Below are 63,211 nucleotides of genomic sequence, written 5' to 3'. Positions count from 1 at the left end.
AACTTTTTATCTAGAAGTAATTTTTTAATAAAATTAGTACTTTTGGAATCTTCTCATCAAAATCTATAAAATAAGATCCATTTTGACTATGAAATTCTTAAAATAATAATATTAATTTATTACCGTCGAAATTGATGTAAATAGTAACATGTTACTCTGTTTGACAGTAACATGTCACTCTGTCTCACAGTAACATATTACTCTGACAATATTGTTTAAGAAAAAAAGAAAAAGATATTTTACTTTATTCTTGTTCAATCGTGCCTCTTCCTTAAGGGATTTATGAAGCAAAATATATTGGACTGTCATTTTCATCAAACAAGAGTCAAATTGAGGGGTTGTGACTAAATTTTCCTATTTGTTTTACAAAAATAGACGACAAAAATAATTTCAAAAATAAGTATTCATTTTTTGTAATACAAATTTGATTTAAAAATATAATTACCGATATCCGATCATCTCATATTTTAGTATTTAATACAAGGATTGCAGTGTAAAAAAAAAAAAAAATCAAATTGAAGGGTGTAATGAGTTGAATTAGTGGTGTAAATAGAATTACCCTTTACTTTTTCAGGAAACTAAACTTATTCTAAATAATGGTGTTTTATGATACTCCTATTAGTTTCGATAGAAAAATTAACGGTAACTGTAACGCCCTCAATTTCATAAGACCCGACTTGTCCATATTCATTATACACTCCAAATATCAATTGTATTAATCATCTGGAAGTGATAAATTATCTCTAACACATTGTTAATCATATTATAGTAAATCTCCACTTTCGATTATATTTCATTCAATCCATTATAAGATTACAAAAGGTCAATTACATGTGAATATACATTCATAATCTTTAAGACTTGAATCTATAACATATAATATAATAGCTACGAAAGTAAATAACATCCAAATAAACGTCCTATAGACTTATAAATACTAATGGACTTAGAAAAAAAAAATCCCCAATAAAAAATGGGTTATTTTTCGAGTTCCATAACTGATTATTTTATTAGTTTAAAGACAATTAAAACATACTTGTTAATTTGAGGACACAATTTTTTTTGGATAAAATTATCCTTAATTTAGTTTTATTACTCATTTACCTTTGACTTCCATCAACAATCATCGATTGTTGGTGTCCATCGTCGATTACATGTGACCTCTTTCTAATGCGACTTTATAGTAAAGTGAAATTTCATTGATTGCCACACAAGGTTAGAAATTTCACTGTCTTTAAATTAGTGAAATTGCTTTGACCAATATCACTAAAATTGCAAAAGATTGGAAAAATTCCATTATTTGGAAATTCACTAAATAAAGTGTACTTATTTTTTTTATAAGTGTATTTTTATTTGGGTTATATCACCTCTTTATTTTTTAACACATTTTTTCTTAAAAAGTCTAAAAATGCACTAAATAAACAAACTCCAAACAACCCTAACACCAATTAAATTTTCATTATGTTAGTGAAATTTCACTAACTAATTCAATTAAAGCTTAATATAAAATTTAAATGTCTTTACATTTACAATGAAACTTTTCACAGTGAAATTTTATTGACTAAGAATATCTTATGGATTAATTAAGATACCAGTACATGAAAAAGAAAATTTTCAATAAATTCTTCTTTAATTTAGTTGTATTTTATATTTTATTTCCATTCTTAATTATACTGAAGTCTTAAATCACGAGAGAGTAAAATATAATTTTGAAAAGGTTGGTCTGGTGGTCTAGATGTAAGATATGAAGGTGTGCATTCTCTATGGTTTGTAAGTGCATATAATTTTTTGAGGATAGGGCCAAAAGCCCCGACTTTAATTAAACACGTTAGTGGATGAAGAAATTAGTCAGTCCATTAGCTGGATATCGAATTTTTAAAAAGTTTAAAAAATTTGGCCTTTTTATTTTAATTTTTAAAAAATACTATAGATCTCAAATAATCTACCAAGCATCTTACATACACATAAGATTTACACAAATTCACATATCTATAAATCTCACACTTATATAAAAAAATTTAATAAATTATTTAATATCAATCATATCACTCTTAATTTTTTACTCAAATTCTATTTAAAGGTAGATGGGCCCATGGCCCTATTTTATTTTGCATCGGGTCTGGTGTTTTTGTTTTAGGTTGGGTTGAGCTGCCTTGTCCGTCGGTTGTCTAGGTTTTCATTGTCGTTCTCATATTATCTGTGCTGGAAGGTGTGTATGGCTTCCGATCTGTGCATTGAAAGGAAGGATTCCAAATGGGAGATTAGAGATTCACCGGCAAAGAAGCAAAGGTGCGAGGATTACGGTTCACGACCATCGCTTTGTTCATCAGCAGAAGAAGAAAAAGAAAAAGAAAAAGAAAAAGAAAAAGAAGACCCTAGATCAAAAGTTGTAGTTTATAACTACGATGATTCAGATGTGGAAGATGACAGTGATGGAAAGCATGAGTTTACTGATAGGGAATACCAAGAATATAATCGACAGATCACTGAAAGCGATGTAAGTGTGTGTTTGTTTTTGTGCGCTTTGATTCATTTATCTCAATTTTCTTCTCAATCATATATTAAATTTCTACTACTACTACTACTACTACTACTACTACTACTACTACTACTACTACTACTACTACTACTACTACTACTACTACTACTACTATTATTATTATTATTATTATTATTATTATTGTTATTATTGTAATATTAATTTGTGGGCTTTACATACATACATACATACATACATTAATTTCCTTTGCTTGCGGTACAACAGTCCCTCTTTATAATTTTGATGCAATTGCCGACGACCTCAAATCTTTTTCCGAATTAGCTCTTAAGGAATACAATGAGAAAGAGGTGTATCTCTTTATTCAATTGAAGTTTGTTTTGTTTTGTTTGTTATGTGTGTGCTTTTTTTTTTTTTTTTGATTGAGAATATATATATAACATCTATACATATATTAGACAATGTTTTTAATTAGCTTTGTATGGTAAAATATGTGTGTTGCATACGAATTTGGAGTTTGTGAAGGCTGTCAAGGTAAACCTCGCTGGTGTTGCTGGTTTTTTGTATTATATTACCTTTGATGTCAGGGATGCTGCTGCGGTTGATGGTGGTACTATGGAATTTCAAGCTTTTGTCTGGGATGGGATTGCCCACATTGAAGTAGTCATTTCTAGGCTGAAATCTAGCACATAATCGAGGTAAATTAACTACTTTGGGTATATCATTAGTACCTATGTAATGATGTTTATTGGTCTGGCACCTTTCCATGCCTTCTCTGTTGGCATTTATGCTGCTTTTATATCAATTATATTCCGTGTTGATATCAAGTTTTTTTTGCTTTAGTGGCATATTTGTCCTAATGGAATTGTGTGGTAATTGATCGGTTCAATACCTTTTGTGTTTAATATGAATCAAGCTTGAAACAAAGGCTGATTGGGCTAGATCAATAATAGATGGGAGGGGGGACTTCAATCTGTTGTTAGGTACACTTGTATAGGGTGTTGTGTTGCAGCAAGAAATGGGTCATACTCATTTAGTTTTGTAGGATTAGGGACCTTAGGAACCAAGTGATTAGAGTAGAGGTAATTTCTTTCAAGATAGCATCACCAGAATTGAAAAAAAGAAAAGAAAAGGAAAGATGTAATAGAATAAAATACGTTGTTATAAATGACAGGCCAAGCTATCTTGAAGAACATGGCACTACAGCCATTGGGGCCAGGAGATTTCTCATCTTTGAGAGAGAACTATGTTTCTTTAATCCCTTCAACGGCAACATCCATGTCCAATTTCTGTTTCTGTGCATCATTTAGTTGATCACTTTTAGTACAAGTTCATGTCTTCTATGCTTGCCCAGCACGGCCTCCATTATAGCCTAGCAGGTTCTGAAAATAGGTAATAATCTTAGCATTTACTTGGCATCATCAGTAATGGAAACTCCATCATCCCTTGTTATACCCATAATCATATTTCTGCCCCTTCTTTGATTGATAACTTGAAAAATAATGGAGTTTTTTTTCTCCTTGCCGAGGGCTTGTGCACTCCTGGGGATTAGTTGGGATTTGATCCAAACATCCCATTGCCAATCAAAATAAAAAATAAAAATGAAAAATAATGGATTGTTTTGGTCCCCCAAATTGAGCCATTGAACTCAAGCCTTCTGCTTTAGTGTGCTGTCCTCATTCCGGCATAGCTCATTATATATAGTTGCTTTTTTCTCTACCCCAATCAAATCTGCATCATTGGGGTTGGTATCAAAACTTTTATGGGCTGCCTGAAATTTGAGATCTAACTTTCTCCACCTTCTTTGAGATGTCACCATAGTTAAATTGGTTTAGCTTCTTCAATTCAACTTTTAGCATTTTCAGCTTTTGGCATAGAGAAAACATGGGAGTGCCCCGAACATGGTTTCTCCAAACCCTGGCAATAACAACCAAGAATTGAGGGTGGTTAGCCCAACAGCCGAAAAATGTGAACTTCTTCTTTTGCTTAATAGGGGCAGGCAACACTTTAACCTAGATAGGGCTATGATGGTCACATATTCCTGCAGGGAGGAATTTTGCCTCAGCCATTAGGACTTTCATGGTCCAAGCCTCATTGATGAGAGCTCTATCATCCTCCCGAAGCACCTGACCATTTGCTCATGCGAATTGCTTTCCTTAATATTTAAGATCATCGAACTCAGCCCTCACAAATCAGTCATTGGAGTCGTGCATGTACCTGGGCCATTTAACAGAGCCCCACAAACCTACCATGGGTGCTGGTCATTCATGCTAATGCACATTACATTCAGCATATCTTGATCCCATAGGATCCATATTCTTTCAAAAGTGGATCATTGTAATTGGACACCTTTTTCAGCTTCTATTAATAAATTCAAAGGCCATATCCTTATTTACACTTCTAACTTTAGTTTCCAACTAAAAAGTACGGATACAGACGCGGACACGGACACAAACACAGACACACGGACATGCCAATTTTAAAAAATGTAGGACATTTTTATTATATGACATTTTTAAATATTATATTAGTGGTTGTAGGACAATTTTTCTATATAACGTGTTTCATGTGTTTAAGAGTTAGGAAGTGTTCGACTAGTGTCGTGTCGGTAGAAGTGTTCATACTTCTTCGATACACATATATATGCAATTGTAGCAATTATATATGCACTGGTATACATATACATATATCCAATTGGTATGTACGGAATGACAAGGGAATCCCAAAATGCAATACTTGTTATATACAAATTATACTTGGGAAATAGAGAGCTACATCCAAAACCAGAATAAGAGAAACCATTAATTTGAAATGGATACCTTTTTGATTGGCACCGGGGTGTCCGGATCAAAACCTAACTAATCCCCAGGGGTGCACAGGCCGTCGGCAAGGAGTTTCTTGCAAGTGCACCATAGTTAATTCAAGAGTTTTGCCCCAGTCAAATGGTCTTAAGGAATTGTTAGCACCTAAGAGGCTCTGACCCCTAAACCTTGGAGAGAGTATACCCTCAAGACCTAAGGCCTTGCTACCAGGCCAACCCCTTGGGTTTTTTTTTTTGAAATGGGTACATTGTCCACGAAGGCATCATCAAAAGTAGAGTGCCAATCATTATAGTTGGGGTGCCAATCATCAAAAATAGGCATCTCGAGGGCTGAGACAAGGAGATCCTTTTATCTCATTTTCTCTTCATTTTGGTAGTGGATGTGTTAGGAAGGATGGTGGATAGGGCTAATGAGGCAGGTCTGTTTGAAGGCTTACAAGTCGGTAGAGATAGGACTAGTTTGACACATCTGCAGTTTGCGGATGACACTATTTTCTTCTCTACGTTGGACGAGAGTCAAATGGTTAACCTCTTTTCGGTGGTGAGGCTTTCTGAGGTGCTCTCGGGTCTTTAGGGTAAATTTAGAGAAAAGTAGTGTAGCAAGTATTAATGCAGATTTAAGTAAGATTCAGTGAGTGGCTGAGCTACTCGGGTGTGGTATTGAGACATTTCCAATGAAGTATTTGGGACTCCTATTGGGAGGGGTAACCCAAGAGGTAAAGCGTTTTGAAATCCAGTTATGGAAAAGATAGGTAAGAGGTTAGAAGGGTGGAGTAGGGATTTTACTCTCCCGAGGGGGTAGGTACACGTCGGTTAAGACAATGCTAAGTCGAATTCCAATTTATTTCTTTCATTTGTTCAAGATTCCGGTCAAGGTGGCAAAACCTCTAGAAAAGTTGATGCGGGATTTTCTCTAGGAAGGGGAGGGAAGGGAGGGTTGAAGGAAAGAAGGATTATGTGATGAAATGGGAGACGATGTCCTTACCTAAGAAGAAAGAGGGGTTTGGCCATTGGTAATATTGTGGCTAGAAACATGACTTTGCTGGTAAGTGGTTATGGAGATTTCCAATTGAGTGTGACTCACTATGGCATGCGGTTATTAAAAGTAAATATGGGACTCATGTTAATGGTAGGGACTCAGGTGGTCACTAGGGGTAGTGGGCGTGCTCCTTGGAAATCAATTTCTCAAATTTATCCAGTCTGGTCTCGATCCATTTTTGTGAGGGTGGGTAATGGGGAAGTGGCCAAATTTTGGGAGGATGCTTGGGTGGGTTCTTCTTCCTTTGCGGTGTCCTTTCCACTTTTGTATAGAGTTTCTTAGTCTCATAATTGTTTTATTGCGTCCATGTCATGTTCTTTGTTGGCTCTTTTTTCCTGGAATTTTAATTTTCTCAGGAATCTTCATGAGAGGGAAGTTCGGGAATTGGTATCTCTATTGTCAAGGCTCGAAAACGTTTCTTTGATTTCAAATTTGGAGGATTGGTGGGTTTGGAGTATTCATTTGTCGGGTTCTTTTACTTGTAAATCTTTTCTTGACAAAATCGTTGACAATCCTCATGTACCTCAATTTCTGTTTCATAAGAAGATTTGGAAGGCATGTGTTCCTCTTAAGATGAAGGTATTCATGTGGATCTTGGTTCAGGGAGGCATTTTGACAAATGATTCATTACAAAGACATTCGCGGTATCTTAATCCTCAATGGTGCATGTGTTGTAAGAGTGGAGAATCTCTGGATCATCTTTTTTTTTTTTTTTGCACTGCTCGTGGCTGGGCATTTGTGGCATAGGGTGTTTGGATTGGGCAATGTGATGTGGGTGGCGCCAAAAGGAAGTACTCAAATGATATATTTGATTTTCAAGTTTTGGGAAGGTAGAAGAGGGCTAAAGTTCTTTGGAGTTGTGTTGTCTTTGCAATTTTCTAGGTCATTTGGTTGGAAAGAAATGGGCGTGTCTTCGAAGGAGTTTCTCGTGATATAGATTTTTTATGGGAAAGAGTGAGATACTTGGAGTCTTTTTGGGCCTCGGCGAGTTTAGTGTTCCGAGGGATTCCACTTTTTATGCTTGCTGCAGATTGGGTGTCAGTTTGTATTTTGTAGATGTCACTGAGTGTTTTTTTGTTTTTCTTTTCGCTGTTTTTTCTTTCATGTAGAGGATGCCTCATCCTCACTTCTTTTTGGCCTTGTGCCTTAATATATCTTTGTTGTTGTTGATCAAAAAATAAAATAAAATAAAATAAAATCATTATAGTTGGGAAAAATGTTACATAAGAACTCTAAGGGTTAATGATTTCTCTATTAAATGAATTTAGGAAGCAACTGTACATTGGGTGGGGGTGGAAATGGAGGCTTTTATAAAGGAGAAGCCTGGACTGGAAGTCCTGGGACAAGGGTCTTCTTGGTGTGGATCTTTTGAAGAAGAATGGGAGGTAAGAAAGCAAATCAAAGAGGAATGATGAGGGAGGTGAGGGAGGAGGATGGACATGGCAGGGGAAGATGAAGATAACGATTAGATTTGACTTGATTAATTTTTTTTCATCGTATTCTCTTAACAAGTGCGTGTTTCACAATATCTATCTGTATAGACGGAAAATGTAATGGTAGCACTTTAGTGCCAAAATCACGGGGATGGTATTTGGCTATTTTTGAAAGGCATGAGATAAAGTGCTCTCGGCCATGCCAAATGGGGTAAAATGGATTGTGCCGAAAATAGTATTCTTAATGGAATTAAAGCTCTCAGAGTAACCTTGTTTTTTTGTTGCCACCAAATTTAGTACAATGTGTATCTTTGGACTAAACATTAGTTGAGTATTGGATGATATAGCATGACTTCACAATAATAAAGTGATTTTTACTCTTGTCAGGTATGTATTTGCCAATCTTAATTTGGTCTTGCCCGCCCTTCTATAAACATGAAATCAGAATACATATTGATTAATTTGAGACTAGAGAGCATGTTAACGTTACATATGGTGGTGGCCTTTTCTTTCTTGAATTTTATTGATGAGTTCATGGGTTTCTATTCACACTTCCTTTCCCTTAGGACCTTTTTTTTCAGCAAGGTAGTGGGTAGGGTTGAGTAAAAGACATCACTCCCATGAGGAACTTCACACTCTTTGTATCAGAAGCACTATTAATTTATCATTAATAAATGAAAATGACCAACTTCAGCGCCTCTATGAATACTTATTTGTTTACTTATTCGAAAAGTAATAGATGAGTCCTACTTTTCCAATGGAAATACAGTTCAGTCCTATCAAGTTTTTATACAACAATTCAGTCCTACTTTTCATAAATATTTTCAAAAAAGTCCTATTTTTCTTATATTCCTCCTTTACCTTTTAAAATTTTATTATGAAAATGCCATACTAAAATTTTATTGCATCTGCACTCCCTCTATACTAAGGTTTTCAAAGGCACAAACGAGGTGCGACTTGAGGTGAGGTGCAGCAGAAATGCACAGATGCGTTCTTTTTTAGGTGAGACTCCAGCTATGCGCATGCCTCAATCTCAGAGACGTATGCATTTCTCGCGTTTTATGCGCGTTTTACACATCCGATGGTGTGGCTCAAGCCTTGGAGGAGTTAGATTTCAAAAATAAAAAACGGAAACGATAGAGTATTTACCTTTAAGTCAATCTTCTTCAAATCAGAGTCCCAACAACTTCAAATCAGTCTTTTAATCTTCTCCAACGAACTAGGGTTTCAAGGTACGAAGTCTATCTCTCGCCTTCTCTCGAGTTGACTCTCTCTCTCTCTCTCTCTCTCTCTCTCTCTCTCTCGTTGTTTCTCTGTTTTTGTATCGTCGTTTCAAATATCTATAGAGACAGTATTTATGTATCCTTTTGTTTTGTACTCATCTAGACTATTATTAATATTATTATAACTTAGTTTCTTCTTCTTTAATTTATTATTATTATTATTATTATTCCATTCTTCTTCTTCTATTATTATTATTATTATTATAACTTACTTAAGTTATTTTTTTATTATAGTATTAATAAGAATGACTTAGAAAGCTCTTATAATACTTGAATTTATTAATTAATTTTGATTTTATGCTTAGAATGACTTTTATGAATTTTATTTGCTAATTCTTATTTGTTTTTTTACTTGTTTTATGCTATATTAAATTAATTTTGTATTTTATAAAAATTAAAAAATTCAAAAGGCTTACGCCTCGCCTCAACAAGGGTAAAATGCCTTGCGTTGCACTTTCGCCTTTAAAAGCATCACTCTATACGTCTCACTTTAGCTTTGTCCTTGTGACATTGATGGCAACGAAACCTACTCTTGTATTTCTTGCTTCATCTGCGTTGGGAGCAAAAATGATAGCTTGCTTTATAGCTAACTCCTGGCATTTGCAGCAAACATGTGTTGTCAATATCAGTATACTCATAGCTTCTTCTTGGTGAAGATGCTCATATAAACCCACCCACCCACCCACTCACCCTCTTCCTACCATTTTAGCGTAATAAATCATCGCTGTTTAGTATGAGATTATTTTAGCAATTTTTTTTTGACAATCACCTTTAGTACAATTATAATTTTGATTCAAACATTTTTTTCTTTGATGTTGTGAATTGATTCATATTTTACCTTTAATTTACCTTTTTATTGATTCATATTTATTTTGACAACAACAAATACAATTGTTCATGGTGGCTGGGTTGCTAATGGGGATTACCTGTGGATCAAAATTAATGTTGAATTGGTAAAGATGGATGAGAGAAAGGAAAAAAAGGGTGATAGAAATGTGTCAATGATCACTGAGTTATGTGTATAGTGATTAATGGCCATGACAAGGGGTAAAGTTGAAAGAAAGAATTAGTATTGAACTACTTTGGAACAAAATTTGCAAAGTAGGACTTAATTCTCCTACTAGAAAATTTATTCGACTTGTTAGTATTTTTCTAGGAAAAATAGGACTAATTGGTTACTTTTCCTACTTATTTTGTACAAGGTAACATTGGAATTTGGACTTTTATGTTGTTGGTGTATGGCTGAAATCAGGTATAGTTGAAATGGGATTGGAGTTTATATTTAATAAAATCTCTGAACATTAAGGATATATTGGTGGCCATCTATGATGTGAATGCTATTTATGCTTTTAGTGAAATGTGGAAGTCTAATTTATGTCTTTTTTTAAATTAAGTCTTAGTTGAGTTGAACCAAGCGTGTGGATGGTTAATTTATGTGTTATTTATTAGCACATTGATTGTTTGTTAACAATTAATTTTTCGGTAGTGCTACGTGCACCAATTAATGTACGCACTAGTGTACCAACTAGTGTTATGCCATTGTTACTGACCCCGCCTATTAAACAAATTACAAATACCCAAAACTTCTAAAATTATGCCACATCATCCGTTAGTACATTAATTGGTACATATAGCATTATTCTTAATTTTTAGTTTTATGCTATAATGACATTCTTTCTCATTTTTTCATTTTTATTTTTCTTCACCACATCTATGTTATGTATGGTTTCACATGGATCATTGTTCTGTGTTAATGCAATGCTCATCTGCATTGCCTTTTTGTATCTTACGCATCACACTCTGAACATGTTTGTATTTTAATTACACATTGTGACTTTGTTTTTTTTTTTTTTTTTTTGTTCCCATATCTGTTTCAACAATGCTGAGTCTAGTTGAAACTTCTAATATTTTTCTTTTGATTTTGTTGTTAGCGGGATACAAAGATCAAATATTAATTTATGTCTTGCATGTGCATCCCAATTTCAAAAATTAATTCCAAATTATATCAAATCACAAGTTATTTGAGATGATAGATGAACAATTTACGAGTCATAGCCTCATAGGACAGTTATTCAATTTTATCTTTGCACAGTTAATCCAGCAATTTGATAGGGATGTTTTATATTTCTACTAGTGTTGAAAGAGTTGTGCTCACTACTAAAAAAAACACTTTTTGCGACCGCCACAAGCCGTCGCAAATAATAAAAATACAGTCGTAAAAGACTTTTTGCGACGGCCTATGCAACCGCAAATGGGGGACGCAAATGTGGGGGTGGCAAATACTTTTTGCGACGGCAAAGCGACGGTCGCAAATTATTTGCGACCACCTAAACTACTTTTTGCGATAGCTATTTTGCCGTCGCAAAAAAAATTTAAAAAAATAAAAAACACTTTTAGCGACCATTATTTTACTATCGCAAATAATTATTTCTTAAAAAAAAAATCATATACGTGTTTGCTACAACAAAAAAATTAATTACAAGCATCAAACAATTTTTTGTTAATGAAAAATAACAAAATTAACGAATTAATTAAATTTATAATAGACATTATCCATTAACCATCCTTAAATATACTGTACTAAAAAATTCAAGTCTTAAAAAAAAAAAAAAAAGAGCAACATAATATTTTGCTCCCAACATCACCCGCTCGATCATATCAACTATTTCCTCAACAAAATCTGCAAAAACATATATCAAACTCAACCAGGTGCCTTCATACTATAAAATGCTATGTAGTTAAACACAATATAAATTCAGAGAGATAGAGCCATTCTTCAAAGTGTGAAATCCCAACTATTGAAATTCTGAAAATAAAATAATATATGAGTTGAGTTTATTGGGGGCAACTGAAAATAAAAAGTTACTAAATCTTTTGAAACCGAATAGACTCGTCAAAAAAATGTAATAACATAATGTAGACACCTTATTTTTGACCGTCCTCAAGACTTGGACGTCACCGTCTGAACACTCGGTGATCATCCTTGTTTGTATTCGTCTTGAGTTCCCGGAGGTCTCGGCTACGCGCCTTGCCTCAGGATCTCTCGACTCGACTGTTTTGTGTTTGGTTTTGCACCAAACACTTGTGTTTTTGCTTTGGAGGGCAGGGAATGGCTTGTTGGCCATCCCCACACTCCACCAGCCATGGCTTGAGGCCACCGGCTGTGTTTTGTTGCCATCGGCCAAGTGTTTGGCACTATAGATGGTCGACCGACCATCTATTTTGGTCAAATTGCATTTTTGGCTGGCCGACCACTGTTCATCTACTTTTTCAGATATTTTTGTACCAGCTATGATAGCTGGCACCCACTTTGCTCCCCTCCATACGTGTATGGAGGGATCTCCCTCTTGACTAGCTTACTTGAGAAGCTTTGCAAGAGTGATCTCCATAAGAGGGAGGCTCTTCTCCCTCCATTAGGGTTACAAAAAAAGGCCAGAGGAGCTTTGATATTAGGGTTAGGTCATAGTGTCTATCTTATCTCTATACTTCTCTCTCTCTCTCTTGCCTTGTGTGTGTTTTGTCTTACTTTTGTGCACAAACACCTAGTTCTACACCTTCTCTTGGTTGCTGAGGGGCCAGAGGGTTGTTCTTGGTGTTCTTGACTGGTTTTGAGCTTTGAGGACCAGCTGGAGCATTGTTCTTGAAGAAGGTCAACAAGGGTAAGAACTTACCCCTTTTATTCCCCATTTTTGCATAGCTTTTTCACCTATCTTGCAACTATTTTTTAGCTTAGCATATAACATATAAAAGTTCTATTTTTTAGTGCTTCAAATAGTTGGTTAAGGGTGTTTTAAGCTTTGGGGTTGTTTGACCCCTCTTAAGCCTTGTTAGGCTATATTTTTGTGCCATTTTGGTGAGCTCCGGGACCACATTGTTTGGCGCCCTCCTCACCACTGAAATCTTGAGGGATTTCAATGGTCAGGATGGTTCCTTGAGGCCCTAAGAAGGAGGGGCCCACCCCCTCTCCTTGTTGTCCTTGAAAAGGTCCATTTTTGCCTCATGTGTGAGCACCTAGTTTAGGTTCATGTTGACCATGCCTTAACTGTTATTTGGTAGTATTTTGCCATGTATTACCTTTGTTTCATGTTGGTTTGGACACACCTTGCATGCCTTGCATTCATGTCTTGCAATGCCACATTTTTGCCTTAACACGCTTTAGGTTTAGACCCTTGTTCTAGCATGATTTAGGCTTAGCTTTGTGAAGCTTTTGTGCTTGTTTTAGCATGTTGAAGTTCTGTTTTGGGTTGCTTTGGTCGACCATGGCATGGTTAGTATAGTCTCTTTGCATTCTTGGAATGTGAGTCTCAAGTACATGGACCATGAGCATGCATTACTTGCATTATTTCAGTGGTTTGGAACCATTTACCATGTTATTTCAGTCCTTCTAACATGCCTATATGCTTGTGTTTGATGCTCCTTCAATGTGTGTAGACGTGCCCGCGTGGGGCCTTCGCTACAGTTCGGACTCGCGATTTGTGTCGCGGTTCTTAATCTTGAACCAAAGAGTCCAAATCCGGCAAATCGTTTGAGAAAACAGATTTTTTGAAAAGTAGTGTCAAACATGGACTGCTTTGCCAGATACAGAGTCGCCACCTAAATATTTTTTTAAAATGGGGAAATTTAGGAAACCCTGACTCGGTGCCGAAGGCCACATGTCCGTCATCACCGGAGTTGTCTCGGCTCGGGAGCTTGGGTACGATCGGGAAGGTCAGCTATGAGCACCCCCTTTCGCCCGGTCCGAAGACCGGCCTCTACTAACCATGATATCCGATTTTGAAAACGTTATGTGTTCTTATTCCACTTATTAGCCTAGAATTACTATGTTATGCGCGCAGCAAACAAGTATAGACTAGATTGCCTAATTTGGAAAGAAACATTGCATATCCGTTTGTTTTGGAAAATGTTTTGAAATTTGCTACTCGCAAGTAGGCTAAAATACGGATTTCAATGAGTTTTTCCAACTCAAACAATCCAACCTTCACCCACAGGCATCCAAGCAGTTCATAACACATAAGCATTTAGCCGCATGGCAATCATACTGTCATGTTAACATTCACACCCATGCGAGATGCTAAGCATAAATACTTACATCGTACTCCGTGCCAAAACAGTAAACTAGTTAGCAAACATGCGTGTCCTAGTTCATGTTAAATTGCCTAATGCAACACATACAGGATGCAATTAGATAGGCTCGGCTAACCTAAGCATGGCATACGAAATGCGATCAACTATCACATATTCAATTTTTGAATTGAAGTACAAATGCAGTTAGCGTGATGTACCGAGCCTAATGCATGCAATACAAATGCATGGATGCACACATGCATAGCATAAGGTATGCTGAATTAAACGTGCCCTAATCTACCATCGTAAGCAGGTAAATAAAAGGGAAGAAAGAAGTGGGGATTGGAAGACATGCATCACACACACGCACACTTATTACAGATTTGCCCTCGCTTGGAGGGACCAAATAAATATTACAAATTAATTAACTACGCAAGCTAATTAATAATTACAAATTAATTAATTTAATTAACAAATTAAATTAAGCTAAGAAAACAGATAAACTACCTTGGGAAACGCGCCGCCATGCATAGGCTGCCTCTATTTTCCTTCATTCACTCCTCTGGAGGCTGTCAAAACCTCGGGACTGCATCCCTGGACACTGGGGAGTGCCACCGGCTGAGTGGAATTACCACCGGCAGTGGTGTATGGCCATCGGCACAAAATGAAGCTGTCGGCAGAGAAATTGTTGCCGGTCGGCACCTTACAATGCCGGTCGGCAGAGTGTTCCTGCAGAATCTGCAAATGACAGCAATAGAGGGCAAGGCAAAGCATGGCAGCACAATTCAAGGCATATATGCACCAACCATGTCCCTTATCATGATAATGACTCAAAGGGGCATGTGCCTCGATTCTCGGACCACCAATCACGCATTTCCATGCATGATGGCCCAAAGAATCAAGTATGCAACTTTGATTTCAAATGCAATGCAAGCCAATCAAACCAAACAAGGCCCAATTCCTATCATCGAGTCAAGGAACAAGGCATGCATGCAAGATGCAATGCAACCTAAGCATACAAGCTAAGGATGCAACATGGCATGGCAACTAACTTATGCAAGCATACAAGCATACATATGGCAATGCAAATGGATGCAAAGATGGACTTAAACATGAATTAGGCAGCTCTAAATAGGCCTAAAACAGTAGCCAAAATGCTAAAATGAGGGGCCAAATACACATGCACACATACACATATTGAAAGGCCAACACTTGGGCACAAGTTGAACAACCCTCAAACACATTTGAAAGGGGGGATCATGGACTAATTAGCATGCAACATAAGCATTGAAATCATGCTAAAACATGGTGCCAAACCAAGCAATAAATCAAGCCAACCATGCAACAAATGGCCTAAGTGCTCAAAGCAAACCAATGGAGCGTTGGACTACACTTAGCAAGACCAAACATGGCATGAAATCATTGACCAAAAACAGAGTTTTGGGACATTAATACAAGGCCTAAGGACCACTTAGATGGCATCCAAATGACTCAAAACAAAGGCATGCATAATGGTCAAAACATGGAGCATTGCTACACAAGCTTCCAAAGCATTAAAGAGGCATGCAAGGCAATCAAACAAGCATGGAAATGGGATTGAAATAACATGTGGGGGGACCCCAAATCTCCAAATCGATGCAAAGATGTCATGCTACACATGCACATACTTAAGGCCAACAAGCCCAAATACAAAGGAGCTATATCAAGCATGCCAAAATCAACCCAAACAACCTAGGACAGACCTAGAACATGGCAAAACATGCACAAAATCTTCACAAGACTAAGCCTAAAACATGCTCTAACAAAGGCTAACAACCCAAGACATGTTAAGGCATAACAAGGCATTACAAGGCAACTATGCTAAGCATGCATGGAGTACCAAAACCAATTTAAAATCATGTTATATTATGGATATATAAGCATGAAAAATAGCCTAAACATGCTCAACACACACTCAAGCATAATGCTCTCTCAAGAGGCCAAAACATGCCCTTTTCAAGGACAACAAGGAGAGGGGGTGGCCCTCTCCTTCTTGGGACTTCAAGGCATCATCTTCACCACTGAAATCCCTCAAGATTTTAGTGGTGAAGAGACCCCAACACCAAAATCCCGGAGCTAGCACAAAATGGCCCAAAATGAGGCCTTTCAAGGCCTAAGGGGGGTCAACCACCCTCAAACAACAAAACACTCTTAATAAACAATAAAGAGGGCCCAAAAATAGAACTTTTTTATGTTATACAATAAGCACAAAAACATCTCTAAGATAGGTGGAAAATCAATGCAAAAATGGGAATAAAGGTGTAAGTTTCTTACCCTCGATGATCCCTTCACAAATGGTGCTCCAATGGCTTCCTTTAGCTTGAATCCAACACCAAAACTTCAAAATCAGTCCCTTAGAACCTCAGTTCCAAGAGGAAGGTGAAACACTAGGTGTTTGTGTGCAATAGTAAGACACAAAACACCTTGAGCACAAAAGAGAGAGAAAGAGACATAGGAATTGTATCTAACTCAAACCCTAAAACCAGAGCTTAACAATGGTTGTTTTTGCTCTCAAAATATCTAAACTCTCTAACCCCTCTCCTCTTTTCTCCTCTAAGAGAGAAGGCCCTCTCTATATGTCTTGTAAAGCTTACAAGACAAGCTTTACAAGAGGGAGATCCCTCCATACACGTGTATGGAGGGATGCAAAAGCAAGACAGCTGTCTTAAAATATCTGCAAAAGCAGATGCATAGTAATCGGCCGGCCAAAAATGCCATCTTGGCCAAAAGGAGTGCCGGCCGGCACTAAAAAGTGCTGACCGGCAACAAATAGTGCCGGCCGGCAATATACATTGCCGGTGGCAGCAAAAACCAGCCGGTGGCCTCTAGCCACTGCCGGTGGTGGGTGGGGATGGTCTACAAGCCCTTCCCTGCCCTTCCAAGGCAAGATGCAAGTGTTTGGTGTGAAACCAGACACTAAACGGTCGAGTCCGGAGATCCTGAGGCAAGGCGCGCGAGCCGAGGCCTCCGGGAACTCCAAACGAACACAAACATGGATAATCACCGAGTGTTCCAAGCGGTGACGTCCAAGTCTTGAGGACGGTCAAAAATGGGGTGTCTACAGTTGCCCCTCTTTGACAGAACTCGAAAGTCATAACAATGACGGGAGTGAATGTCAAAGCCCAGAGACGACCCATTTTTGACAAGGCCGAAGACTCAGACAAACATGCAAGACAATCAAGATATGCGCCCGAAGGCAGGGGCAAAATGCAAGACAATGCACAGAGCCGGACATAACTTATGATCATGCAAATAAAGCTGTAACGAAGCAAACATGCAACAGTTTTAAGCTAGCATACACCAAACTACACTACAATGCAGAAAGGATGTAAGAGAATTATGCAATTCTCAATACGTCTCACTCGGGAGATACAATACCTGTGCGGCTCGTCTGGTTGCACCAGCCTTAAATGAACCGTACATACAATATCGTGCCTGAAAAGAAAACAAACTTAACAGGTACAATATCGTTAGCAACATGCATAGTAGTATACTCGAAATGCGTGACAGCGCAAAGCAAGCGGGGAGCATAACAATGCTGTGGAAATACAAACATGTAAGTGGAGCATGCGGTCTACGCAGGTAATGAAATCAACAAATTATGCGGTCTACGCAAGCAAAACATGCGGTCTACGCAAGTAATGAAATCGAACCATTATGCGGTCTACGCAAGCAAAACATGCGGTCTACGCAGGTAATGAAATTAAATATGCGGTCTACGCAATCAAAACATGCGGTCTACGCAGGTATTGAAATTAATATGCGGTCTACGCAATCAAAACATGCGGTCTACGCAGGTAATGAAATTAAATATGCGGTCTACGCAATCAAAACATGCGGTCTACGCAGGTAATGAAATTGAACAATTATGCGGTCTACGCAAGCAATACATGCGGTCTACGCAGCTAAAGAAATTGAACAATAAATATGCGGTCTACGCAAGTAATGAAATTGAACAATTATGCGGTCTACGCAAGCAATACATGCGGTCTACGCAGGTAAAGAAATTGAACAATAAATATGCGGTCTACGCAAGTAAAGAAATTGAACAATTATGCGGACTACGCAAGCAATACATGCGGTCTACGCAGGTAAAGAAATTGAACAATAAATATGCGGTCTACGCAAGTAATGAAATTGAACAATTATGCGGTCTACGCAAGCAATACATGCAGTCTACGCAGGTAAAGAAATTGAACAATAAATATGTGGTCTACGCAAGTAATGAAATTGAACAATTATGCGGTCTACGCAAGCAATACATGCGGTCTACGCAGGTAAAGAAATTGAACAATAAATATGCGTTCTACGCAAGTAAAGAAATTGAACAATTATGCGGTCTACGCAAGCATTACATGCGGTCTACGCAGGTAAAGAAATTGAGCAATAAATATGTGGTCTACACAAGTAATGAAATTGAACAATTATGCGGTCTACGCAAGCAATACATGCGGTCTACGCAGGTAAAGAAATTGGACAATAAATATGCGGTCTACGCAAGGAAAGAAATTGAACAATTATGCGGTCTACGCAAGCAATACATGCGGTCTACGCAGGTAAAGAAATTGGACAATAAATATGCGGTCTACGCAAGGAAAGAAATTGAACAATTATGCGGTCTACGCAAGCAATACATGCGGTCTACGCAAGGAAAGAAATGATTACAAACATGTGGTCTACGTAGGTAATACAATTAACATGCGGTCTACGCAAGTAAAGAAATGATTACAAACATGCGGTCTACGCAAGTAAAGAAATGATTACAAACATGCGGTCTACGCAGGTAATGTAATTAACATGCGGTCTACGCAAGTAAAGAAATGATTACAAACATGCGGTCTACGCAGGTAATGTAATTAACATGCGGTCTACGCAAGTAAAGAAATGATTACAAACACGCGGTCTACGCAGGTAATGTAATTAACATGCGGTCTACGCAAGTAAAGAAATGATTACAAACATGCGGTCTACGCAGGTAATGTAATTAACATGAGGTCTACGCAAGTAAAGAAATGATTACAAACATGCGGTCTACGCAGGTAATGTAATGAGATGCGCGAAACCGCACAACGGAATGCAATGCACAAAACAGCGCGACGGTTTGAAATGCACAAAACAGTGCGACGGTTCGAAATGCACAAAACAGTGCGACGGTTTGAAATGCACAAAACAGTGCGACGGTTTGAAATGCACAAAACAATGCGACGATATTCGAAATGCACAAAACAGTGCGACTGATATGCGATACACATGGGGCAACTTTTGGATCTTGTAAAAAGTCAAAAGGATACGAAAAGGATACACCTTGTATGAATTGGAGTGCTACGCACAGAAGACACGACCCGAGGTCAAAACGGAGGCCGGTTGAGCATCGGAGATGCACTTTCTTGCACTTTCTTGAGCTATGAAAACCAAAAACTTCTCATATAGCCTAAACACGGTTGTGGGAACACCACCGGCCGGAAGAGGAGGCCGCCGGCTGTCCACCGGCTGCAGAATAAGTCCATCGGCACAATATTGTGCCGGCCGGCACAAAATGTTGCCGACCGGCAAACAGTTCCTGATTCGGGGCAGTTTCGACTTTTCACTTCGGGTGTTTTAAAATAGGGCTTCAAACCCTATTTCCTCACTTTCCCACCGCCGAAAACTCTTGCTCTCTCTCTCTAGAGTGTTCTTCTCTCATTTTTCGTCCGTTTCTTCGCGTTCTACGCCCGTTTCATCGTCGGATTCGCGATTTTCTTCGCGTTTCGGACATTTTCAACCGATCACATTTTTGTTTCGGTGTCTCGTTTGGCGTTCTCGCCTTTTCGGGGTTTGTTCCCCTCATTTTCCTCTTCATTCCCGTGCCTTTTCACATTCCGGCCTTCCCGGCCATTCCCGACCCTCTCGGGAGTTGACTTTTTAGTTGACTCTTCGCATTCTGGCCCGGTTTCCCTTTTTCCCGGCCATTTTCACATCATTCCTGACATGGCGGATGACATTCCACGTGGCGGGACTCCCCCAGACCACGAGATGGATCCCGGGGTCGAGCTCCTACCATTGGGCGAGCACCCGTTCCACCCGGCGACCTACCGACCGGCGATCCATGTTCTGCCCCCCGACGGCCTGCGTCAGTTCCGGAGCTTCGAGAGGCACGTGGCGCCTGAGCTACTACTGCGCGAGCCTACCTCCCACCTTTCCTTCAGCGTTTCCGAGGTAACTTTCTTTCTTTTGCTTTACTTTTCGCAATGTAGGATACAAAACTGTCATAGTTAGTTGTACTCTTTAACTGCTTGAATTTGATATACCATAGACTGTAGTTGACTGTAAACATGCATACAACTGATATCTGCTTGAGACTGATACATGCACACACACTGCACTAACCCTGAATCACTCAAACACACTGCACTCACTGTATTTCACTGTATACACACTGGCACCCAGTATCTGTCAGAATCTGTTAAATTTGCACACTTGCTATATCTGTTCTGAAACACCCCAAACACGCTGACACATCACACGCATTATTTCACTGTAAACACACCGGCACCCGGTATTTGCCTGAATCTGACAAACTTGCACACATGCTTCATCTGCTTTTTCAAAACTGCATTTTGAATGTTGTCTTGCAATTGTTATTTTCTGTTTACAGGAGGGTTCCCATACCATTCGCGGGTATGGGAATACTGGTGCACGGGAGTGGTATGACGAGCTCCCTGATGCAGTCCGACGCATCGTGGATCGAGCGGGTTTCGACGCCTTCTGCCGAGGACTCTCCAGGCTCTCCACATGCAGACCTCTCCTTGCTGCTCTGGCGGAGAGATGGTGGGACACCACCGATTCTTTTCACTTCTCTGCTGCAGGGGATATGACGATGACCCCTCATGATTTCTCGATGCTCACAGGCATCGGGGTGGGGGGTGATCCGATCCCTTTTGACATCGCGATGGATGAGTGGACCGCCGCTCAGGTTTATTTACTGGGGGAGGCGCCACCACTAGCTCGTCCAGGTTTCGTGCGGTACTCCTGGTTCAAGGTACAGTTTCGGGTTCAGCCCGCATTGAAGGAGGAGGCGCAGATGACCCAGGAGGACGTGGAGAGGTATGCTCGCGGCTTCCTCATGTTCCTGTTCGGGACTACCATCTTCGCCGACTGGGCGAGCACCGTGCCTCTCTGTCTTCTCAGCGCATTGGTGGACGTCCGAGACATTTTACACTATGACTGGGGCGGCGCGGCTCTGTCCCCTCTCTACGGGTACATGAGCTCGGCTTCTCGTGGCAGCGGCCAGCTGCTTGGAGGCTATTGGCGGGCTTGGGAGGTACATTTCTTCTTCGCTTTTTCATTTCTGTCTCGTACTTTCTGTACTCTGTATACTGCACACACTGTAGTCTGCTTTACACTTGCTGTATACTTTACACACGGCACATACATACATTCTGTTTCACACTGACTGTACACTGCTCACACTGTACACTGCACACAATACACTGCACAACACACGGCTGTGCCATTTCTGCTTTATTCTGCATATTCTGCTTTTTCTGATAGTCATACTGACATCTGTTTTGCAGTTGTGGGTTTATGCCTACTTTCCTAGGCTTGCTCCTGTGCCAGTTGTGGAGACCCCTTTGGCCGTCCCGTTTTCGAGTCGCTTCGACAGGAGGTGCACCCGGCGACCACGGGAGACTTTCGGCTTCTTCCGCCGATACTTCGATACCATTACCCCTGCCGAGGTATGTTTTACTTACAGTTCATTTAAGCTTTGCTTTTCCACCGTATATTTCCAAAACAGTAGATAACAAACTGTATGGCACTTTCAGATCACTTGGCGGCCGTGGGCTCCATTGGCGGCGGCGATGCGGGGTCGGTTCCCTAGTGCGGAGGAGACCTTGCGTTTCCAGATCTTGCTTGAGGGCCCGGTCTGTCGGGCTTGGTACCTGGGGGAGCGTTTTCTATGCCAGACCCTAGGGTTACTTGAGCAGATAGTCCCGGTTCCCCCTCCTACAGATATGAGGGAGACCGAGAGGCTCACCAGCGAGCAGATGGACGACTACAGCATTGGCTGGGAGGAGGCCGGCTTCAGAGGTACCGGAGACTATCAGGAGTACGTGCGGACGTACCTGATGCGACCTTTGAGCGGCCGTCGAGCAGAGGGGGCCAGGCCTGTGGCATCGACGGCTGGGGCCGGAGCGGGAGTTGGAGTAGAGGCTGCGAGGAGGGCCTGGGTCCGTGGCAGGGGCGGAGTGCAGGGAGGACGGGGAGCTGGCTGGCCTGCCCTGCCTGCTGTACTGACTTTCCAGGGGCAGGGTGGGGCGACCTATCAGATCCCCTTCGCCCCTCCATCGGCTGATCACGAGTTCGTCGGCGTCCCCGACTTACCTCCGGTATGTATTACTGCACTTCTGTACAGTCATGTTATTTCAGGTTATTTGATATTCCACAGAATACTAATGCATCTGACACTTTTGCAGGCTTCTTCTGAGTACACCCGTCAGTCATTGGCGATGAATGCCTCGATGATGGGGATGCTTCAGCGGACATTTGACCTTCTAGCCCTCTACAGCATACCGGTATGTTCTTCTGACACTGGCCTTAAACCATTCATACACTGCTTTGCATAATCTGATGCGCGGCACAACACCTGATACACTGATCTCACAGTATCTGACACACTGCATACACTGCATTCTGCACCGTACTCTGTACTGATAAACTGCTCACGGCATTCTCATACTGTACTCATATACTGCATTCTGCACTGTTAAACTGCTCACGGCATTCATACACTAAACTCGGCATTGCATTCTGCACTGATAAACTGCTCACGGCATTCTCACACTGTACTCATACACTGTATTCTGCACTGATAAACTGTCTACAGTATACTGATGCATTTCCCTTTTGTGTACTTTTTCAGCCTCCTTTCCAGATTCCCATGGCAAGAGGTGCTCCAGCTGGGCCTTCTGTCCCTGCCCGGGGGAGAGATGGGGAGGGCCGGATATTTCCCCGTACCAGGGGAGGGCGTACTCATGTCGGGAGTAGCTCGCGAGCTCCAGTCCCGGACGATGATGATGACGAGGAGTCAAAGGCGGAGGCGGAGGCGGAGTCTGAGTCATCAGAGGAGGAGACCGGAGGCGGTTCAAGCTCGGGCTCTGACGACGACGCTGATGATGCTCCTGGACCCTCGTCCAGGAAGAGGACCAGGACAGACTGACGGCCCTTGGAGTGCTCGACACAGATGCGGATTTTTGCTATCTTTTCTTCTTTCTTGTACTTTTGCTTTTTTGTTGGTAGATAGATTACCTTGTACTGTCGCAGGCAGATTTTGTTTTCCTCAAAGCTTGTACGTTTGAAAAGATAATGAAATGAACAGATTTTTGCTTAAAAAGTGTTACATTTACATATCTCACGTATTGCATCGCATTCCATCATGTTACACCTCAATGTAAATGAAATTGATTAGTTGTCTGAAAATTGAACACTTGCACTGTAATAATCAGATAACTTAAACAGCCAACAGCAAAATAACCCAAGCAACCCACTGCCTGATTCTTGGACACACAACCCTTACTCTGTTGGGGATTAATCTGCATACAGCCCATAACACAACATTCGGTTCATCCTGCACACGGCAAACTCTGAACAAACGGCCCAATCTGACAAGACGGGCTACGAGGTGAAACCGGTTGAAGTTAAAGCATACTCCAATGTAGAGAATGGCACAGCACTCTGAGTACAAATAATTTTTGAGATCGAATGAGGGTTTTCCAAACCGGGGTATCGAGCCTACAACTGAACACAGCGGGGAGGACTCAAATACAAGTTCACGACCTAAACATAACGAGACACGCTCGAAAAAGACTAAAAACAAAAGACGAGACCGACTAATCAAAAAGACACGACACACAGACGCTTTAACGAAGACGGGGGACCTCGGATCACGAGGAGCCAGTTTCTCTGGGTATTGTTTCCCACCCCCTTTCTGATTTGTGATTCTCACATCACTCGACTCTCAAGCTCGGATTTTCTCTCAAAACCCTTTTCCTCACTTTTCTCTCAACTCACACCTCTCTATTCTTCATTCTCTCGTTTTTCATCCCTCCCCGGGGTGATTGATGGGTAAATAGAAAGGTGTGGGTTCATGCTCGACACCGTTAGCTCACGGCTATTTCTTCTGGCGGGTAGAGCGCTCTTCTGGCAAGTACGTCGATGGTGGGGGAGGACAGAACGCCTGGCTCAATTGTGCCCCTAGTTCATCACTTTAACCATTCTTCCGTTTTTGCTTTTCTACTAAAACAGTTTTGATCAAAATGAGAGTCGGATTAACGTACTTGTTCGATTTTTGATTTGAAAACCGTGCAAGTCAGGCATGTAAGCACTGAAAATTTTCCTCTTTGGGTCCAAGACAATGGTCCAGTTTTGGGAAAATGAAATAGTTTTCGAGAAAATAGTCAAACTCAGTAAAAATTTTCAAAAACTATTTTTCAAACAGTCAATGCTCAACGGGCATGGAACTTACTCTTTGAGATGCGCAACCTCGGATCGGAGGCAATGGAAAATTGCCCCTGGTTTGAAGGGGGTGGGAGGCAACGGAAAGTTGCCCCTAGTTTTAATGGCGTCTCACGACGGCTTGTGGAAACGGAAAGTTGCCCCTTGTTTGGATGATGCCGCAGAAGTCTGCAAACAGTCTTCATTGGCGGTGGTCGAGCTCTTGGACACAAAGATGACGAAGACTGTCACAACAAATATATGGACACAGTCGCCTTGGAAGCGTTGGCAACTAGACTTTGGGATGAAATCGAAACCATTGCATGGACTGAGACGCTATGAAAGCATTGGGGGGCTGGACTTCATGATGAAGTTGCCTACATATCCCAAACATGGGAATCAAGCCTCACGTAGTTCCGGTTAAGGTACACTCGGGTATTTTAACCTTCACTTTTCTTAGGCTCTCACTTTTGCCAAGGCGCCCAATGCGGATTTTCGACCTTGCGAGCTTCTTTTCATTTTCTATTTTTTTCTCTTTTTCATTTCTTTTTCTTCTTTTTTTTGTTTTTTTTTTCATTTTTTTTCTTTTCTTTTCATTGTTGTATTTTTCTTTCTTTTTTTTTTTCTCTTGCTCTAACTTTTGCCTGGGCCGCCCTTCCGGGTTTTCGGCCCAGCGAGCCTCTCAAAGGGTAAAAGTGTAGCAAGTCCATGCCAAATGGTTTTTGAAGTTGAAGCCTCTCTGTGTCTAGGAGAACGGCTGTTGCAATGATTTGCAGAGAATCCATCCCGGTTACTCCACGAGCTTCTTCCGGCGAGATTTGATCTTCTTGATTCAATTTCGACGCCTCTTGGTCGATGGCTGCTTCAAAACTGGCCACACGGGCCTCTTCTGACGGTTGACTGTTGAATGTTCCGAATGAGTTCGAGGTTCAAGACAACAAGTCGAATCTTGAGGCTGAGAGCGATCCTAGGCTGCGCAATCTCAAGAGCGATTCCACACAGGTCTTCGCAGGGCCGCGTAAAACATTCGTTTTTGAAAGTTTTTAAGAAAGCGACAAATCGCTCGTGCCGAAGATAGTGTGGAACCAATCTGGATCAAGCCAGGGTCCTTCCCAGTACTCACGCCGACAAGCATGGTTTCATTCATAAAAAGGCTTAGCACGCCTTTCTTTCTCTCAAAATGATCAAAATTTTGCAAAACCCGAGGAATTCCTTCCTCTTCGTTTTTATCACCGCAGTGTTCAAAAGGTTTGTTTTTTGGAAAACTTAGGTTAATGCAATGAGTTTGGCACGCAGGGGAGCAGGCAAGATGTACTGTCAGCCCAATCCAAATTCTCTGGCACTTATGCTGAAAGCAAGCATGAAGTTGAGATAGCAACAGCTGTTTCATTCGGCTTTGTTGGTGCAACTGGCCCCTCGGCAGAAACAGACTCAAAAACCAAAACAGGTAATTACAAAACAAAATGGTGTTCGGGACAATAACCCCAGAATCACCTGGTATTATATACAAAGGGGACTGACTCGATACAACAAGACAGACCCTTAAGCAAAAAAAGACTGACTCAAGACAAAGAGACAGACTCAAAACCAAAGACTGACTCGATATCCAAGCCAGGATTTACAAAACTCGGTTTCACCGATGCTCAAAAATGCGTGCCAGACGCTTCATCCAAAATATATCAAATGTCACCCGCAGGCGGTTCACTTTACATACTCGCAGTATCTGAGCCCTCGAAATCCAACAACTGGGTGGTAACGGACTTGGCTGAGGTGGGTGGTAGGATAACCTTGTTATTAATCAAATCCTGCACTTCATGACGAAGGCGGGAACATCCATCGGTACTGTGACCGGACTGTTGGTGGTACGCGCAGTACAAGGTAGCATCATGCGGGGCGGGGAGATTCTTCGGGAGTGGCCGGGGCTCCAAAGGTTTAAGATGCCCATTCTTCGCCAATATTAGTAATGCCCTAGACAAAGGCATGTGGAGGTCGTGAAAGACCCTGCGCCCTCGGGGCAGGTACTTTGAGGTTTGAGGATTCTTGCCAGATGTGCTGGCGAAGGGGTCGGCTGGCGCTGCCTTGGCTTTTTGACCCTTTCCCGGTGCAGGGTTGGGAACGACAGGAATTGTCTGGGCATGACGGGGCCCATCCCGATTTTCTGCCTGGCTTGAACTGCCTTTGATTGGAGCGGGGAAAGCATCATCTACAACTTTGGTCACTATCGCAGATGTTTGTTGCTTGTTCATCCCTCTGACTTTCAGAGCCTCGACTGCCCACAACAGTTGTTCAATAGGATCGGCGTCTGCCTTCATTTTATCTTTTCCTCCGGCCTCAGCCTGGTCAAGGGTTTGGGTTGCTACTTCAGAGCGAAGCCCGGTTGTTGCTGACATGTCGTGGCTGTAGCTGGAAGCCACCTCTGGCTGGCTGAGCTCTATCACAATCCGCCCCAGCAGCGGGGGCTCCTGTGGCATGAAATTCCCAGCATACGGTGCCGCTGGGGGTGAAGCTGACATTCCATAGGCGAGGTCCGCCACAGACCTTTGGAGATCGCCTATCATCCCCATCAATTCAAAGGTGGTGGGCTCACGAGCCTGGTATAACTGGGGAGCCCAGACCGGGTGCACAACGGGCAATCTGGGTGGATGTGACATATTGATGCCGGCTTCACCCTGCGGAGCGGTTCCCTACTCCAATGCAGCCGTCATGACCACAATTTCTTCTGAATTTTGTGCCGCCATAAATCCTGCCTTGGCAAGGGGAGACACTGGCTACTCTGTATCAACTATGCAACTCTTTGAACCTTGAAAGGAAAAACGGATAGCATTTCAGCCCAAACTGATCAAACACGGGTGTAGCCAAACAACTATACCCTACTATTGATCACTGTTCCCAGAAATCACTGTTCCCGAAAACTGAACCCTGATACCCGCGGATAACTGATTCTCATAACTGATACTGATACTGGTGTCCTCAGGTCTGATACTCAAACTTGCAAACCGACATGTACTTTCCCTGTAGAAATACATTCTAGAAGCACATAGCAAGTAAAGAGAACAAAACACCCCTATGTTGGGGTAGGGTTTCCCTGTCCTATTTTGTCAGGAGCTAGGGTTTCACTATGCACACAGCGGTTCTCAAACAACCTATAATCGGGTAAGCAACCTGTCCTAGTTTGGAATGGTCACTATGGATCCGAATATGCACTAGGTCGAATGGTCGAAAGGGTACCCCGGTAAACCGGGGTTTGTGTTCCCATGCTGTCAAAGCCCATAGCCGGTCAGCCTTATGGACATGCCTTGACAAGACAAGCCTCCGGCAAACCGTTCAGGAATGGCAGATAGCAAACACCGTGTTCCTAGGCGCACCCATGCACATGCAATGCAAAGAAACACATAAATGAAATCAAAACGGGATATCACGAGTTCGAGTGAAGCTCTCTAAAAATCCCCAGCGGAGTCGCCAGAAACTGTAGACGTGCCAGCGTGGGGCCTTCGCTACAGTTCGGACTCGCGATTTGTGTCGCGGTTCTTAATCTTGAACCAAAGATTCCAAATCCGGCAAATCGTTTGAGAAAACAGATTTTTTGAAAAGTAGTGCCAAACATGGACTGCTTTGCCAGATACAGAGTCGCCACCTAAATATTTTTTTAAAATGGGGAAATTTAGGAAACCTTGACTCGGTGCCGAAGGCCACATGTCCGTCATCACCGGAGTTGTCTCGGCTCGGGAGCTTGGGTACGATCGGGAAGGTCAGCTATGAGCACCCCCTTTCGCCCGGTCCGAAGACCGGCCTCTACTAACCATGATATCCGATTTTGAAAACGTTATGTGTTCTTATTCCACTTATTAGCCTAGAATTACTATGTTATGCACGCAGCAAACAAGTATAGACTAGATTGCCTAATTTGGAAAGAAACATTGCATATCCGTTTGTTTTGGAAAATGTTTTGAAATTTGCTACTCGCAAGTAGGCTAAAATACGGATTTCAATGAGTTTTTCCAACTCAAACAATCCAACCTTCACCCACAGGCATCCAAGCAGTTCATAACACATAAGCATTTAGCCGCATGGCAATCATACTGTCATGTTAACATTCACACCCATGCGAGATGCTAAAGCATAAATACTTACATCGTACTCCGTGCCAAAACAGTAAACTAGTTAGCAAACATGCGTGTCCTAGTTCATGTTAAATTGCCTAATGCAACACATACAGGATGCAATTAGATAGGCTCGGCTAACCTAAGCATGGCATACGAAATGCGATCAACTATCACATATTCAATTTTTGAATTGAAGTACAAATGCAGTTAGCCTGATGTACCGAGCCTAATGCATGCAATACAAATGCATGGATGCACATATGCATAGCATAAGGTATGCTGAATTAAATGTGCCCTAATCTACCATCGTAAGCAGGTAAATAAAAGGGAAGAAAGAAGTGGGGATTGGAAGACATGCATCACACACACGCACACTTATTACAGATTTGCCCTCGCTCGGAGGGACCAAATAAATATTACAAATTAATTAACTACGCAAGCTAATTAATAATTACAAATTAATTAATTTAATTAACAAATTAAATTAAGCTAAGAAAACAGATAAACTGCCTCGGGAAACGTGCCGCCATGCATAGGCTGCCTCTGTTTTCCTTCCTTCACTCCTCTGGAGGCTGTCAAAACCTTGGGACTGCATCCCTGGACACTGGGGAGTGCCACCGGCTGAGTGGAATTACCACCGGCAGTGGTGTATGGCCATCGGCACAAAATGAAGCTGTCGGCAGAGAAATTGTTGCCGGTCGGCACCTTACAATGCCGGTCGGCAGAGTGTTCCTGCAGAATCTGCAAATGACAGCAACAGAGGGCAAGGCAAAGCATGGCAGCACAATTCAAGGCATATATGCACCAACCATGTCCCTTATCATGATAATGACTCAAAGGGGCATGTGCCTCGATTCTCGGACCACCAATCACGCATTTCCATGCATGATGGCCCAAAGAATCAAGTATGCAACTTTGATTTCAAATGCAATGCAAGCCAATCAAACCAAACAAGGCCCAATTCCTATCATCGAGTCAAGGAACAAGGCATGCATGCAAGATGCAATGCAACCTAAGCATACAAGCTAAGGATGCAACATGGCATGGCAACTAACTTATGCAAGCATACAAGCATACATATGGCAATGCAAATGGATGCAAAGATGGACTTAAACATGAATTAGGCAGCTCTAAATAGGCCTAAAACAGTAGCCAAAATGCTAAAATGAGGGGCCAAATACACATGCACACATACACATATTGAAAGGCCAACACTTGGGCACAAGTTGAACAACCCTCAAACACATTTGAAAGGGGGGATCATGGACTAATTAGCATGCAACATAAGCATTGAAATCATGCTAAAACATGGTGCCAAACCAAGCAATAAATCAAGCCAACCATGCAACAAATGGCCTAAGTGCTCAAAGCAAACCAATGGAGCGTTGGACTACACTTAGCAAGACCAAACATGGCATGAAATCATTGACCAAAAACAGAGTTTTGGGACATTAATACAAGGCCTAAGGACCACTTAGATGGCATCCAAATGACTCAAAACAAAGGCATGCATAATGGTCAAAACATGGAGCATTGCTACACAAGCTTCCAAAGCATTAAAGAGGCATGCAAGGCAATCAAACAAGCATGGAAATGGGATTGAAATAACATGTGGGGGGACCCCAAATCTCCAAATCGATGCAAAGATGTCATGCTACACATGCACATACTTAAGGCCAACAAGCCCAAATACAAAGGAGCTATATCAAGCATGCCAAAATCAACCCAAACAACCTAGGACAGACCTAGAACATGGCAAAACATGCACAAAATCTTCACAAGACTAAGCCTAAAACATGCTCTAACAAAGGCTAACAACCCAAGACATGTTAAGGCATAACAAGGCATTACAAGGCAACTATGCTAAGCATGCATGGAGTACCAAAACCAATTTAAAATCATGTTATATTATGGATATATAAGCATGAAAAATAGCCTAAACATGCTCAACACACACTCAAGCATAATGCTCTCTCAAGAGGCCAAAACATGCCCTTTTCAAGGACAACAAGGAGAGGGGGTGGCCCTCTCCTTCTTGGGACTTCAAGGCATCATCTTCACCACTGAAATCCCTCAAGATTTCAGTGGTGAAGAGACCCCAACACCAAAATCCCGGAGCTAGCAGAAAATGGCCCAAAATGAGGCCTTTCAAGGCCTAAGGGGGGTCAACCACCCTCAAACAACAAAACACTCTTAATAAATAATAAAGAGGGCCCAAAAACAGAACTTTTTTATGTTATACAATAAGCACAAAAACAGCTCTAAGATAGGTGGAAAATCAATACAAAAATGGGGAATAAAGGTGTAAGTTTCTTACCCTTGATGATCCCTTCACAAATGGTGCTCCAATGGCCTCCTTTAGCTTGAATCCAACACCAAAACTTCAAAATCAGTCCCTTAGAACCTCAGTTCCAAGAGGAAGGTGAAACACTAGGTGTTTGTGTGCAATAGTAAGACACAAAACACCTAGAGCACAAAAGAGAGGGAAAGAGATATAGGAATTGTATCTAACTCAAACCCTAAAACCAGAGCTTAACAATGGCTGTTTTTGCTCTCAAAATATCTAAACTCTCTAACCCCTCTCCTCTTTTCTCCTCTAAGAGAGAAGGCCCTCTCTATATGTCTTGTAAAGCTTACAAGACAAGCTTTACAAGAGGGAGATCCCTCCATACACGTGTATGGAGGGATGCAAAAGCAAGACAGCTGTCTTAAAATATCTGCAAAAGCAGATGCACAGTAATTAGCCGGCCAAAAATGCCATCTTGGCCAAAAGGAGTGCCGGCCGGCACTAAAAAGTGCTGACCGGCAACAAATAGTGCCAGCCGGCGGTGGCAGCAAAAACCAGCCGGTGGCCTCTAGCCACTGCCGGTGGTGGGTGGGGATGGTCTACAAGCCCTACCCTGCCCTTCCAAGGCAAGATGCAAGTGTTTGGTGTGAAACCAGACACTAAACGGTCGAGTCCGGAGATCCTGAGGCAAGGCGCGCGAGCCGAGGCCTCCGGGAACTCCAAACGAACACAAACATGGATAATCACCGAGTGTTCCAAGCGGTGACGTCCAAGTCTTGAGGACGGTCAAAAATGGGGTGTCTACAATGTGTTAAAAGGTTGTTGCCTTATGCTCCAAAAATGTGCCTCTTTGTATGCTTGCATATTTAGACCACCTAGATGCCATCTAGGTACATCCTTAGCTTCGTTCCGGTCTGCATTGGACCTGTTTTAAGTTTCCTTAGCCTTGTGAGGCTTGGTTGACTTGGCCTTGGTTTAAGCCTCCTTGGCTTGCCTTGAGTACTTGGACCATTTGTTGCATGCTTAGCTTGTCTTATTGACTTGGTTTGGCACCTTTCATGATATGATTTTCAGAGCTTATAATGCGTTCCATTTGCCCATGTTTGCATCCTCTTAAGTGTGCTTGAGAGTTGCTCTTCGATGCCTAAGTGTTGGTCCTTGTGTGCATGCATGCTTGCATCTTATTTGGTCACCATTCTCTTAGCATTTGACCACTGTCTTGGACCTAGTAGAGGGCTGTCCAAATTAGTTTAAGACCATCCCTTTGGCATGTTGTTTCATGCTATACATGTTTGTATTTTTAGGTACTTAGCCTATTAACATGTTACATGTTGAAGTGTCATTGCATTTGGCATGCTTCTTGTGTTAAGTCGCTTTGCATATTTACATGCGTTATGCCTTTCATGTTGTTGCATGTGTGTCATTAACATTGATGTTATATGCCTTGCACGCTTACTTGTTTAGTTCATGTGCCTATTGCACATGGTTTTGTTGTTTGCATGATCATGTTGCACACTTAGCTCACATGCCTAGGTTGCATTACATTGGCATGCGTACTTTGCCTCTTGAATTGAGTATGATAGAGGTTGAGTTCATTGTGTGTTTGTGTGCATTATATTTGACATTAAAATGCATAACTTGGTTTCTTGGGCCATCACGCATTGGAATGCGCGATCGGTGGTCCGAGAATCGAGAACCATGTCCCTTTGAGTCATAAACATGATAGGGGATGTGTTGGTGCACACATTTGCTTGAAATGCATTGCCATGTCTTGTTTTGCCCTTTGCTGCTGTCAAAACAGGTTCTGCGGGAAGTTTTGACCGGTCGAATTCATACAGTGCCGACCGACCAACAATTTATGGCCGATATATCCACAAGTGGTCGATGACCATTTACCATGGCCGGTGACCATTCCATATCGCCGATGGTGTTCCACAGCGCTCATATAAGCAACCTTGGAGTTTGTGTAATTTTCAGAGGTGCCAAACAGTAAAAATAGAGGCAAACTTGTGCATGGTGGTGGGTTTCCGAGCGGAACCGACCGCGCATGCATTGGACCCTCTTCCTGAGGCTGTTTTATTGCTTTCTTAGCTTAGTTAATTTGCTTAACTAGTTAAGTGGTCTGTAATAATTAATTAGCTTGTAGGTTAATTAATTGTATTATTCTTTTGGTCCCTCCGAGCGAGGGCGAATTTGTAATAAGTGTGGGTGCGTGTGTGCATGTCTTCCAACCCCCACTCCTTTCTCCCTTTTACTTACCTGCTTTGATGGTTAGTACTAGGACATATTTAATTTAGCATCCTTATGCTATGCATGCGTGCACCATTCATCAGTATTGCATGCATCGGGCTCGGCGCATCATACTAACTGCATAGTATTTCAAATCTAAACTTGAATATGTGCATCAAATGGTTGTATTTCACATGCCATCCTAGGATTAGCCGAGCCTATTCTAGTGACATTCTGTATGCGATGCATTAGCCATTTTAACATGAACTAGGATCACGCATGATTACTAACTAGTTTATTGTTTTGGCTTGGAGTACACTGTAAGTGTTTTATGTTTTAGCATCTCGCATGAGTGTGAATGTTGATATGACAACATGCTTACCATGAGGCTAACTGCTTATGTGATATAACTGCTTGAGTGCCTGTGGATGGAGGTTGAATTGCCTAAATTCGGATAATGCACAAAAACTGTGAGTTTTAAGCCCACTAGATAGTAGCAAAACCATCTTTTCTAAAGCCCACTTGAGGGTGGCAAAATCTGCATTTTAGCCTACTTGCGAGTAGCAAACCATTTTCAAAACAAGTATGAAATATTTTGTTCCAATTTAGGCGATTTGGTCTATACTTGTTTGCTGTGCGCATAACATAGTAATTCTAGGCTAATAACCGGAATAAGAGCATATAATGTTTTCAAAACAAGATATCATGTTAGTAGAGGCCGATCTTTGATCGGGCGAGCGGGGGTGCTCATAGCTGACCTTCCCCAATCGTACCCAAGTTCCCGAGCCGAGGCAACTTTGGTGATGACGGACACGTGGCCTTTGGCACCGAGTCAGGGTTTCCTAAATTCCCCCCAAATAAAATATTTAGGTGGCGACTCTGTATCTGGCAAAGCAGTCCATGTTTGGCACTTCTTTTCTAAAAATCTATCTTTTTTTAAAAAAACGATTTGCCGGATTTGGACTCTTTGGTTCAGATTAAGAACCGTGACAATTCAAGTCTGAACTATAGCATGGGGCCCACGGGCGCGTCTACACATAATTAAATATATATTTTTTAAATTCCTTCATTTTGTATTTAAAAGTATAATTTTTGCAGGGTGATCCACAATCTATATGATGCTAGTCTGCAGGAGTAAATCCAGTAGAAAACCAGGACAGAGACAATATGATACCCAAATAAAAAATTCAAAATTTCCACAACCCATCGTCAAAAACCTATAAATTACAGTAGATTCTTCATTCTCAGTTCCAATTGGACATCTAAGATTTTTTTATACAACAACAACCGCACAGAAACTCACAGTATCCAAAACAACAGCACAAAAACTATCAAATACCCATTAAAGAGAAGTGAAGAAAGAAGAGAAAAAAGCGCACCTTTGAGATCATGGGAGTTCCAATAAAGAGAGACTCAGATTTGAAATGAGAGAGCCAAAAGAATGTAGGGTTTGAATACTAAAGAACTGGAAAATATAGGGAACAACACATTCGAAGTACTCAAAACACAAGCACAAAAACTATCAAACACCCATTAAAGAGAACTGAAAAAGGAAGAGAAAAGAAGGCACCTTTGAGATCATGAGAGCTCCAATAGAAAGATAGATTTGAATCTGAAAGAGGCAAGAGAAAGGCAAATCTGATGCAACCATTTCAAAGTTGTCAAAAAACTAAAGATTATATAAAATTATATAAATCTTGGAAAATTATATAAAGCAGTCCGAAAAGGTAATAATTCAGATGGAAATTGATATCAATAAACATTTAAAAGTATCTTGGATGCAACTATGTATCCAAGCAGGGTTGCCAGCACAGGAGTGCACAGAAGAACTACCATCTCTATTTTTTTTAGTTCGCTAGCTTACAGGCACACACAACCCTCTTTTCTTATGTTTTCTACAGAGAGGTCCCTGTATATATTAAAATTACCCACTACAGGACATACATACACTAACAATTTCTAAACAGAAGATTATTATAAAAAATTAATAATAGTAATTAGTTGTGGCGCATGTAATTATTGGTTAGATTATTATAAAATTATCTCATTTCCTATACATCAATAATGGGCAAGTGATACAAAAGGTTATCAGAATAGAGAAATTCTATGCCTCACATCTTTAGTATTCTTTTATTACCAGAAATGAAAAATAACCTGATATGTAGATTGGAATTTTAAATTGAAGCATGTCTTCACACCTTACACCATTCAAAGTCATGACCTTTGGTAGATGAAAAAGCTACCCCAGAAAATGAATAGCGGTCCACAATGAGGGTGGTTCCACTTCTCAACTTAGACTCCATTAATGATCTGCAAATACATTGTAGATGATCATGTACAATACAACCTTCACATTTCAAATATTTTCTTGTGCGAACGTCTAAAGTACCAATCGCTAACAGATTACATAGTAGAACATTTGGGGATTATAAATCCAACATTCTAATAACTAAATGATTTTGAAAGTTACAACATCATATTGCGTAGGAGGCAGAGCCCTTGCCCTGCAAATCTGAAAAAGTTCTGTAGACAACTCCTGCAAAAGGCTTCACTAGTTGGCGATGCTCACAGAATCACTAATATGACTCAAAACAGGTACTTGAGAATCTACTAAAAGTGAAACACCTAGCTCAAAAACCGTGTCAATATATTAGTATTAGATTTTGAAAAATGATTGGTCATAATATAAATCGTATAAGGTAACCTTGTGGAAAGATATGATCAACCAAATGGATGTATCCGAACCCGTCACATCTGCAGATCAAACTAAGCCAGAATCAGTGCCACATGACAACAATGTTTTGGATGACATCTGCAAGACTGATGCTTGCAGTTTTTCTTTACTAGAGTAAAAGTCACAAAATAAAATTTAATCTGTCCCCAAATCCAGACCTTTTTTCAGCAAAATGACAACATAATGTTTAACACTAATGTCGGAGTTGAGCATAAAGAAACATTTAGCACTTCATGCATAGCTATTTATTAATTTTAAGCTACTTTCATATGTTGAACAATACAAATGACTGATAAATTGATAATTACCTACAAACGCAGAAAAACAAAAATTAATTCCCATCCAAAAAATGCAAAAAATGAGAGGATCAGCTAAACTAACATGAGATCCCAAATAGCCATTTACAATTCATGAATCACAGCTCCACCGCAACGTATTATCCTCTTGGGAGTCCAATTAAAACACCAAGGCAAGGCTGTGTTAAATACTAGAAGAGAAAACAAACAAACCAACAGCAGAGTTGAACAGAAAACCAAAAAAAATAGTCCTTTACATGCTGAAAAAGCTGACTGATAACACACTGAAAACGCTCTTGCACCATTAGGGGCGGTCCTTGTCCATGTCCTTGCGCATAGGCATAGTCATAGGCTGGGAAGTATGGAGAAGAAGGGATTTGCAAATCATCCCTAAACAACAACCAAATTCAATTGTAAGGCAGTAATCAAGACAAATAGAAACACTCAAGTGAATAAAAAAATTAACAACAACGGCAAAATCTAAACACAATCTAAAGGAATTCAATTGCAATCCTATAGTTTTCATTCTCTACATGAGGAATATAAATAAATCTGTAAATGGAATTATAAACATGACATCCAAAACTAAATATAGAGAAAGAACACTGACATCTAAAATGATAATTAGATGAATATACTCAGATCCTCAATCATTCACATGTAAAACAAATTCCAATAGGTTTGGATGGTAACATCCTTATACATGCCATCAACACATGTACATATCGTGTTTTTACTTGTTAAATTTCTACCATAATGATAGAACACAACACTACTTACAAATCAGAAGCAAGAACATCACCTCCAGGACTATCAATTTGGATAATAACAGCCTTATATCTTTTTGACTCTGGAATAAAAGATCAGCATTAGCTGGGGAAGGAGCACAATTATAGACAAAGGAAAAGCTAACTGAACACAGAAAAGTAATTAACTCAGTGAGCAGTAAAATATAGTTAGTAATGCCATAGCAATTCCTTAATCTATCAATCCAGTTCATCATTTAAATTAATGTCTTTCTTTATTTTGTTATTATTATTATTTATTTATTTTTAAGGTCTCATGCATCTTGAATCCAGCATCAGTGTATTTCTCTCTCTTTAGGAACTCAAGATTGAGTATTTCTTTCTCTTTAGGATTTGCAATTTAACTTGGAACTCAAGATTGAGTATTTCTTTCTCTTTATTCATCAGATTAAAACATCTGACCGTTTCCATTCAATAGGTCTCCAGGTACTCAAACATTTTCGTGCAATTGATACTTCACTTACAAGATGGTGATCCTTTCATTTAATGAATTATTTGAAAATCACTTTGTCGTATCACACAAACACTGCAGTCACCAATAGATTCTTGTCACTATATTTTCTCACACCTTTCTTTGTGTACTTCCTCATTACCAATAATAATTAACTATAGTATTTTAATTTTCTGGTTTCTTGCACATAGCCAAATCATTGAAACTGATGTGCTTGTAGTCTAGAAATCATGTCCATAAAATGGTTCCATAATGCAAGCTCACTCGCAAGTTGATCTCTTACAGACATCAAATATGAGTGTTGCTCTTGAGATATTAAGTCAATCTACGCAAAAAAACCATTAAAAATGCATCAAATTAGTTACATGTTGAGTCAAATTAGTGATAACAACATATTTTTAATGGATACTAACGGCAAGGGAGGTCCCTACCTACTTTCCAAACAATTCCAAAAAAGGGGGTTCCAAGCATCTTATTCCAAAACCTCAGGCGAGGAAGTGTAATTTTATCTACAACTTATATGCCATCGATTACTGGAATCAGGTCTAATAGCATTTCTGCATGCCTATTTTAAGGAATTTTTATTTTCAAAGATGTGAACATGCCAAATTCAAGATCATAGTAGCAGATAAAACCAACCTCTTACACTACGGATCTTCTCAATAAATTGCTCACTAGTAATACCCGAACCAGATACACTGAATGGACCCTGTACCCTACTAATGCTTCCGGAGGCTCTGATTATGACAATTTGATCTTTACCACCTGATAAACCAAGGGTCTATTGCCTAACTCTAGAGTATTTCCTGTAGTTGAAATGAAATAAATTCTTGTAAGCTCATGTCAGCACCTTGCAATGTCAATCAGGTTACATCAGTTCAACAATAGGACAAAGAAATTTAATTGTAGCACAAATGTTTAGATAAGCATATTACAAGGTGATTTAACATCAAAACTGAATACCTAAGAAAATTCAAAACTTAAAGACATGTGAAGACAATTAATGCTAAAAAAAGAAAATCAAATAAATAAAAGGTCCACAATTCTATATATATCACCATTGACCTATATATGTAGCAATTTTTGTATATGTTGAAAAAGTATTGATGCTCATAAATCACAATAAAAATTATCAAGAATTGAAATATAAATATGACCTTAATGAACAACAATTGAAATATAAGAAGTAGATAGAAAGAGTAAACACAATGATCGAAGAGAAGAAGAGAGTGCGAACAGAGCGATTCTATGCTAGAAATTGAAACTAAATGACATGAAATCGTGAAAAACATAAATCGCAAAGAACATAATTCCAAATGATATTGAAGGCGTCGATCATAAGAAGAAATCGCAAAGAACATAAATTGAAGAACAGAAATCGCGAAGGGCAGATGAATGCATCGATCCAAACCCTAGCAAATGTATATACAGAAAGTATGCGAGAGAGATCAAGAGATATTGACAGATCGAGAGAGAGAGAGAGAGAAAGAGAGAGAGAGAGATTCATATCGTTGTTCTTCAGACGACGATGAGCGAGCGAGAGAAAGAGAACGATGTCAAGAGTTTGAGCGACCCAGTGCCAGACTAGGGCAAATATAAATAAAAGAAAATAGGGAAAATAAAAACCTTGAAAAATGTTGTCATAAGTATATTTTTTGCTACGATTAAATAGACGGTCGCAAAAAAATAGACGCAAAAGTCATTTTTCTAGTAGTGGCTTGATGTTGTATTGTTCTTGATTGTGTATCTGTATAAAAAGAAGAAAAGTAAATGTGGTCTGCATGTAGAACAATATCCTGATATGATATTAGGAAACCAATTAAAAACAAAAATAAATAAGCTGAGTCATTATGTAACCAGATTTTACAACTTTAGATCTGAGTAACTTTGTGTTTAGAAAGGGTTATTTATGAGTATGTTAATTTTCATTTTCATTTATTCTTGCATGTTTGTATGTATGTGTCTATATATATATTTATTCTTACTGATCATTTCAGTTTGATATTTTCCAAATTTCTCGTTCAATTCAATAAAATTCATCAGCTTTCCTTCTATGAGGTTTGTGTTTGTAATTTGTGTAATAACAGTCTTCAATTTTTCTTGTATTTGGTGTATTGACTAGTTATGTTTTACAAGAAGGTAGTCTAATGACATACATAGACTTAGAGCCTTGGAATTTACGAGCTGGAAATGTTTAGATGGCCGAGTAAAAGTTGTGGATACAACTTGAAATGATTAGAGATTCTGAGAGCCAACACCAATTTGGGTTGCCCATAGTCTAAACAAATGACTGCACTATCTTGTATCTTATTTTGAATAAAATCTATACTAATAACTGGCAAATATAGTGGGTGAAGCAATAACTAAACACTAAAAATTGATGTTGCAAGCACTTGCATATTTGTTTTGATCACATATAAAATTGTATAGCCATAAAAGTGTTTTGTATAATCCAACATTGCTGAACAAGTGGTTGCTTTAGATGCCTCTGTTTTAGAGCTGATCGTATAGTTTGGTTACTTGCAGGTGAGATTGAAGATTTCACCAAGGTAATATGCATATGGAGTCCCAGTCAGTTGTTGAAAGGGTGTGCTACTATGAAACAAAATGAATATAATATTAGAATCTTTGTACATGTGGTGGTGGTAGGGTTGTGTTGGTTAGGCTGAACTGGGTTTGTTGACGTCAAAAACTTTGGATATTGACAATTATGTTGTTACTTGATTTTGTATATGTCTAGATTAATATTCTAAGCTAATATCTAAACTAATATTTATAAAACAATGTCGTCAGATGATGTTTTGTTTGACAAGTGAAATGTATGACACATAACAACTAGAGCAAATTGCTTGTCCAAGCTGTTTTTAACTTTAAACATGTAAGAGAACCTAAGCCCAAAGCATCCTAAACGATAGAGTTGCCCGATACGCATGCTGTTGAATTGGAAAGTGTGAGGTGTCTGCAAAAGTTGTTTCAATGTGATGGAAGTCAAACCAACTGATGTCTGTTTACTGTGCCTATGGCTTGGTGTTTTATGTGAAAAAATTGCGCCCACATGTTGTGTTTCGCATGAATTGAAAATGGTTTGTTTGAGGGACATTGGCATAATTTTATGTGAAAAAATTGCACCCACAGGACAGTTATTCAATTTTATCTCTGCACAGTTTCCCCTTTTTCGTATATTTTGTTGATGGTGCTTGATTAAGAATCACATGCTAGGCTCAGTTGGTAGTATAGCTGTTGCGTTGTGAGTCTCATGACTATTTTGCACATTGTTGACATCTACGAAGCAGCGATGACTCAAATCAATGTTTATGAGAGGGTGAGACTACTCGAAGAGTGATTTGTGAAGTATCGCATTGATCTAGATGCATTGTGTAACTGTATTTCCTAAGGTCATGCAGACAGACCCTATGGAGTGACTAACCTCATTAGTAGGAATGGCAACTGGCTGAGAAGGGGTGGGTTTTAAACTTCGTCCCTGATCTCTAATTTTAATTTTTTCCAATCCTTGTTCCTGTCCCCTAACAAGGATCATTTTTATATCACCACCTGTGCCCCTAACAGGGTTAAAACCCCATCCCGTTTCTTCTGCTTCAATTTACCAAGTAAAGCAAAAAAATCCTTTCTACTACTAGAGTTTACAATGAAAAACAAAAAATTAAAAAGACAAAAAAGTAAGATAGGACAAGTCAATTAAAAGAAATATTTTTCTATTGAAAAGATCCAACACTAGGAAAACAAATTAAAAGAGCAACTAAAAACCGTTTATACTGCTTCAATTTACTAGTAAAGCAAAAAAATGGTTTCTACTACTTCAATTCAGAAAGAAAAACAAAAAAGAAAAAAAGAAAAAAAGAAAAAAAGAAAAAAAAGTAAGATAGATAGGACAAGTCAATTAGGGCCATGTTTGTTTGAGCGAATTGGATAAAAGGGGATTGTAAGACAACAAACTATTAGTCTTGAGATAAATAGTCTTTGAACTGGTTAGTTGGAAAAAATGTGTGGCTTATTTGTTTTGTCCTTTTGAATTGTTTACAATGTGACAATACCAAAATTTGAAATATATTTTATTTTTTATTTGAAGTTTATTTGTTTAGTTTATTATATTTATTATATTTTACGTTAGAATTATATTTTCATTTATGATTTTGCAAATACTAAAGAGAAAAAAATAGAAAAAAAGAAAAAGAGAGGAGACTATTATACGTCATGAGATTAATTTACACATGTTTAAAAAAAATTTAAAATGAAAAAAAATAGGTGTTATGTATTAATTTTCTTTTAAATATTAGAAGTATATATCTTTTTATTATTTTGCTAATATAAAAGAAGAAAAAATTATTATATATCACGAGATTAATTTGTATGTGTTAAAAAAATTCAATATGTTTAAAAAAAATAAAAGAAATAAATGTTATATATCTGAGGTTTAATTTCATCATTTAATTATTTAACCTGGAGATTGGCTCAATTCGTCCATTTCTATCCCACACCTTTGCCTTGGTGAGTATCGGCCCATCGCGGCTTGAAAAATGGTTACAACCCATTACGTAATGGGAATCGATCGATACGGCTGTGATTTTCAGTCACACCACGATACCAATGGGTATCCACAACGGGACCTAATTTTCTCAGTATGAATTGGCCCGCATCCTACATACTGACCGTTTTTTAGAACTATGGGTACCATTGGATTATAAGTCTTTAGCAATTCTTTTGTAGTTTTGCGTATTGAAATCTTAAATATGTTGTTTGAAACAATGTAATTATAGAAACCAAAACAATAAAGTAGAATTTAATATTTCCATTGTCAATTTTAGTTATCACTTAGGTTACTTGGTACTTCTTCTTCTTCTTTTTTGTTTTTGTATTTTTTTTTAATTTTAAGTTTTGGGTTAACAGAATGTTATGATCATATTGTTCTTTTCTTTCTTTCTTTTTTTTTAATATATTTTTTTTTTATTTTTTTGTTTTTAAATTCAAATTTAAAATTTAAAATTTTCATTGTTTCCTCATTTTATTTTCCAAATCCCAATTAAATGTTCTAATTTTAATCTGGGGGAAGTAGTTACCACAGTTTCAAATTTCAATTGAAAGCAAATATATTATTTTTGAGTGTTCAACTCCAAAAATAAAGAGATAGTTGGTCTATATAGCACTCTTCACGACTTTTAAAAAATATAGTAAATTTGAGAGGATAAAATTAAGATTGAAAAAAAGTAGGATACATGACAGGCTCTTCACACTATTATAATAGTAGTAGATTAACCCTTTGGTATTATAAATAGAGAAAATTGATAATAAATCTAATCTAAGGAGGGTGTGAGGCATTAGTCCAATGAATATTTTTTGTTGGTGAGAAATCCATGTTTTGTGAAATAGTTTGGTGAGAACTCCGAGAAGACATTTTGTTTTTAATTTTTACCCATTGACTTTTTTCTATCTGTTTGACTTTTTGTTGACTATCTATTCAAATTTATATCTATATGTTCAAATTTTTTGTCTGTGTTCACATTTCTATCTATATGTTCAAATTTTTTTGACTATTTGTTCAATTTTTTCCCCTATATGTTCAATTTTTCTCCTAAATTCTATCTATCTGTTCAATTTTTTTCCTTAAATTCTATTCATTTGTTCAATTTTATATTTGTCTGTTCAATTCCCCTCTATAAATGCTATCTACATGTTCAAAATTTTCCCTAAATTCTATCTATCTATTCAAAAAAAAATTTATTTGTTGAAAATCTATGTTAAATTTTTTGTTTATCTGTTGCAATCATCATTATCAACATCAGTTTTTCCCTTAGCTGTTGAAAATTTGTAGATTTCTCTCTATCTGTTTAAAATTTGTGAATTTCTCACTCCCTCTCCCCATGTGTGTGTGTGTGTGTGTGTGTGTGTGTGTTTAAAATCTATCATATTTTTCTCTATCTCTTGAAATCTATCTATTCAAAATTGATTATATCTAACATAAATTCTTTTAAACATATCTGAACAACAATAACAACAAACCGTAAACCAAAAAATTCAGATATGAGAAAGCATAAACAGATCTATCTGCTGAATAACAACACAGAAATTTTCTGCCACTATTTGTTGGAATTATCATCAACAACAACAACAACTAAGAAAGAAAGAAAGAAAAAGATAATTAGATTATCAACAACAACAAACCAGGTCGCCAAAAAAAAAAAAAAAAAAGAGTAAAAGCCACTCCTCTGAGATCCACAACAGATCAAACACAACAAATCTGTTAAAAAAAAATCATTTACAAATAATACAGAGAGATTCAACAGATTTGAGCCATTTTGAACAAATATGAGTCACAAGAGGTCCTATCTGTCAACAACACCGATCTGAGCTACTCTCTTTCAACTTCTCCTTAGATATTTTCAACAATACATATATATATATATATAGTTTCAGATATAAGCCACTATGTTTGTATAGTTACCCCTATTGACGTCGGTGTAAACCTTAGTCTTGGAGGGGGCATTGGGTCATGATATTTTGCGCCAAGGTTTGTGACATCAAAAACAACGGCTGAAGATGGTGCGATGGTGGTGGTGATGATGTTGTTTTTGACGGTGTAGTGGTTGGAGAAGAAATAGAGAGGAATGAGAAGTGAGAGATGGAGAGAGAGAGGAAGAGGAGGAGGATGAGGAGGAGGAGGATGAGGAGGAGGAGGAGGAGAGAGAGAGAGAGAGAGAGAGAGAGAGAGAGAGATGATGAGAGAAAAACAAGTGCAGGTGTATTGGATTGACGCAACAGTAGTACTCGCACTGACTGCCGCCTTGACGTTTGGAGATGGATTGGTTGGCCTTCGGAAGCGTCGACACTGAAAGATAAAGAGAGAAAGAGGAGAAGAGAGAAAGACGGGTTGAGAGAGTTTGACCTGAAAACAATATATAGGGTAAATTACACTCACCTCCATTGAGGTTTCTGACAAATAGAAGGACATCCCCTCTGGTTTGAATAATTACATAAACCTCCCCTACTGTACTTGACATTATCCAAATTCTCCTCTGTTATAACTTTTGTTAGCGCAAGTAACGGAAAATGCTGAGGTCATCAAAGACAATCCCAAAAAAGCCAATAATGCCCTCAGGGCTTTTGAACCCAGCTATATATACCTAAGGCAATATCTCATCTTCAGAACTAAGCATAACACACAGAACTGGAAGTAAATAAAACAAAAGACAAAGCTCCACAACCAAGCATAACACAGCTCCACAACCAAGCACAACACAGGTATGCTACCATTCACATTCACATTAAGTAATTATTTAAAAAAAAAAAAAAATCAATTCCACAGTCCATAGTCTAACATAAGTCACAAATAGAGCACAGTCAAGCACAATAATGCAATATATGTTTTAAAAATGTATTATAACTGTCACATTCCATAAAATGTTGAATCATATGGATATGTCATCATCGAGTAATGGAGCGAGGTGATCAAGTATAGGAGTAAGATCTGCTATTGTGGGAGCAAAGTAGCAATTAAAGTCACTAAATCAGAGAAAAACAGAGGCAAATTGTATTATTTATGCCCACATGGGAAATGCTCTTTCTGGGACTGGTGCAAACCAGAAAACTTATCTGTTGGAGAACAAATGATGATGGAAGACGCTGAAGCTACTGTTAACAGGCACACTCTACCCTATGAAGAAGATACCACTACAATGAATTTAATGAACCAAATAGGGGCTATGCAAATAAGGATGTAAGTACTTGAAGCAAACATGGGGTTTATGAAGATAGTAATGATCATGAATGTTGTATTGTGTTTGATTTCCTTGATGGTTGCTCTGAAAATGTAATTGGAATTGCTAGGACTTTAAAGCTTTTGTAATGTTTTGTAAGAATGTTTTTTAATGGACCTTATGTGATCATCAATATATAAGTATGATGTAGTTTTTTGACTATACATCATTCCATTACATTCCCAAAATATAAACGTAAACACCAAGTGTGCACTATACATCATTCCATTACATTTTGTACTAGCCGCTATGTCCACTACAAAAATACAAAAAGTGGAACATTGTCTTCATGGCCTATGCTTACTATTTCATGTCCACTACAAAAATACAAAAAGTGGAACATGATCTTCACTAATTGTGCACTAAAGAAATATGTATTATATACCTTAAATTTATGGTAAGTACTTGTACCAAAAACATCATCATCATCATAGCTAATTCATCTGCAAGAAACAATGAAACAAACAAAAAGAACCACTGTTGGATTCATGCTATGTGAAAAAAAAACTTACACGTGCATGCTAAAGTAATGTAACAGGAAGACTAAACAAATATGAAAAACTTACACTCAAGCATGCTTGACATTGGCCTTGCCCCTGCCTCTCCCAGTTGATTTTTCCCTCCAGTTGAAGTGCCCCTCCCAGATGAACTGCCTCTTTCAGATGAACTGCCCTTTCCAACTGAATTGCCTCTCACAGAACCTCTGCCCCTATCAGCAGTGGTGTCATTGGCTCTACCACCAATTCTGCTACCGCCACTAGTTCCACCCCTTATTGGACCTATTTGGAAGGTTTTTCTATTGTGTCCAAATTGCATGCACCATTTGCATCTCAAGGTACTAGACCTCTTGCTTTGACTTGTTCCAGCTGGAGGCTCATGAGCAGCCATCTTCCTAGCATTTCTTGGCCTTCTGGGCAATCTTTTTAGAGGTGGAGGTTGTAAAGGGTCCCCTGGTATAAGTGTCCACATGGTATGGTCTAAGATGGGATGAATTATCCTGCCACTAGCTGTCAAGTAAGTTTGCTTAGAGTAGTATGGGTGGACAAAATCTTCTAAGGTCAATCTACTATGAGAAATTGCAGCCACAGCATGTTTGCATGGGACCCCAGAAATTTCCCACTCTCTACATACACAAGTCATTATGCGAAGATGGACAATGTGATTCACCCCTTCATTATCCTTCACCTCATACTCATGACCTCTTGCATACTCTACTCTACAATACCTTGACCATTTCAGTGTGACCTCAAGTTGTTTCTTAATGTTCAAAGTGACATTAGATTTCCATTGTAGAGCCTTCTGATATCTCACGTGCAACTTACCCATCAACTTGCATTTTATGTTCTCCAACATGGTTAAAATAGGCTAACATCTCATCAACCAATTGTTGAAGGACTCTGTCATGTTATTTGTCATGCGATCAATCCTTATTCTAGCATCAAATGCATGCCTAGCCCTTCCTTCAATTGGCACTTTTTGTAACCATATGAAAGCATCATTTGATATATCCTTAATGGCTTTCATATCCTGCTCATACTCCCTCTGATTATATGCCTTCGCTGCCTTCCAGAATTGCTTCCTTAACATCAATCTAGGAAATTTTGCACTAAAATTGTTGAATAAATGCATGCAACATCTTTTATGAGTAGCCTTTAGTATAATGTCACTCACAGTCTTGTCAAGGCTCTGTACACACAAATAATAAAAGATTAGTAACCATTACAAGTATAAAATTAGAGGATAATGCATTATGCAAATAAATTAGTTGTTGAACAAATAACCAACAATGATTGAGACTCCATTTTTTTGGAGACCCCCACAACCCCCTTTGGATCTCCACCATTGATGGTGTGGGCCCCACACATACATCAATGGTGGAGATCCAAAGGGGGTTGTGGGGGTCTTCAAAAAATAGGGGTCTCAAGCATTTTTCATAAGTAAATTACCTTTTGCTGATCAGACAAGATGGTCCATGGCCTAGAAGGCAGTGCATATTCTATGACTGTTCTCAAGTTCTCCAAAATGAATGTCCAGCTGTCTTTACATTCACCCTCCACTACTGTTAATGCCAATGGAAACAAACTATTATTTCCATCTAAGGCAACTGCTTAAATTAACACTCTACCATAGGGACCCTTCAAGTGACAACCGTCCACCCCTATGAAGGGCCTACATCCATCAATAAAACCTTTTTTTTCATTGCCTCAAATGATATGAAGATTCTTTGGAGCAATGGATACTGAGGAATATGAGTAGGGTCTGGTTCTTCTCCATCTTTTGAGACTTGGGTAGGAGGCAGCTCATAATTTATGACAGCTAAGCTACCAGGGTTTGTTTTCTTAATTTCCTCAACATATGTTGGCAGCAACACATACTGGCTCCCATGATCACCCTCCAACTCTTTCTTGTACTTCCTTTTGGCTCTATACAATTGCATTCTTGAGGTCTCAATCCCATAAAGTTTGTTAAGCTTCACTTGCATAGTGTTAAACCCCATGTGTGGATTCTCTTTAAAGCTATCAACCAATTTCTTGGCAATCCAAGTTGATGTTGCTTCACTATTTTGGTTCATCCTACTACATGTGTGATTAGGTACCAAGGTTTTAATCTTGTAATTGATCCCATCTGGGAGAGAAGATGCATGAATCCTCCAAGGGTGTTCCTCAGCAGCACAATGGGCTGTCACTCTAGCTTTCTCATTTTTTCCCTCACTATTTTGAAACCAGTCTGCACTGTATAGTCCCTCAATGTAGCTCCGAACCTATGTACATCTGGAAAAATCATTCCCTTTTTCTAATACCACTTCTCCTTCTTGATTGAAATACATTTTTTTTCCACTATAGGTACTATCAAATTGGTTGCTTGGATACGCCATCTCTTCATTATCCATCCACTCTACTTCACCATCAAATTCATCATCGCTGCTAGAATATCTTACTTCATCATCACCAAATTGGTAATCACTAAGTACATCATCATCATCTTCATTTGACTCCTCATTACCGTCATCACTCAAACTCTTAGTGCCATTTGATTCATGTTCATCATCAACAGTTGCATTCCAATCCCTATCCTCATCACTAAACCCATATGTTACCCAAAAATTAACCTGAGAAGGGGGGGGGGTGAATTAGGTTTCTACAAATTAAAACTAATAATACCCCAATAAAATTAACTACTAGTACAACAAATTATTAACAAGCACAATGATGAATTTAGCAGTAAATGATCAAGCAAAATAACAATGAAGTATAACTAACATACATGGTAAATTAAATGATTAACACATGAATATTAGATAGCTATAGCAGTAGTAGGAAAGTAAAGAGATTAGGGAAGAGGAGACAAACAGATTTATAGTGGTTCAGCTTCAACCAAGCCTACATCCACTCCTCAAGCTTCACTTGAGATTTTCCACTATCTTTTAGCTTCACAGGGGTGCTAGCAACCTCTTTACAAATGGAGCAATCCTCCAAGGATTTTACATAGACTTCACAAGCCCAAACCCTTGAAAATCTTAGGTGATTCACAATCACTCTCAAGATTTCAAGAACACAGTGTTTGCAACACTTTTACGAGATGAAATGGTATTTTTGCTTTCAAAGAAAGCTTACAATAAATATCTCTCAAAGATAGATATATAAAATGAAGCTTTGATTTTTCTGTAAATCTCACACAGGAAAGATGAGCTTAATGCTATAAGGCTCAGTGTATAATTTCTGAGAGAGGATGTAAACAAAAATTGAAAAACACTTCTCAAAGAATTTTTCAGAGAATAGATGTGAGTGATTATAGATCAAAGAATATTTTCTGGTTTTTCTTGTCACTTATTTACATTAGAGCCTTTGGTATATATAACGAAACTTATAGCCGTTGTATTCATTTGAATTTATAGCCGTTGTACTCCATCATTACTGATTTGATTTTCTTCCACTCTATCATTATTAATTTGAATATCTTCCACTTGAACCATTTGGCCTGCTACTGTGCTAGACTATTTGAACCTTTTGGCCTGCTGTGGGGCTGGGCTGTTTGAACCTTTTGGCATGTTACTGTGCTGGGCTGTTTGAACCTCTGTTTTGGGCTATTTGAACTTCTGATTTAATCAAATATTAAATACATTCTAACTGAAAAATCTAGAAATCTCCTAGATGTTGATTTGTGATTATGTATCAATTTTAAGAAGTAAATAACAATTCCAATCAAACAGTCAAGACAAATTGACACAACGATTTTACGTGGAAAAACCACAATTGGACACCTTGAATTGTGATAAAAAAAAACCACGGGCAACAGCCACAAAACAATCCACTAAAAAGATATAAAGGAATTACACAGGTATACTCTCAATTACCTAGCGAATCCACGCTCGAATTGAACCAACCTGTATGTGTCTCTTCCAACCCCGTCTTCACCTCGGAATTGTCTTGATGATGAGTCACTCCGGAATCCACCAAAGCTTCAGGCTCAAATTCTTCAGAATCTACCGAAGAACAACTCTCTCTTTTGTGTAGAATTAAACAAACAATCCTTTGATGTATACTCTTTAAACCATGAGTTCAATACTCAATCAAAACATCAAAGAAAACTAGCAAAATATCCCCAGATATAAACCTTAGAACCCAAAAAGAAGATCTGGAGAAGTTATCTAAGGTTTGGGAGAAAACCACCTACTTATAGAAATCCAAAGTAATCCTAGTTTTGGAAGAACACCAATTCCTTATAGAAATCCAGATTTTAAAGCTCGCTCGAGCGAAGCATCTCTCGCTCGAGCGAGAACCTTAACTCGCATGATTTCCACTAGTGCCTTGGCTCGAGCCACGAATCCTTAGCTCGAGCGAGCAATCAACTCTTTCAGGTTTTTGTGTGGACGCAATCCTTGGCTCGAGCGAGAACTCCTTGGCTCAAGTGAGAAAGCCTTCGCTTGAGCAAGCACTCTTTGGATCGAGCGAGCAAGGGCGGACATGTAATTTTGAATGCAGTTTTGCATTTTGCTTCGGCCCGTGAGCTGACCGAGCAGTTCGACCCCCGTCATAATCAGTGAAGTGGCAATCTTGAAAGCATTAACATCACAAACTTCTCTCCAAGGCACGATTCGGGTTGGATTCGCATCTAAAACTCATATCCTCACTGAAATACAAGAGCAAATAAAATTACAACTGAAAGGAGTTTTGTCAAACGGGATTGTCAAGAATAAAAACCTAATAATCTCCCCCTTTGGCAATGCCGTGACAAAACACACCTAACAAATAAAATCCTAAACACCCCAACCCTTACGGCCAATAAAAACACACTTCTTTCTCAAGGTCATGATCTGCAAAACAACTATTAGTGCCACAATCTCCAAAACAACTATTAGTCCCACAAGAGTATATGAAAAAGCAATAGACATGTGACACGATTATCTTGAAACATGAGATGGAAAACATGAATAGATGAAAACTAAGACTCATGAAAAACAACTCTCAAGCAACAAAAGCAAGATCATGAACCACACAAGCAATGATATGACGATGTAAATACCAGGAACATACAAGAAGGAAATAATAAGCAAACAGTGCATAGCAACATACAAAACATATAGCCAATCTCCCTTACCAAACATATCAAAGTGTTCATGCTAAACAACTCTTGCAATGAAAAACCAAACTCCCCCTCACTAAAAACAATGAACAAGAAGAAAAACAACAAAAATAATATAGTGGAGCAAGCAAGAAATCTCAGATTTGTACCTTAAAACACACAAGATTATCCAAGAAGCACAATTACTAGTAAACACAATGTGCACAGTCTGTAAAAGATTCCTCATGTAAGAAAGTGATGCATTATGTGAAAAGCATAGATCCCATGAGAAAAGTGTGTGTGTGTGACTTTTGGAGTTCGACAAACTCTAGATTCAATCCTAGTAGTGATCTGAAAGCTGGACCTCCGACAAGAGAATCTAAGCACAACTAAGGAAAGTCAAACCACGAGGAATCAAGAGGTATTTGGTGAGTAAAGGCGGAGGCTCCCCCTCAATCAATGAATCTTTTCTTTTTTTTTCTTTCTTTCTTTTGCACATTTTTTTCTTTCTTTTTCTTTTTCTTTTTCTTTTTCTTTTGCACACTCATTGGCGGCTGACACGCTCAAGAGTATGGAAACCGAACCAGAGAAGCATGGATATAATAAGGATGGCCTGGTTAGTAACTCTGAGGTAGCCGTTTCCTCATGGCTAGACTGCAAAGAATAGAGGGGAAAGCCGTAGAGGTGCAAAAAGATGGAAGGTGGTTAAGAGACTCAACATCACCCATGATATGCTAGTATAGGTCAATTCCTCTAGAAAAGCAAAAGATACAATGCCAGAAGTCCAAAAAAAAAATAATCACTAAGGCGGAAGACTCCGATATTTGCTAATCTAAGAGTGTGCATAGAATGAGACATACTGATCAAAAAACATACACTCTAAAATGAGAAAAGACCACTGAAAGCACACATATATTAACATGTAATGGATATTCTCATCAATTCCAATATGCACCAAGGACCACTCAAAAATTTCAAGCTTGCAAAACCATACTAAGAAAATCTTTTTGGTTTTTTTTTTCTTTTTCTAAAAAAAGCAAGACAAAAAATGAACAAGCACACATTTTTTTTTTCATAAAAAAAAAACACGCAGAAACCCAAAAGCTAAAACAAATAAACAAATTAACACAAGTCAAGTTTTCTCACCCAAACCGCTTTAGTATAAACAAATTTATGAGAATTGCGGTTCTTGGGTGGTGTCTTGACATTGTGGTTCCCTTCTCTTTCAATGGGAATCTGTCTCGACTTGGTTTCCAACTTCCTATTTTTAGGTCTAGGCAAATACACTCTCCCATGCAACTTATAACAATAAGGGCGAATATGACCATGCATACCACAATGATGACAAATAAAAACAGGGTGCACAGGGTGTACCTTCTTTTTCCTTTAGCTTACCAACTCTAGGAAGTTTGAGAAGTCCATCCTTACGTTAAATTTTTTGTTCTCCCTTTCCTTGAGTTCTTGTATCATGAGATGTGGAAGCACTCTGTTTTTGCTCTTTGTTATCACCAAAGCCAATACTACTTTGTCAGAACAAATTTGTTGAGACCCAATGATATTGTCCAAAGTCTTTGATCCTCTGTTCCAAAGACCAATGGTAGCCATAGCACACTTGAGTTCTTCCTCTTTCTTGATCATTAGTTCTTCCAAAACAACTTGAGACATCTCGAGAGTTTCAATTTTTTCTTCATATGTTGCATAGATTTGCTGTAGCTCATTCCTCTCTGTCTCACAAGTCAAGAGTTTTGCACAAAGAGCTTGTCGATCATTAGAAATCTTGATGACTTCAATCCTAGCCTCGGAAATCTCCTCATTTAGTTTGACATTCTCACTTTCACATGCTGTGAGTTTCATAGTGAGTTTGTCATTCAATTTGGATAACTTAAGAGACTCCTTATACAACTTTTCATAAGCTTGCTCAAGCTCTTCATCATCACTTCCCAAGGATTCATCATCAGTGGTATTTTTAACCGGCCTCTTCGGATACTCTGTTTGTTCTTCAATTTCAGAAGCCGCCATGAAAGCAAGGAACTGTTTATGTCCTCCTTCGCCTTGATCTTCGTTGTCACTTTCATCTTCATCAGATTCTGATTCATCATCCCAAGTGATGGCGAGGGCTTTCTTCTTCTTCAAACGAGTGGGGCATTCTGAAGCAAAGTGGCCATATCCTTGTCATTCATAGCATTGGACTGTTTCAGAGTTCCCTCGTATCTTTCCTTTCTCCTTCTTGGCTATATAATTAATTTTGAGTTTATCTTTGCCTTTAGATTTATGAGTATGAGTAGATTCCAAAAGATTAGGATTCTTTTTCAAAAAAGATTTTTTAAATTGTTTAACAAAAGTAGCCGTAATCTTGGAATCTATCTCACAATCCTCATCAGAATCCTCTCCAACTCTATAAGTACTACTAAAAGCAATATCTTTTTGTTTCTTTTTGAAATTCCTATGTGCCTCATAAGTTTGGAGATTTCCAACCAATTGATCCAGCTTGAGGTTGTCAACATCTTGAGCCTCCTCAATAGCCGTAACTTTTGGTTGGAACCAATCGGGCAAGGATCTCAAAATTTTTCCCACAACTTTGGATTCTAGTATTTTTTTCACCTAAATTGAAGCTGGAATTTACAATGTCACTCAACTTCACATAAAATTCATCAAAGGTCTCACTATCTTTCATTGAAAGGTTTTCGAAACTAGACGTGAGCCTTTGAAGTTTTGAGCATTTAACAAAAGGAGTGCCCTCATGAATAGTTTGTAAGATATCCCAAGCCTCTTTTGCGACTTCACAATTGCAAATTCGACTAAACTCTTTAGATGTGACAGCGCAAAAGAGAGAATTGATAGCTTTACTATTCCAACTACTATTTTGGGGAAAGTTACTCCATCAATGGTAATTGTTGGTTCGGTCCACCCATTCATGACAGATTGCCAAACTTTTTCATCTATAGATTTCAAAAACGATCTCATCCGAGCTTTCCAAAAAGAATAATTAGATCCGTCAAGTAGGGGTCGAACCATAGAATTTCCCTCACGTATTGAATCCATTATCACAAATCAAACAAGATCTCGTTCTAAAAGATATATTTTTTTAAAAAAATAGAACAACCTGCTCTGATACCAATTGAAAAATCTAGAAATCCCCTAGATGTTGATTTGTGATTATGTATCAATTTTAAGCAGAAAACAACAATTCCAATCAAACAATCAAGACAAATCGAGACAACGATTTTACGTGGAAAAATCACAATTGGACACCTCCAATTGTGATAAAAAAAAAAAACCACGGGCAACAGCCACAAAACAATCCACTAAGAAGATGTAAAGGAATTACACAGGTATACTCTCAATTACCTAGCGAATCTACGCCCGAATTGAACCAACCTCTATGTGTCTCTTCCAATCCCGTCTTCACCTCGGAATTGTCTTGACGATGAGCCACTCCGGAATCCACCAAAGCTTCAGGCTCGAATTCTTCAGAATCCACCGAAGAACAACTCTGTCTTTTGTGTAGAATTAAACAAACAATCCTTTGATGTATACTCTTTAAACCATGAGTTCAATACTTAATCAAAACATCAAAGAAAACTAGTAAAATATCCCCAGATATAAACCTTAGAACTCAAAAAGAAGATCTGGAGAAGTTATCCAAGGTTTGGGAGAAAACCACCTACTTATAGAAATCCAAAGTAATCCTAGTTTTGGAAGAAAACCAATTCCTTATAGAAATTCGGATTTTGAAGCTCGCTCGAGCGAAGCTTCTCTCGCTCGAGCGAGAACCTTAACTTGCATGATTTCCACTAGTGCCTTGGCTCGAGCCACGAATCCTTAGCTCGAGCAAGCAATCAACTCTTTCAGGTTTTTGTGTGGACGCAATCCTTGGCTCGAGCGAGAACTCCTTGGCTCGAGCGAGAAAGCCTTCGCTCGAGCGAGCACTCCTTGGATCGAGCGAGCAAGGGCGGACATGTAATTTTGAATGCAATTTTGCATTTTGCTTCAGCTCGCGAGCTGACCGGGCAGCTCGACCCCCGTCATAATCAGCGAAGTGGCAATCTTAAAAGCATTAACATTACAAACTTCTCTGCAAGGCACGATTCGGGTTGGATTCGCATCTAAAACTCATATCCTCACTGAAATACAAGAGTGAATAAAATTACAATTGAAAGGAGTTTTGTCAAATGGGATTGCCAAAAATAAAAACCTAACACTAACAACATTCAGGATAAAGATTTTAGGTAAGAAATAATAGGACAAAATAAATTTTGATTTTATTTTTCTCTTTCAAAATAAATGTTGATTCTATTTTTCTCTTTCAAATAAATCATCAAAATAAATTTTGATTCTATTTTTCTCTTCCAAATAAATTAAAAACATAATTGAATAAATCATCAAAATAAATAAGTCTAACAATCTCCCCCATTTTGATGATGGCACACAATGATATTTTGATTTGATTTGGGAGTAAGAAAAGCTCCCCCTCAAGTTATGCTCCCTGAATTCATTTCTAAAAACATAGTTTAGCACATGTGTAATAAATAAGTTTTAATTAGAGACATGATATGAGACTAAGATATCAAACTATAAATACATAATCATCAGATTAGTTTTCAAATAATACCATAATACATAACATCATATAATTTCTCCCCCCGTAACATTATCAAAAATAAATCATGGGTCAGAATCTGGAGGAGGAAGAGAAAAATGATAGAGATAAATGGCATCTATACAATTCAAAACATATATATACATATATGCTTACACATACAACTCTCCCGCGTCTCTCTTTTGCCTTCGATAAACGCATTTGACATGCGGCCTCACTTTTGCGTCATTGGCCGACGAAAGCAGGCCTCGATTTGTACGCACCTCGGCTCCCTCTCCCTCATTGTCTTCTTCTCTTTTGCCTTCTTCTTAATCACACACTCTTCCATTTTCTTCTTCACCATTCTCTTCTATCTCTTCTTCACCACTCTCGTCTGTTTCTTCTTTTTCATCGAGAGACAAAAAAAAAAAAAAAAAACTGAACGGAGGAGGCCAAACCTCAGTCTGTTCTCTTCTATTTCTTTGCAACTCATTTCTTTTACACCTCTCACCTCTGAACCATGGCTTCCTCATCCCGTCCCCTCACTTTATTTTCGGACCTGAACGATCCCATAAGCTCTGCTGGACCGAGTGCCCCTACTCTTACTCTTCTTGTCATTCCTCTTCCTAACCTTCCTATGATGTCGATTGAGCAAATCATGGCAGCTCAATCTGACATAGAAGCCAATCATTTCACACTGACGTCCTGTATGGAGATAGTGATGGCAGTCACAAAATTGGCTCACCGATTGCAGAACAGGACGAGTGAGCTTCATCAGGTCAACGTCCAACTCTCTCTGCTCCAGCACATGTACAAGGATGCGCGAGCAGAAATAGGCACACTAACGGCCAAAAATAAAGAGCTTAAACAGAAGACCACCTCCATGGCCCGATTTAGAGCAACGTCGTTCTTGGCCTTTGATAGTCAGCAGGGAGTCGTCACTCTCAACGAAAGCATGGGGGCAGGGGCGTCAAGGGTCACCCAAGGTGATAAAAAGAAGAACAAAACGATGGAAGAGGCGAGTAAGTAAGATTAGCGTATGGCCCGAAAAAAATGAAGGGTTTTTTTTTTATTATTATTTTGATCGGCTTGTGGCTGTAAAAAAAATGAAGGGTATTTTTTTTTTTTTTGGTTTTTTTATGTAAATATTTGCATTTTGATTTGTTGTTGTGTTTATGTTTAAGTATTGAAAAATGAAATTAAAAAGCAAAGAAAAAATAATAAAATTAAGCCCAAACAAAAAATAATAATGAGAGACCAAATTGTTAATGAGTTATGAGAAGTATTTGAGCATGATCTAATTCTCAATTTCTTAGCAAGAGCACACCAATCTCAAGATTATAATAGACATAATAGTGCATAGATCAAACAAGGTTGCCAAGTAAGAGCATAAATATGGAGCTAAAGTTCAAGTCATTCTTCCTTGAGGAAAATGATCTTCCTCTTACATTATCAACAACTAATCAGCTCAAAGGTCATGTTGTAAGAGTTAAGATACCAAAAGCATAGAGATACCAAAATAATCAGAGATACTAAAACAATCAAGTCTCTTTTTCTTCCCCGATGATATTTTCAACAAAATCAAGCACAATGAGGGAGTATGGTACAACATATAGGATGAAAGAAAGTAAATCTCATTATAGCACAAATAATCATCCATATTAAGGTAGCTCTATGATACCAAAAAAATGATAGCACATAATGATCATACAATTGAAGCTCATACCATTTGACAATAATGGGAAAAAAAAAATACTAACTTGTGAAGGTGCAAGCCCATAAGTTTGATATAAAAAACAGAATAGAAACTAAGGAGATTTTAAAAAATAATCAAGTTTAAATTATTTCCCTTGTTTCATTTGGAAAAATCAATAGGAGATAGCTCATAACTGAAATGTTCTCGTTAATAATATCAAATAGGATGCCAAAATGATACCAACATGCAATCTACCAAGGATACTAATATGCAATCTAGAAGATTTAACAATCATAGCTCAAGCATTATGCAGAATACCAAATATTGCTCATAATAGGTTAAACTCAATATAATCTCATGGAGCTAATGTAATTCCAAAAAAAAAAAAAATGAAGCATGTTCAAGGTATAGCAATCCATATGCCAAGAAAAATCATGAATTTCAATATGTACCACACATTTAAGCATAGGCATGATTTTGAGGTAAGAGCATCATCAAAGAGTATACATTGCAAATCATATGAATCATAATCAATCTTTTTCATATCAAAGTAATAACAGTATTAGCTCAAGGGATATAAGATAGAATTTTTACCTCAAAAGCCTAAGAGCTTATATGAGGCATACCTTAGGTTCAAGAGATGAAAGCTTTTCAATCTTAAATTTTCTTTCATGAGGAGTTCATCTCAAAAGGGTTTAACAAGTATGTTAGAAAAATGATTTCTCTCCCTAAGTTAGTGCTACCTTTTTCTATTTTGTGTAAATATAGCATTCATAGAACAATCACTATTACTCAATAAAAATACAACACAAATCACTTCTTATCACAAACTAAAAAGGTGAAAAATAATTCAATGATCAAACAAGAGTTTGGAATGCTATTTTTCATAATTTTCAAGTTGTAACGCATAGCATAATATGCATAAGAAAATAGTTTTATTTTCTTTGTTTTATTAAGAAATGATGCAACAATCTCATTTAATCCATAACATTATCAAGAGGCATTTTCATCAATTCAATCCACATGCTCAAGTATGATAAAACATTTTACTCAATATGAAACACAACATGAATGTTATAAACAATTAATTCAACAATTTATCAATCAAAAGCATTTCATGAGATGTATGCCAATACAATCCATGTTCAAAAGATATTTAATACGATAGATGCAATGTCTCTACAAACGTATAATACTTCTTTTCATTTAGACATTGTTAATGGATCATATTCAAGGAATTTCACAACTCATTCAAATATTCCAATGTATAGCATATAAAGATGAAATTTTCATATTGAGCATATTCTTGAGATCACAAATGTAGAATTCAAAATATAGATAGTATACATCTCAAAAACATGCTATGACATCAAAATTGATTCTACAAAGATATGACTTAAAAAGGAATTAATATATAGTATGAAGTCATATATAAGATGTGAAAAGTATGCTCAAATTTTTTTTTATTACTTCTTATCTCTTTTTCATAGCAATGGATGACATGATATAAAATGTTAATGAATACATGAATCATTCATATTCTAATAGGCATTCATCAAAATAATATAATTCTCATTTTTAAGTTCAATGAATGTTTGAAAGAAACTAGCAGAACATAACTTAGCAAACTTAATACAATTAGGTTACATGGAAGTAATGATTAGACACAACCTATTGTACACAAATCACACCTTAAAGAATATAGAACTTTAAGCTTAAAGGTGTGTTAGGAGTTACACCTTCATTTATCTCTTTGGAATCTTCACCCGTACATTACCTTTATTGTTCATCTTGGTGATTTTCATTTCATCATTATTCTTCTTGTAGGAGCTGATTTTGCTCTTTAGATTGAACACTCTTGTTGTGCATTTCCTCTCGAAGTCCTTGGTGTTCTTTGAGATTCCACCTACAAAACCCATACTTTCTTGGATTCATGGGGATTAGTCTCAAGAACATTTAATCTCATAAAAGGTTTAGGAGAATCAAAACCAATGCCTACTTTGTCAAAAACACATCTTTTATTTACAAGAAGCTTGTTGAGGTTTTCTTTTCCTTTTACAAAATTTTCCAGAGTTTTGTTTAAATCCTCAACATTGTTTTTTCAAAATGTTTTTCTCATTGGCAATAGACGTAAAATCATTTTTCAAAGTAGCGTTTTCCATTTTTAAAACACCCATATCATTTGAAAGAGAAGTGATTAATTTCTTTAATTTAGAATTCTTAACACAAACGTTTCTAAATATGTCATGTAATTCATTGAAAGCACTTTCAAGTTCTACATAATTAGAAATTACCTCATCTTGAGTGAATTCTTCTTCTTCAAGAGCCATGAGACACAGGTTGGCTACTCCATCATTTTCTCCCCAAATGGCTTCCTTTTTGCTGTCATCCATCATTGAAAGTTCATGAGCAATGAGTGAGCCTAGGAGTTCTTCAATGCCTAATTTTGTCAGGTCTTTTTCTTCTTAGATAGTTGTAACCTTAGCTTCCCATTCATTTGCGAAAGACCTAAGTATTTTTCTTGCAAGCTCATCATTAGTATAAGATTTACCAAGAGATTTTAGAGCATTAATAATATTGGTAAATTTATAAAACATCTCAGAAATAGATTCAAATGATTCCATAGTAAAGAGTTCATAATCATGAATAAGCATGTCAATCCGAGACTCTTTTATTTGGCTAGTTCCTTTATAGGTGATTTCAAGTTTATCTCAAATTTCTTTAGCAGTAATACACCCAGAAATTCTATTGTACTCATTTGCATCTAGTCCACACACAAGAAAAAGCTTGGTTTTAGCATTAGCTTGAAGGAGTTTATAAGCACGCTCATCAAATTCATCCTCAAGTTTAGGTACACTGATATGGTCTATTACCTTGGTAGGGATTTTAGGACCTTTAGTGATAATGAGCCATAAAGCATAATTGGTAGCTTGAAGATACAAAGTCATTTTTTCTTTCCAATGAATGTAATTATTACCATCAAAGAGAGGTGGCCTATTGCTAGCTTGTCCTACAGCAGAGTAACTAGAATACATGATTGCTATGGATCAAAAACTCAAGATTGTTAAATCTAAACAAGAGCCCCAGGCTCTGATACCAATTGTTATCCAAAAAGCAACTTAAGAAGGGGGGGTGAATTAGGTTTCTACAAATTAAAACCAATAATACCCCAATAAAATTAACTACTAATACAACAAATTATTAACAAGCACAATGATGAACTTAGGAGTAAATGATCAAGCAAAATAACAATGAAGTATAAGTAACATACAGGGTAAATCAAATGATTAACACATGAATATTAGATAGCTATAACAGTAGTAGGAAAGTAAAGAGATTAGGGAAGATGAGACAAACAGATTTATAGCGGTTCAGCTTCAACTAAGCCTACATTCACTCCTCAAGCTTCACTTGAGATTTTTCACTATCTTCTAGCTTCACAGGGTGCTAGAAACCTCTTTACAAATGGAGCAATCCTCCACGGATTTTACATAGACTTCACAAGCCCAAACCCTTACAAATCTTAGGTGATTCACAATCACTCTCAAGATTTCAAGAACACAGTGTTTGCAACACTTTTACAAGATGAAATGGTATTTTTGCTTTCAAAGAAAGCTTACAATAAATATCTCTCAAAGATAGATATATAAAATGAAGCTTTGATTTTTCTGTAAATCTCACATAGGAAAGATGAGTTTAATGCTATAAGGCTCAGTGTATAATTTCTGAGAGAGGATGTAAACAAAAATTGAAGAACACTTCTCAGAGAATTTTTCAGAGAATAGATGTGAGTGATTATAGATCAAAGAATATTTTTTGGTTTTTCTTGTCACTTATTTACATTAGAGGCTTTGGTACATATAATGAAACTTATAGCCATTTATAACCGTTTATAGCCGTTGTATTCATTTGAATTTATAGCTGTTTATAGCCGTTGTACTATATCATTACTAATTTGAATTTCTTCCACTCTATCATTACTAATTTGAATATCTTCCATTTGAACCTTTTGGCCCACTGCTGTGCTGGGTTGTTTGAACCTTTTGGCCTGCTGCTAGGCTGGGCTGTTTGAACCTCTGTTTTGGGCTATTTGAACTCCTGATTTAATCAAATATTAAATACATTCTAACAACATTTAGGATAAAGGTTTTAGGTAAGAAATAATGGGACAAAATAAATTTTGATTTTATTTTTCTCTTTCAAAATAAATGTTGATTCTATTTTTCTCTTTCAAATAAATCATCAAAATAAATTTTGATTCTATTTTTCTCTTCCAAATAAATTAAAAACATAATTAAATAAATTATCAAAATAAATAAGTCTAACACCATAGACATTGTCCTCACGGTACTCTTCATCTACATTTGAACGATCTAGAATTTTTCCCTCCGCTCGAGTGGGGGAGTTGACACTTGAGCGGGCTTGTGAGGCTCCCAGTACTTTTGCAGTCTGTCCAGATGGCCGCTTGAGCGCAAGAAGTGGCGCTTGAGCGTAGAATTGTTGCTCCCAGTATCTCGCGTGTTTGCAGACGGGCCGCTCGAGTGTGGAAAGCGACACTCTAGCGTGGAAAGTGAGATTGCCCTTAACATTTTTATTAGTGTATTTGGAACCTCTTTGTTTTATTTTGGGACATTGATCGAAGTAGTAACATAATGGTAAAGTAAGAGTGAACCAAGAATTTAATTCGGATAATTTTTCCTACGAACAACCGTCACTCTTTTGCCCTTTTCTTTTTCCACACTTTGAATTTGTGTGTGAGGTTAGAACCATTGGAAATCTTGTTTCCGGGGCTTCAATTTGGACATAAGAATGACCTAGAAAGGAGTCTGGATGAGAGAGTTATACCCGTTTAAAGTTTTCATATTTGTGTTGGAAGCAGGTACGCTCGAGCGTGGAAAGCGACGCTTGAGCGGACTGTGCAAATTCAACAAGTTTAAAGGCACTTTTCTAGATCATTTTTCACGCCTTCATCTTCTCTCTTCATCTCTCTCACCCTTAGTCCAAAAACCCTAGAGATTTTGGCCTAAATACCTCTAATTTTTTAAAGAATTGGGCAAGATCCCTTACAAAAAAGTGAAGAATGCTTGAAGATCTCACTTTTCAACCGATTGAAGTTCGGATTTGTGAAGGAATCCCATCAAAGCTTTGCTCTTTTGCTTGATTCTTGAGGTAATGGTCCTAGTTCTTCTTCAATACTTACATTAATAGATAGATTTGTGGTATTTTGATTATATAAATACAAAATCTACATTTTTAAGTATATAGTGTTACATCATGAAATTTGAGGGTTTAGGGTTTGAAGTGTTGGGGTTCAATTGTTGGGTTAAGATTGTGGATTTTGAACCTTAGGTGTATAATCAATGGAGAAATTGGAATAAAAAGTAGTGGTGTGAGAAGTTTTAATTTTTCTTGAAAGTCTTGATGTTTCTTGAAAACCCTAAGTTGACTCATGATGATAATTAATGATTTTGCCTAAATTGAAAGTAGAATCATGAAATTGAGAGGTTGAATTATATATACAAGTTTAATTGAATTTTGGAGGTGTTTGAAAATTATGTTAAAAATTAGCGATTGAACCTTTATTATGGATATTGTAAATCATGCTATAATGTGAAATGAAATTTGGGGAAAAAGATTTGTTAATGATATGGATGACATAAGCCTTGGGATGAAATGATGAAATGAAAATTTAAGAGTTCACCTTGAATTATGTTGAATTGCATTTAGTGGTGTTGAAATGAATTGTGTTGAATTATGTTGAATTGTGTTGACTATGTTGAATTGTGTTGAGTTGAGTTGTGTTAGGTTTTGACGAGTTGTGTTGAGTTGAGTTATGTTGGGTTTTCATGAGTTGTGTTGAGTTGAGTTGTGTTGGGTGGAGTTGTGTTGGTACCCGCGCGGGGAGTTGAAAAAGATTTTTGGGGGCCCACGCCCCGCCGTATAGTAGCCGGCAAATGTGGGGGTGGTTTTGAATTAAAAGTGCCCAATTGCCTTGTTTAGGCTTATCGCTGGACGAATGTGGGAAAATATTTTTGGGTATCTACACACTCCCG

General features: G+C 38.3%; 1 protein-coding gene and 1 long non-coding RNA gene across 2 annotated transcripts; one reads left to right on the top strand and one right to left on the bottom strand.

Annotated features, from left to right (window-relative positions):
* Positions 1–2,997: 2,997 nt before the first annotated feature.
* Positions 2,998–40,397, top strand: LOC114274315 (uncharacterized). The gene is made up of 2 exons (XR_003633379.2): positions 2,998–3,195; positions 40,079–40,397. It is a non-coding gene; the product is annotated as an uncharacterized LOC114274315 (long non-coding RNA).
* A 6,289-nt stretch (positions 40,398–46,686) lies between these two features.
* Positions 46,687–47,893, bottom strand: LOC145802191 (uncharacterized). Its single transcript, XM_082894861.1, has 3 exons — positions 47,491–47,893; positions 47,268–47,380; positions 46,687–47,007 (listed from the first exon to the last, which is right to left on the bottom strand). Exons 1-3 carry the CDS (start codon positions 47,891–47,893, stop codon positions 46,687–46,689), a joined length of 837 nt encoding a protein of 278 aa, XP_082750987.1.
* Positions 47,894–63,211: the final 15,318 nt, after the last annotated feature.

Source organism: Camellia sinensis, chromosome 11 (assembly GCF_055761805.1).
Source record: "Camellia sinensis isolate YWXY chromosome 11, ASM5576180v1, whole genome shotgun sequence".
Lineage (NCBI taxonomy): Eukaryota > Viridiplantae > Streptophyta > Magnoliopsida > Ericales > Theaceae > Camellia > Camellia sinensis.
This window is presented reverse-complemented; position numbering and strand designations above follow the sequence as displayed.

What these genes read in the sequence shown, in the direction of transcription:
- LOC145802191 (XM_082894861.1), bottom strand. Translation starts at nt 47,893, where the DNA reads ATGAACCAAAATAGTGAAGCAACATCAACTTGGATTGCCAAGAAATTG. An exon ending in GGTTTTATTGATGGATGTAG is followed by an intron (nt 47,381 to 47,490) that starts GCCCTTCATAGG and finishes TGGCATTAACAG; the next exon opens with TAGTGGAGGGTGAATGTAAA. An exon ending in TCTTGTCTGATCAGCAAAAG is followed by an intron (nt 47,008 to 47,267) that starts GTAATTTACTTA and finishes TTGTGTGTACAG; the next exon opens with AGCCTTGACAAGACTGTGAG.